This window comes from Gossypium hirsutum, chromosome A08, assembly GCF_007990345.1.
Source record: "Gossypium hirsutum isolate 1008001.06 chromosome A08, Gossypium_hirsutum_v2.1, whole genome shotgun sequence".
In the NCBI taxonomy this organism is placed as follows: domain Eukaryota; kingdom Viridiplantae; phylum Streptophyta; class Magnoliopsida; order Malvales; family Malvaceae; genus Gossypium; species Gossypium hirsutum.
Window position 1 is genome coordinate 73,629,901 of NC_053431.1, and position 72,089 is coordinate 73,701,989.

Genomic DNA, 72,089 nt, shown 5'->3' on the forward strand with positions numbered 1-72,089 from the left:
CTTGTTAATCCTGTTGAATATCTCAAAAATCTCGATGGATAGCCCAATTACCATCAAGTTATACAAGTGATCATCTCTAGTATACACTCCCGTGAACCTTATATCTTACAACAGGTTTCCCAGTCCAGGCTAAATCCCTTTCTACAACAATTGCTCTCAGAAGCTTGTATCTGAATTGCTAGTCCAGGCTGAATTTAGTACTCAGTCGGATTACCCGTCTGGGCTAAATCCTTAATGCACCCATATTCCTCGGGAGGCTCGATCACTCAAGGAACACCAGCCCGAGCTAGATCCTTTCTACTTTGAGATCATCGGATTACGCGTCCGGGCTAAATCCTTTTCTGCAACACATGCAGGATCTCATGTCATGTAAGCCATAATTGATCCATCGGATTTTCCTTTCTATTTCAACCGGGACATTTATCATTTTTCCTTTACACAAGCACATTTATAAATTATCATGCAATGAATATCTAAATTTTCATACATTCAAGAACATGCATGTTTAAGTATATTAAGAGTTTGCTTCGGGTTATACGAACTTACCTGGTAATGACTTCGGATTCGCATTTTGGTCGTTTTCCACGATTGACCTCTAGAATTGTTTTCTTGGGGTCTATATCAATAAAATTATATTATTAATACATCACATTATTCGTTTTAGGCCTAAAACTCACCCATAGGCAAAATGACCATTTTTCCCCTAACCTTTCATAATATTTACAATTTAGTCCTAAGTCTCGTATAATAAAATGCATGTTGGAACGCTGGTGCCTCCAAGGCGCAGCAAAAAAATAAAATAATTAAAAACATTCCGGCGATCCAAACCATGGATCCATGTGTAAGGAACAAATCGGGGTGATAAAAGGTTTCAAAATTATCGAAACCTCAATCTGAGTAGACAGTGATACCTAGGCAACGGGAATCCTGAACCACTATTGAACCAAGCTGCAACCTTTCCGATGTCGGCCTCTACGTAGTCCACCCAGTTGATAATGAACGATAGAAAAATCTCAGAAACTATTTCAGTGATTTTTATGCTTGACGGCTGCTAGACCCTTTAGCATAGTTTCGGGCTTATTTATATATTATCTCTTTAGGGTTTTTACCCTTGCCATATATAACACCCTTTTAATTGGTATATCTTTTTAATGAATATTAATTCATTAAAATTAATCTGAACATAATAGTCATCATTAAAATAAATATAATAATGTTTAACTGAAAATTATAATTACATTAATTATAATAAAGATTTCGGTAAACTATATTTATTTAAACTTCTTTACGAACCAAATTCATATACTAATGAAATTATGTTCTGATTATGTGTACAACATCCTTGTACGTATAGTATGTTCAACAATTTGATTGGCCAATTAAATTAATTCTATAATTAATTTAATTCATCTGACAATCAAAATACAATACCAACTATGTTTTACTCCGTTCATTTCAACCACAGGGTGTGACCCTATAGGTTCTTGTAACGTTAGCAGTAATATTAGAATGATTCTAATGTTACAAACAATGAGTGGCATCTAGCAATGCATCATTGCTACCTAAGTTAAGAGAAGTCATGATTCAACATAACCTTTTGTGATTAACCTTTCATGCATTAATCCTTAAGTCCTATATCTTTGGAATGGACACAAGTCATGGAATAGTCACACTTGCATAGTCTATCTTATGTTTCTTGATACCTTAAGTGAACTATGATACACAAATAAGTATGACATCTCATATCAACTTATTTGAGCATGGCCATGCATTTCTAGTCTCACTCAATCAAGTGGCCTAAGATATTACTCCCATTATGTAGAAGGGACTTATCCTATATTGATCAACCATATCCCTCTACAAAGATTATGGTATATCCAACATTAGTCTTTATAGAACAACCAATTACGATGTTCGTTTGACTATATCAAAATATACAACTCACGATGTTAGGATAATGATGATCTCAAGTATGAGGATCATACACATATTAATCACTATGAGTAATGTTGTGACAATTACTAATAATCCAAGAAACATACTCATAGCAGGCCAGTCCAATATGTTGTTCTCTAACACACATATTCATGCATTGATTTTGACACTCCATATTAATGACAACTCTTTATCATCAATCAACTACATGTTAGTCTTAATGCATTATTGTTGTCCTAGCCAACAATAATACTTGACTAAGGATCTTTTAAGAATAATCATATTATTCTCAGGACATTATTATAAAACAGTTTATTTATGTACACAGAAAAGAAACTGAAATAATAATGGCAACGCCTTATATCAATAAACATGATAAATCAAGTATGTTATTACAACCATCTCGTGATTGATCTTTGGGCATACTCTTACAATGCATGTAATACCTTGGCTACCCAAGCCTAGCCGAAGGTATTATAAGCTCATACTAGCCCATATTTTCCTCTATTTCACATTTCTACCCCACATTTTTTACCTTTTTCATTTAGGTCCCTTTTTGGTGTTTTCATGAAAAATCACATAGCAAAAGATGTTTATCTAACATCTAACTTTCATAACCCTCCATAAATCATCAAAGAACAACCATCTCATGCATGGGTAAATTTTGAACATGAACCCTAGCTTGAAATATGGGTAGAAATAGAGAGAGCACATTACGAGGATCTCGAAAATACGAAGAACGTTAAAAACGGGGTTAGGGAACACTTATTATTGAGCTTGAAATGTTGGAAAACCCTAGCTATGGAGACTCCTTCAAATTCGGCAGCATGAAGAAGAAAATGAGCTGATTTTTAGCTTGATTTTTTGCTTTTCATTTAGTTTATTACCAAATGACCAAAATGCCTTTCCTTACTAAACTTCCAAAATTTTCCATGCATGCCTATTTTTGTCAAAAAACTTAGAAATTGGACAAATTACTCTTTAAGGACCTCTAATTAATATTCCAAAGCAATTTCATACCAATTGCTTCTAAAATCCAAGTTTTTCAATTTATTCTATTTGGTCGTTAATTTCCAATTGGACGCCTTACACATAGAATTTTTTCATGAAACTTTAAGAGTTGCTTATTCTCATATCCTAGACCTCATAATGATCATAAAATAATTATTTTAACGTCGGATTTGTGGTCTCAAAACTACTATTCTAATTAGTCCCTAATTCGGGATGTTACATTTCTCCTCCATTGAGGACTTTCGTCCTCGAAAGTCTTACTAGTGAACAAGCTCGGATATTGACTTCTCATGGTTTCTTCAGGTTCTCAGGTAGCCTCTTCCACTCCGTGTCGATGCCATAAAACTTTCATCAAGGCTATATTTTTGTTCCTCAGTTGTTTGACTTCTCGAGCCAAAATCTTGGCCGGTTCTTCACTATAAGTCATGTCCGATCTAATTTCGATTTCCGTCAGTGAAATCACATGGGAGTGGTCAAATCGACACCACCATAACATGGATACATGGAATACATCGTGAATCTTTTCCAATTCAAGTGGCAATGCTAAACGGTAGGCTAATGGTCCAAGTCTTTTAGTGATCTTATATGGCTCGATAAATCGCGGACTCAGTTTGCCTTTCCGGCCAAATGTCACTACCTTTTTCCTTGGAGACACTTTCAAGAACACTTTATCTTCAACTTGAAATTTGATCTCCTTTCTTTTCAAATTAGCATATGACTTCTGTCTATCCGACGCCGCTTTCAAACAATCGTGTATCACTTTAACCTTTTCTTCAGTTTCCCTGACTAAATCAACTCTGTGAATCTGGCTTTCCTTGAGCTCTGTCCAATACAGTGGAGTTCGGCACTTCCGGACATACAATGCCTCGTAAGGTGCCATCTTTAAACTCGTTTGGAAACTGTTGTTGTAGGCGTATTCTTCCAATGGTAAGTATTTTTTCCAACTACCCTGAAATTCAAGGATGCAACATCGTAACAGGTCCTTAAAAATCTGAATCGTCCGCTCAGACTAACCATCAGTCTGTAGGTGAAAAGCCGTGCTAAAACTCAATTTTGTACACAAGACTTCTTGCAATTTCTTCCAAAATCTCGAAGTGAATCTCGGGTCCCTGTCTGAAATAATCGATAACGGTACCCTGTGTAATCTCACAATCTTAGAAACATACAAGTTGGCTAATTTGTCAAGTGAGTAGTCAGTTCATACTAGAATAAAGTGAGCCAACTTTACTAGTCTATCAACTATAACCCAAATGGCATCTTTCTTCTTTGGTGTTAATCCTGTCACAAAATCCATAGTAAACCTATCCCATTTCTATTCGGGAACCATCACAGGCTGTAACAAACCTGAAGGTACTTGGTGTTTAGCCTTGACTTGCTGACATATCAAGCATTTCGATACAAATTCAGAGATGTGTCTTTTCATTCTATTCCACCAGTACATTTTCTTCAAATCATTGTACATCTTGGTACTTCCTAGATGAATAGATAGACGACTACCATGCTCCTCTTGCAAAATTTTCTGAATAAGCTCGTCGTCTCTCGGTATATAAATCCTATCTCTTAACATCAAGCAATCGTCGAGACCAATCCAAAAATCTAATTCGATGTCTGTCTCGTATTAAGTTCTCTTGGCTTGTAAATCACTATCATTTATCAAAGCTACACAAATTTCTTGTAGAAACATTGGTCTGGCTCTTAACTCTACCGAAACTAGACCATCATCTAACAAGGCCAACTGCGTGTTCAAGGTTCTCTAGGCAAACAAGGATTTTCTGCTTAGTGCATCTGCGACTACATTAGCCTTTCCCGGGTGGTAGTCAATGATTAGTTCATAATCTTTAATCAGCTCTAACCATCTCCATTGTCTCAGATTCAATTCTTTTTGAGTCATCAAATATTTCAAACTTTTGTAATCTGCGAATATACGGCAAGTTTCGCCATACAAATGGTGCCTCCAAATCTTCAAGGAAAATACAATGGCAGCTAGCTCTAAGTCATGTGTTGGATAATTTTTCTCATGCGGCTTTAGTTGCCTCGAAGCATATGCTATTACTTTTCCCTCTTTCATAAGCACGCAACCCAATCCATTCAAGGAAGCGTCACTAAAGACCACAAATTCCTTTCCTTGCTCGGGTTGTACTAAAATTGGGGCTTCGATTAGCAACATCTTCAATTTCTCGAAATTCTGTTGACATTTATTTGACCATTCAAAGTTGACATATTTTTGCAGCAACCTCGTCAAAGGAGTTGCAATCATCGAAAACCCTTTTACGAAGCGTCAATAATAACCGGCTAAGCCCAAAAAGCTTCTAACTTCAGTTACGTTCTTTGGAGGCTTCCACTTAACAATAGCAGATATCTTATTTGGATCAACTTGGATGCTATCACCTGACACAATATGACCGAGGAATTCGACCTCTCGGAGCCAAAACTCACTCTTTCTAAATTTAGCATATAATTATTTGTCCCGTAATATCTGTAAAATCATTCTCGAATGTTCCGCATGCTTAGTCCCATCTTTGGAGTAAATCAGGATATCATCAATAAACATAATGACAAACTTGTCTAAGTATGGTCAAAAAACACGATTCGTTAAGTCCATAAACGCGGCTGGGGCGTTCGTCAGACCAAAAAGGCATGACCAGGAACTCAAAATGACCATAGCTCATCTTGAAAGCAGTCTTAGGTACATTGACTCTTTTACTCGCAATTGAGAGTAGCCAAATCTCAGATCTATTTTAGAAAACACATTGGCTCCCTTCAATTGATCAAACAAGTCGTTTATTCTTGGCAACGGATACTTGTTCTTGATAGTTACTTTGTTGAGTTGTCGGTAGTCTATACATAGCCTTATAGAACCATCTTTCTTCTTTACAAATAATACCGGAGTACCCCAAGGAGAGAAACTTGGTCTTGTAAAACCTTTATTCGTCAGTTCTTGCAACTGTGCTTTTAACTCTTTTAGCTCGGTTGGTGCCATCCTATACGGAGCAATAGAAATAGGAGCTGTCCTAGACACCAGTTCAATACCAAACTCTACTTCTCTAAAGGGAGGTAATCTGGGTAGCTCTTCCGGAAACACATCCAGATACTCACATACTATCGGTACCGATTTCAATTTCAACTCAGATTCTTTGGTATTTACACAAAAGCAATGTAGGCTTCATTTCCTTTTCTCAAACACCTTTGAGCCATCATTGAGGTAATCACAACCGATAAAGTATCCAACTCGCTTAAATCAATCTAGAGAATCTCACCATCTGAGCATTTCAATTCAATATACTTGGTACCACAATTCACAATCACATCATGCATAGCTAACCAATCCATGTCAAGTATTACGTCAAACACATCGAATGGCAATAACATAAGGTTAGCCAGAAAACAATGACCTTGAATCGTCCAGGGACAATTCTTACAGACTTTATCGACTAGGACTGACTTGCCTAGAGGGTTGGACACCTTAATCACAAATTTCGTAGTCTCTACAGACATATCCATGCTAGACACCAATTTCATGCAAATGTATGAATGGGTTGATCATGGATCAATTAAGGCAATGACACAAGTATTATAAATAGAAAATGTACCTGTGATGACATCGGGAGCAGAGGCTTCTTCTTGAGCGCGTATTGCATAAGTTCTTACTGGGGCCCCAGCCTCTGATTTTGCAGTAGCATCCTTGGCAACAGTTTGACTGGCACTTGCACTTCCGAGATGTCTCAGAGGTCTACCTCAAGAAATAGGAGCATTCGGCTGCAGAGCTAATTCAACCTCTTTATTAGCTCGCTCTGGATAGTCTTTGAGAAAATGGTCAATAGACCTACATCTAAAACACGCACCACTCTTCATTCGGCACTCTCCGAAGTGAAATTTGTTACAGCTTTTACACTTCAGCTTTTGATCATCTACACTTCCCATACTAGTTACCATAGGAGAAGTAGACTTTGGGTTATGTCGCTTGGAGCTCCTTGCTCTACCCCGAATATCCTACTGATGAAGTGGAACGCTCTTGGTGATTTCTCGATTTTTTTGTGGGGAAGGAGTGTGTAACGCCCCCACGCCCGAGACCGTCGCTGGAGTTTAGTATGAGGTGTTACTAAGCTTAATTTAACATATTTAGAACTTTGGATTATTTATTTCTACATTCATAGCTTTTAAGCTACTTGCATCAGAGTCACAAGAAAAATCATATCTCGAGTTACGAAACTCAAAATCAAGATCCATAAATTTTCCCTAAATCTAGACTCATATACCTATCTACTAATGTTTTTCTAGAATTTTTGGTTGGGCCAATTAGTACATTTTATTAGTTAAAGTTACCCCTGTTTCAGGACTTGACTGGTCTGAACTCTATTTACTACGAACCATATTTCTCTCTGTAAAAAATCCATATGACTGTGAAGTTTATTTCTCCGGAAACTAGACTCAATAAGGATTCTGAGAATATAAAATACACTACCTAATTATATCTTTACAATTTATGGTGAATTTCTAAAGTTGGAACAGGGGATTCAGAAACTGCTATGACCCTGTTTCACAAAAATTCAAATATCTTGTAACATATAATTCCTTTACCTGTTTCATTTGTTTCATGTGAAACTAGACATAATAAGCTTCAATTTGATATGTATTCCATCACCAATTTCAATTTCTATGATTTTTAGTAAATTTTCAAACTCGTGTCAGTGTTGCTGCAGTATTCTGTTTATGGCAAATTTCATCCTTTATATGAGTTTTTATGCACTAAGTATCTTAATAATTTTCCTTAACATCAAATATAATCTAAACTAACTATTTTCATAATTTATCATTATCAAGCATTTCCTCAACCATTCCATCACCATACCATAAGATCATTTACACAAAAAAGGTATATTGCTATACATGCCATACTTAAATTTACAAGCCATTACCAAAAGCCTTCCGGATAGTGTGACTGAGCCTTCGACCTATCCCGACTCCTGAGCTGGCTTGTCCAAAACTACAATGAGTAAGAAGGAGGGAGTAAGCATAAATGCTTAGTAAGTTCATATGCAAATAATAAGTAACATAACAAACAGTCATACCAATCAACATTAGCATGTATCACTAAAACACATATCACATTTTTAATCATTTTTCATCATCTTATTACCTTATCATGGTTGTATCAATACTCAACCCGAGGGTTAAATACATACCTGTCCAAAATATCCATTTCACATCACTTACCAATACGTCTCTTTACATCTCGAATATTCCTCCATTTGAGTAGAACTTTACCCGTTGAACACATCGGAATATAATTCGGATGCATGGATAACTTGCACATAAGTGCCATATATGCAATCAAGCAATCATGTAACCCGCCCATAAGCGAACTCGGACTCAACTCAACGAGCTCGGGCGTTCGCATCCATAAGTGAACTCGGACTCAACTCAACGAGTTCGAATGCTCAACCATCCTAGTGACATGTCACTTGTATCCTAATCTATTCCTAAGGTTCAAACGGGCTTTTTTCCTTGAACACTTATCCTTGCCGTCTTCCGTAGAATGCCGAAATCAATACTCGGTAACAATTATATTTAACAAGTAGCTCGCATAATTTACATATTATTTGAAATTAACCACAAAGCATACATTTCATAATTAAATTCAGCATGGCATATAATTAACATCAATAACTTAAAAATAACAATTATGCTACTTTATTTACACATGAACTTACCTTGGTACCAAAATACAAAGATTTTGCAATTTAGTCCACAATCTTTTCTTTTCCTCGATTGAGGTCGATTCCACGTCTTTCTTGATCTAAAATAACACATTTAGCTTATTTAATACTCACATTATCAAATTAATCCTTAACTCAAATTTTGGCAAAATTACAATTTTACCCCTAAACTTTTGCATATTTACATTTTTGCCCCTGGGCTCGGGATTAAACTTTATTCCTTATTCTTATGTTTTACAACATGCTGATCACTTTTCTCTTCTATGGCAACATCAAATTCTCACTCTAACATGTACTTGTGACTATTAGGTATTTTTACCGATTAAGCCATTATACTCGTTTTTGCTTAAAATCGAGTAGTACAAGTTGTCTAACATAATTTAAAACTTCATATTCTATCATAAAACATCAAAATACACAAATTTCAACTATGGGTATTTTTACAAATATAAACCCTAGGTTAAATTATTGCTAACATAAGCTTTATCGAGTTAGCGGGATCTCAAAAGCGTAAAAATCATTAAAAACGGGGCTTGGAATCACTTACTATGGAGCTTGGAAGCTTGAAACAAACCCTAGCTATGGAGAACCCTTGAAATTTCGGCCTAATGAAGAAGATGGACAAAAATTGGCTTTTAATTTTGTTTTTAATTCATTTTAATAACTAAATGACCAAAATACCCTTACTACTAAACTTTCCAAAAATTCCTTCCATGTCCTAATTTTGTCCATGAACTTAAAATTGGTCAAATTGCTATTTAAGACCTCCTCATTAATATTCCAAAACAATTTCATACTAAAAACTTCTAGAATGCAAATTTTGCAACTTATTCAATTTAGTCCCTAACTTTAAATTAAACTCGTTATGCCCAAAATTTCTTCACGAAATCTTCACACAATTATGCATTCATATCATAAACCTCAAAATAATTATAAAATAATTATTTCTATCTCGGATTTGTGGTCACGAAACCACTATTCCGATTAGGCCCTAATTCAAGATATTACAGAGTGTGCTCTTCTGCTCGACCTCTTACTCGAAACTCAAGCTTCTCCCTTAGCTTGCTTTCTTTCATTATTTAGCTCTTCGGCCTTCTTGGCCCGGTCAGCTAATGCGGTAAATTATTGTATCTCAAGGATTCTGATCAACAATTTAATTTCCTCATTCAAGCCTTCCTTGAAGCGCTTACACATTTCTATCTCTGATTGGACCCACTCCATGGCGTACTGACTTAACCTCACGAATTCCCTTTCGTACTTTAACACAGTCTTATTTCCTTGTTTGAGTTCCAGGAACTCCTTTCGCTTCGAGTCTAAAAATCTTTGACTGATGTATTTCTTTTTAAACTTAGCTTGGAAAAACTCCCATGTAATGTCTTCCCTCGGTACCACTGAGGATACCATCTTCCACCAATGATATGCTGTATCTTTCAGAAGAGATACAACACACTTCAAGCATTCCTCGGGTGTACATGACAATTTATCCAAAACTCGCATAGTATTCTTGAGCCAGAACTTAGATCGTTTAGCATCATCCTCAACCTTAGCTCTAAACTCTTTAGCCCAATATTTTCTAGGTTTTCCCCTAGAGCTTTACAAATTCTCGCGGGTGGCATACCTTGTGGTATTTCTCCCTCAGGCCGAGTAGGGGGCGGAGGAGGTCGTGGTATATTGGGGCAGTTTCTCAAATAATCCCCAAAGCATTCATCAATCATTTTAAAGAAAGCAGATCTTGTCTCTTCCTGGCCTTCAAACATAGGCCTTCTACTATTAATAACAATAGCTCACTAAACGAAAGCTGGAGCACGGCTCTCGGCTCCCTCAGACTCATCTTGAACTTGATTGGAAGACATTTACTATATTCAAATACAATTAACAATGGGTAGGAGATGTCACACTATCATAACTTGTATAATGGCATGTATAGCTATACTCAATACATGCTATGTTAGTCTGATAATCGACTAAACCGTAGCTCTGATACCACTAAATGTAACACCCCTTACTTGTACCCAAGGCCGAGACAAAGTACGAGGCGTTACCAGACAAATACTTGGACACTTTCAGAAAATACAGGTTATAAAATTTCATTCTAATTTAAAACCGACTAAACAACATCATGGTGTCCTGATTATGGAGCTACAAGGTCCAAAACATACATTAAAAGCTATCTAGGACTAAACTGAGAATTATAGAAAATTTTTGAAAAATTACTAGAGTTATGCCTCACACGCCCATGTGGAGGAAAAGCATACGCCCGTCTACTTAGGGACACGCCCGTGTACTTAGGGACACGCCCGTGTCCCTCACCCGTGTTGAATTCTTTGGATTTATTTTTCAATTCGAACCTACAGGGGTTTTCACACGGCCAAGTACATGCCCGTGTTCCTGGCCCATGTCCCTCACATGGCCTAGACATGCCTGTGTCATCGCCCGTGTCCAAAAACTTGGACATTTTGTTTATGACATCATCATTCATTTTGAGGCACACGGCCAAGGCACACGCCCTTGTGCTAGGCCGTGTCCACCACATGGTTGAGACACACGGCCATGTTTCTACCCTTGTGTTTACTACCATGCAAATTGACCTAAAATTTTAAGTGTGGGAAATACACGACCGGACAACACGCCCATGGGGCTAACCGTGTGGCACACATGCCCTAGACACATGCCTGTGTGTCTACCTGTATGTACCTTTTTAAGGCTATTTTCTAAGCCTTTGGTCACCCTCTATCATCCATAGACACTTAAAAATTTCAATGGTATGTAACATGGCCTAATTATACTCTTGAGTAACCTTGACATAGCTTATTGCATGTTAACCTCATCTTATCGATTTAGTGCATGCTAAATTATCCTATTCATATTAGGGATTCACATAGCACATTTTACTTTTTACACTTAGGCCATATTATAACCAAATACCATTATATGCTATGTCCACTCTCAAATTATTAGGTTCCATTTCAATCATCCAGTCATGATAAACCTCATCATCATATCTCATGAAACATTTAAACATAGACATGCATCATTGGTAGGCTTACTACCTACATCAATATGAGCTATATCTCATGGCCATATACAAAAGAATAAGAATACCTTTTAGGCCATTACATTGGCTAGCCAAATGACACATATAACAAAATAACCAAAAATTCCTATACATGCCATTAAACAAAATAAAGTATCTATATACCAAAGTAGGACAAGTCGATAGTGTGTTGATTCTCCAACCGTCTTCCAATCTTCACGAGTCCACGAGCTCTGTAAGGCAGGGAAAATAGAAGGGGGTAAGCATTTATATGCTTAGTAAGTCTAGATAATTGGAAAGCGAACTTACTAGTTAATTAGCATACAACCATATTAGGCACTAATTCCAACAAGCATGAAATAGTTTCCCTATCACATGCACTCAATCATCAAGTTAGTCTCATAACAATACATCATGTCATTAGTCTTAGATGAGCTTATCAATTCAATATTTCCCTTTCTATTTCTCCTGTTAATCCCGTTGAATTTCACAGAAATCTCGATGGATAGCCTAATTACCATCAAGTTATACAAGTGATCATCTCTAGTATGCACTCCCCTGAACCTTATATCTTAAGGCGGGATTACCAGCCTAGGCTAAATCCCCTGTAGTATTAACTCATTGAGCATTGTCGGGATTACCAGTCCAGGCTAAATCCCTTTATACAACAATTGCTCTCATAAGCTCGGATCTGAATTGCCAGTCTAGGTTGAATTCAGTCATCAACTGGATTACCTGTTTGGGCTAAATCCTTAATGCACCCATATTTCTCGGTAGGTTCGATCACTCAAGGAACACCTATCCGAGCTAGATCCTTTCTACTTTGAGATCGTCGGATTACCCGTTCGGGCTAAATCATTTTCTACAACACATGCAGGATCTCATGTCATGTAAGCCATAATTTATCAATTAGATTTTCTTTTCTATTTCAATCGGGACATTTATCATTTTTCCTTTACACAAGCACATTCATAAATTATCATGCAATGACTATCTAAATTTTCATACATTCAAGAACACGCGTGTTTAAGTATATTAAGAGTTAACTTCAGGTTATACAAACTTACCTGGTAATGGCTTCGGTTTTGTATTTCAGTTATTCTGAAACCTTTTGTTTTCCACGGTCGACCTCCAGAATTGTTTCCTCGTGGTTTATATTAATGAAATTAGATTATTAATACATCATATTATTCATTTTAGACCTAAAACTCACCCCAAGAAAAATGACCATTTTACCCCTAACCTTTCATAATATTTACAATTTAGTCCTAAGTCTCGTATAATGAAATGCATGCAATTCCTTTGCTACCCAAGCCTACCTGAAGGTAGTATAAGCTCATAATAGCCCACATTTTCCTCTATTTTACATTTCTACCCCACATTTTATACCTTTTTCATCTAGGTCCCTTTTTGGTGTTTTCATGAAAAATCACCTAGCAAAAGATGTTTATCTAACATCTAACTTTCATAACCCTCCATAAATCATCAAAGAACAACCATCGCATGCATGGGTAAATTTTTGAACATGAACCCTGGCTTGAAATATGGGTAGAAATAGAGAGAGCATGTTACGAGGATATTAAAAATATGAAGAATGTTAAAAACGGGGTTAGAGAACACTTACTATTGAGCTTGAAATGTTGGAAAACCCCAGCTATGGAGACTCTTTCAAATTCGACAGCATGGGAAGAAAATGAGCTGATTTTTAGCTTGATTTTCCCTTTTTATTTAGTTTATTACCAAATGACCAAAATGCCCTTCCTTACTAAACTTCCAAAATTTTCCATGCATGCTCATTTTTGTCCAAAAACATAGAATTGGGAAAATTAATCTTTAAGGACCTCTAATTAATATTCCAAAGCAATTTCATACCAATTGCTTCTAGAATCCAAGTTTTGCAATTTATTCTATTTGGTCCTTAATTTCCAATTGGACACCTTACACATAGAATTGCTTCATGAAACTTTAACACATGCTTATTTTCATATCCTAGACCTCATAATGATCATGAAATAATTATTTTAACATCAGATTTGTGGTCCCAAAACCACTATTCTGACTAGGCCCTAATTTAGGATGTTACAAGGTCGGTGCTGCGAGAGACTCGGTGGAGGCCACACAACTGCTATTACTGCTGTTTTAAACTTTTAATCTTTAAGCTATTTAATTTGGGTATTTTTGTGTAATAAGGCCTCTTTAAAATTCTACTTTAATTTGGGGTTTTCTTCTTTGGATTTATATCTACTAGTAGTAGGTCACGGATTTTCAAAAAGATAAATGTTTTCGAAACACCACGCTGTGACACCACATTTCAAAAGCTTCAGCAACAAACATTGTTTTTAAAGTGTAATAACAATATTAAATGATTTAACTTTGGCTAAACCTACTTGAGTTTTTAACAACGATCAAGGTACTTCAAGGTTTTGTAAAAGATCACAACGAGGGCTTTAGTATAGTACGAACTTTTCAAATAGATTGATGGGTTTCAAAGCACACTTCAATGTGACATCGCATGTAACAGTCCGGTTGTGACCCTAGTCGGAATAGTGGTTTCGAGACCATGTAACCGATTTTGAAAAATATTTGAATATTATTTTCTATGTCTGTGATATGTGAAATTATATCTGCGAAGTTTCTGTGATTTAATTTGTTTGTTTTTGTGCTTAATTATGAAAAAGGACCTAATCGCGTAAAGTGTAAAAGTTGTGTGTTAAAAGTACCAATTTGATTAGGCTTATTTAAGTGAGGGTCCTTGCATGTCAAAATTACCATTTATGTTAATGGTGGACAATTATGGACATGTTAGGTGTAACACCCCTAACCCGTATCCGCTGCCAAAACAGGGTTTCGGAGCATTACTACCATTTACACATCACTAAAAAAATTTAAATACTTACCGATTCAATGCATCATATAAATAAATATATTACCATTCAATCAACAGTTTGACACTTGTATAAGCATCAAACAACAACATTGTTAGTATACTTGCACATATCTCATATAAATTCAACATTGATATATCTATTTTCTCGACATATCGCACTTGAGTTTAATAATAGTCTCAACTTACATAATTTCCTTGTATCAATATATCAAAGATAATCATATATGTACATGTCATGAAACATATCATGCTCTTACCGTTTCTTCATAAGCATATATCATTCATTTCATTATATCAATATTTCATGCTCCATCATTTCCATATATTTTATGTATATTTATTCCGGTAATAGCTTATATCAAACTTAACATAAATTATATTCCATGTACTTATACTTATTTCGTTTATCTATCTTCATAATTATTTCATATAACTATTCGTCATCTGATACATATTACCTGATTATCAATTGTTCAACAGATGTTAGAACGTCTCCCATCCACGGTCTTATTTATCTTTGACATGATGCCATAGTGTCTTTCAACTATGGTCTTACTCATTTTCTGTCATGTTGCCATGGTATCTTTCAACCATGGTCTTGTTCATTTCATATCACGTTGCCATGGTATCTTTCATCCATGGTCTTACACATTTCATATCAGGTTGCCATGGTATCTTTCAACCATGGTCTTACACATTTCATATCAGGCTGCCATGGTATCTTTCAACCATGGTCTTACACATTTCATATCAGGTTGCCATGGTATCTTTCAACCATGGTCTTATACATTTCATATCAGGCTGCCATGGTATCTTTCAACCATGGTCTTACACATTTCATATCAGAGAGCACACTCCCGCGAACCTCATCCTTACAGTGGGATTACCAGTCCAGGCTAAATCCCCTGTAATATAAACTCATAGAGTATTGTCGGGATTACCAGTCCAGGCTAAATCCCCTACAACGACAATTACTCTAATGAGCTTTGATCTGAATTACCAGTCCAGGCTAAATTCAGACCCTAATTCGGATTACCCATCTGGGCTAAATCCATTTTACACGTATTCTTCGGGAGGGCTATATCAGAATAGGATCACCCGTCCGGGCTAGATCCTTTTTACCGTCAATTCCTTTTCAGAGATCTATCGAATTTTCCTTTCATTCAACTGGGATTTATTTTCAATTCATATCGAGTATTATCAATATTTCATCAAATATCATGAATTGAACATTCAAATCATATTTTCATCACATAACCACATATTTCAAGTATTTAAAATACAATTCAAGTTACACAAACTTACCTTATTGCTTGTTTGTGTTTATAATTTCATTAATCCGACATCTTTTCTTTTCCACGATCAAGTCTCATATTTGAGTCGTCCGGATCTTTATAAATAAATTTGATCATCATTTTCATTCATTTCATCTTCTAATGCATTTAATTAATGATCTAGGCAAAATTACCATTTTGCCCCTAAACTTTTAATTAATGACGATTTCATCCTTAGGGTCAGGAAAATAAAATTCTTGCAATTTAATCCTTATTTCCAGCTATTATTCTCATATATTGATAATAGTCTATGAATTCTATAAAATATCAGAACTTTCCATAATTTCAACACTTTTTAATTTAATCCCTAAAACATGTTTTCCCCTCGATCTTGAACTAAATTAATAATTTCATTCAATTTTGTAATTTAAATAATAAAATAATCCATTTCATGCAATTTGGTCATTTTTGAAATTTTTACAAAATTACCCATAAAGTTTTACTTTTATTCAATTTAGTCCCTAAGCCTAAAATATACAAATTAGCCATGCTTAATGAATATTCATATATGTTTTCCTCCTCCTCCTCTCTATTCCACATCCTTGATGTATGTAGCACACTTGTAAGTAACATTATCTATAATCTTTATTATTTACTTTTATGAATATTCAAGCTGTCCATCTGTGTCATAGTCACTAAATTATTTATATATGGAGCTATAGGACTCCAAATTAAGATCTGCTAATTTTCCCTAAAACTAGACTCATATATCTTCTTACCATAAAATTTTCAGAATTTTTGGTTTAGTCAATAAGTACAGTTTTTCTTTAAAGTTACCCCTATTCTGCTGTCTGACAATTGTGACCCTTCTTCACTAAAAATTAATTATCTCCTTGTACAGAATTCAAATGATGTTCATATTTGTTTCTATTGAAAATAGACTCATTCAGGATTCTAAACATATAAATTTAAGCCCCTAATTATTTTTATCCAATTTTTTTTTATGATTTTACAAATCCAGAACAGGGGAACCCAAAATCATTCTGACCTTGTCTCACAAAATTCATCATATCTCATGATTTAGAATTCCATTTCTTACATAATTTCTTCTATAAGAAACTAGACTTAATAAGATTTAATTTCATATTTTATTCATCCTATAATTAGATTTCTACAATTTTTGATGATTTTTCAAAGTTAGACTACTGCTGCTGTCCAAAATTGTTTTAGTACAAGATATTAATTACCATGTTATAACATCCTTATTTTCTTTTTCTACACCATTTCTCATCACTTTCTCTTATTTTTTTCTTCACTAACATATCAAGAACATAGGACCTTATATAAGAAAACTCTACTATAACATTATTTCCATGCTTTATCAATAATAACAAACTTAAAAACATATTGAAATCTTTATGTACTTACCTTTTCTTATTGACTTCAATCTTTAACTTGATTTTTCTCTCTCCTCCAGCTTCGATTTCTTGAATCCAACTTGATATTCTTGCTCCCCATCATCTCCTTTCTATCTTTCTCTCTTGATGGCTATGAAAATTCTTTCAATTTTTAGGTGAAAATAATGAATTTTTGGTGGAAGGACTAAATTGTAAAGAAAGCAAACTTCTTTTCTTCTTCTTATCTTACGTTAGTTTGCATGGGAAAGGAAATGTGTTGATAATTCTTCATCTTTCCTTCCTTTTATACTAAATAAATAATAATATAATAATAATAAACATCTCATAAAATATTAATAAAATAATATTTATCTAATTAATTAATTTAAAATATCATCAACATAATCATTACATTCTAGAATTCTCTCTCTTACTAATTGACCATTTTTCCCTTCATGATCTTTTAGAATTCCATCATTGAGTCATCACTTAATTTGGTAAAATTGCAATTTAGTCCCTCATAATTTTTTTACCTATCCAATTTGGTCCTAATTCATCAATTTTTCTTGGTTTCTAGATCATTCCACCCTTAAAATATTTGCACCATTAGTCCTTCAACTTTTTTATATTTACACTTCAACCCCTTAAATTTTGAGTATTTACTCTTGTGCAACAAGACTTTTCTCATCTTTGCAATTTAGTCCTTTCTTGAATTAATATATCATAATAAACTTCTCAATATTGACATCACTCAAAAATTCCCTTTTTGTCACTTTATTTCCTTATTTTACTATAAAAATTTTCGGCGTATTACATTAGGTAAATTTTAATGATTTATAACTAAAGGGTATTATGGTCATTAGCATGTTAAATATATGTTAAATAAATATAACATAAAATAATGGCCATTTTATCATTCTTATGGCTAAAAAAAGCAAGGAAAAGAGATAAAATGGGGGTTTGATATTTGGTATTTGTAATCCTTGATTAAGGAATGTACTTTGGTCCGTTTTTAATAATTTCTACGTTTCTATGATCGTTGCTTCGTGTTCTTCAAAACCTATGTCTGAATTTCTCTTTCTATGAAGATTATGAAATGCGCCATTGATGATTATATGAGCTTTGTAATGTTTTTATACGGATTATGAAAGATATATGTAAGATTATCATGCTTTGTTCTTGAATTTTTGATGGAATAGAGCTATTTGGGCTAACTTTTGAAAATGAGGTTTTGAAGGACTAAAATTAAATATGTTATTTGGACTTGTATGGAAGCTATGTATATTTGGTCAAGCTATAGTCTTAGTGAATTTTGCATATTTGTGATTTTGCGAAAAATAGACTAAAATGTCCAAATGTGAAAATGTAATGGCTAAAATGCAAAGTGCCCTGAATTTGTGTTCATTGATTATTTTGAATGAAATGAATGATTAAATGGTTGAATTTGAATTGTATTAGATCAAGAACAAAGAAAATCGGACTTAGCTCGAGGGAAGTCCAAAATAGTTGAATAGTCGACTTGTTTTCATCCGAAATTCGTACGAGGTAAGTCAAATTACAATTATGTGTTAAATTGATTAAATTCTGCTCATACAAACTGTAATCTATATTGGACGGCCTTGAAAGCCTCATGAATAAATTTCGAGTAAATTTTGATAATATGTTAGTGTTTGAAAAGCTCTGTATGCTTCTAAAAGAACGTTGATATCAATTTGAGATATCGTGTAAGACCATGTCTAGGACACAAGACTCGACTTGGTATTTACGTGTAAGACGATGTCTGGTGTAATATCCCAAATTAGGGCCTAATCAGAATAGTGGTTTCATGACCACAAATCTGAGATAGAAATAAGTATTTTATGATTATTTTGAGGTCTATGATATGATTGCATGATTGTGTAAAAATTTTGTGAAGAAATTCTATGCATACAGTGCTTAATTTTAAGTTAGGGACTAAATTGAATAAGTTGCAAAACTTGCATTCTAGAAGTTTCTAGTATGAAATTGCTTTGAAATATTAATTAGGAGGTCTTAAATAGAAATTTGACCAATTTCTAAGTTTATGGACAAAAATTGGACATGGATGGAATTTTTGGAATGTTTAGTAAAAAGGACATTTTGGTCAGTTAGGGGTAAAATGAATTAAAATACAAAATTTAAAAGCCAATTTTGTTCATCTTCTTCACCATGGATGTGTATACCAAGGGAGACTCCATGGCTAGGGTTTCCAAGGTTCCAAGCTCGATTGTAAGTCCATTCTAGCCTCGTTTTTAATGATTTTTACGTTTTTGAAGTCCCGGTAACTTGATTTAGCTTATGCTAGCAATAATTCAACCTAGGGCTCATAATTGAAAAAATACCCATAGGTGAAATTTGTGTATTTTGGTGTTTTATGATAGAATATGAGGTTTTAAATTATGTTAGACAACTTGTGCTACTCAGTTTTAAGTGAAAACGAGTAAAAGGGCTTAATCGGTAAAAATACCTAATAGTCATAAGTACATGTTAGAGTGAGAAATTGATGTTGCCATAGAAGGGAAAAATGATCAGCATGTCATAAAACATAAGAAAATAGGATGAAGTTTAATTTCCAAACCTTGGGGCAAAAGTGTAAATATGCAAAAGTTTAGGGGTCAAAATGAAAATTTGTAAAGATATGATTTTTGGACCTGTATGAATAGTGTGACTAATTATTAGGCTAAATGTGATATTATAGATGAATGAAATCAAGATTCGGGCTTAAATCGAGAAAATACAAGGTTATGGACTAAAATGGTAAATTGTCGTTTCTGGATCGAGGTAAGTTCGTATGATAATAATAATGCAATGTTATGTTTGAATTATATTTCTTACTATTATTGCATATATTGTATGATTTAATATATTGGAAAAGTTGATGGAATGGTGTTTATGATGTGGAAATATGACATGAAAGAATGTTACATGAAATGCAAGAAAATGATGATACATGACAAGTGATATATGAAATATGTGATATATGTTATGTAAATTCTTAAAATTTGATTTGATATTTGAGTTGTGTCTTATTATACTATGAATGGACAATTGGTACTATGGATAGTGAGATCTACACTTCGAGTAAGTTCGTACATAAATAATCTATCGATTCTTTTTATGTTATTATATTTTGATATCATATAAAATGTTGCTGCCTATCAAATGGTTATTTGATGTAAGTTATGAATTTAAATTGATTACAGAAAATTTAGTAAAATGTTGAAAAGTAAGGAATTTCCCGGTTGAACTTTCGGAATAGAAATGATACAAATGAACTATTGTGAGGTCACGTGTATAGTACTAAGTGCAGGCCACTACGTGTACCGGATAATTGGTCGCATGTGTAGTACTAAGTGCAGGCTACTATGCGTACCCGAAAACTGTGATCACGTATGTAGTACTAAGTGCAGGCTACTACGTGTACCAGATTATTGGTCGCATGTGTAGTACTAAGTGCAGGCTACTATGCGTACCAGATAGCTTCGGCTACAAGTGTGGAAATGGGAAAATGTGCAGGCAATTGTGTTTCTGTTATTATTTCGATGAGTTCAACAGGAAATCGATTAAATGAAAATACATGTAAAAGTGATTATGTGATGAACAAGTGCAAGTATATGTTTATTTGAATTTATGAGCAATATGCTCGATATTTGAGCGAACCTCGGTAAAATGGAATGGATTAAGTGAATTGTGTAAAAGTGAACTTTAGTAGTAAAACAGTGTTGAACAGTAGCAGTGCATGACTTTGAAAATTTACCAAAAATTGTGTAAGTTGAATTAAATTTCAAAAAAATTATGGAATTAAATATTAACGAGTCTAGTTTCATATAAAAGAATCAGGGGGAGCAAAATAGCTATATATTGTGTGATATTATAATTTTTGTGAGACAGTGTCAGAATAAATTCGAGATCCTCTTTTCTGACTTTAGAAATTCACCATAAATTGTAAAAAAATTATTAAGAGTCATACCTTACATGCATGGATTCCTTATTTAGTTTATTTTTAATGAAAACAAACAGCATGGTCGTTGAAATTATTTCAAGGGAGAAATCTGGTTCATAGTGAACAGGGGTCAGAGTAGTCATACCCTAAAACAGGGGAAAATTTAATGAATAAACTGTACTAATTGGCTAAATAAAAAATTCTGGAAATTTTATGGGAGAAAGATATATGAATCTAGTTTCAAGGAAAATTAACGAAACTAAATTTGGAGTTTTGTAGCTTCAGATATGAATGATTTAGTAACTGTAACTCGATAACACAGCTTAACCTAAACATGTGTAATTGTACAATTATAGTGTTTTATCTTGAAAAGCGTGGTAGTAATTGCTTATTATTTTCATATGAACTTACTAAGCGTAAAGCTTACCCATCCTCTCCATTTCTTTAGTATTGGCAGGTCAGCTCGGGGTTGGAGATTGTCGGAGGCAAAATCACATTATCAAACTATCATTTTGGGAAAATTAATTCAAATATTAGAAATATCAAGTGAGTGGCATGTATAGGAAGTTGGTTTGTGATATGTATTTTTATTATGATTTTGACCATACGTATCAGTCTGCATTGAGTTATCGTATATGATCATGAGATGTAGTCCTTACCCATTATGGGTTATAAGTTTAATTAATCATGCCATGTCTTATGTTTTGATGTGATGATATAGTTAGCTTTGTTTGTTATGCATGTGTTCAAAAAGTTTTGAATTAAATGAAATTTTATGGCCCAGTTCGTCTATGTGTATTGTTAAGTCTGGTAATGCCTCGTACTCTGTTCCAGCCTTGAATACGGGTAAGGGGTGTTACATCTGGACATTGGCATCGTATCTGATTTCGTGTAAGACCCTGTCTGGGACAGAGGCATCGATACTAAATTACATGTAAGACCACGTCCAGGACATTGGCATTGTACCCGTTTATGAGTATCTGTATCATTTCAGAACCGTCTGATGATAGAGTACGATATATTGGAATGCATATAGGAAATGTATAATCTATACAGGTACGTTTGTATCGTACTAAATTTCTGAATATGTAAGACTCTGTTTCTGTGAAATAATGAATGCAAAGTATGTACAAAATCAGAGAAATGAAACATGGCATGTATACAAGCAAATGAGCATGGTTAGGTCATGAATTACTCTATGAAATAGTTATGAATTCTTGCTATTGACTTTTATCTTATATGCTTTAATAGTTATACTAGTTGTATTTGGCTTACTAAACTCTTTGTAGCTTACTCTGTGTAATTTCTGTCTGTTTTTCAGTTATCGTAGCTACTGAAGGCTCTAGGGATAGTCGAGGATTGTCACCACACTATTGAACTCATTTTGGTACTTTTGAAAGTGTAAATATTTTTGAGTATGGTGTGTATAGGCTAGAATGTCTATGTATTTAAGCTTTGATAATTAATTATGTTATGCCATGAAAGTTAGCTAACAAATGATATGTGTGTGTATAGTTTTGGTATTTGGTTAGTGATGCCAAATGGTGTGTGCTTTGTAATGTTTTATGATCTAATATGAATTGGTCATTTTAAGCATGGAATTGGCTGAAAATTGTGGCATGAATGTTGTTTAATATTGCTTGTAGGAATGGCCCAAATAGGGGTGGCAAGTTGGCTTAAATCAAGCCTGCATTGTGCCACGCGGTCAGGGAACACAGGCATGTCATATGGCCGTGGGCTTAAGTCAGTATCTAGCTAAGTATCACACGGCCATAGCACACGGGCATGTCTATTGGCCGTGGGTGAAAATCAGTATGTGTGCCTTGTTTTGGCACAGTTGGTTCACATGGGTGTGTCTGATGCCCGTGTGAGGCACACGGCCTGGTTACACGGCGTGTGACTTCAACAAAATTGAAAAATTTTCTGAGTTTTGAAATTTATTAATGTGTTTAGTTTAGTTCCGACTATCCCTAAAAGTATGTTTTAGGTCTCTTAGACCATCTAAAGAGATGAATTGCTAATGTTAGATTATGCGTAAATGTTATATGATGCCTGTGATTTTGGATTGGTTTGAAACGTTCTGTCCGTCTCGTAATGCCTCGTCACCCTAATTCGATAATGGTTACGAGTTTAGGGGTGTTACAATTTTTTAGTATCAGAGCTATGGTTTTGTCGGTTCTAGGACTACCATAGCATATGTGAGTCTAGCTATACATGCCATATATCTGAAACTGCAATAGTGTGATGAATCCTAACATTGAAATATGCTTTTATATAGTAAATAGATCTCGATAAAGCTATAGCTGACGATGTTGAAAGCAATGCGCCTGCTCCTGCACAAGGGACAATGCAAGATTATTCTTGACCGCCTATGAGTAACTGTGATTGTGAGGCTAAACAAGCCTTTTATCAGATGATGAATGATTGGTTCACCCAATACATTAAAACCAATCCGGCTGTACAACAACCTCCACCCCCAGTTAATCCTTCTCAAACTCCTAATATGCCACCAGTGAATGCGGTGCATATAAGTAGACCACCAGTTGAAAAGATTAGAAAGTATGGAGCTGAAGAGTTTCGAGCTACAACGAATGATGATGCTGAAAGAGCCGAATTTTGGTTAGAGAATACAATAAGAGTGTTTGATGAAATGTCTCTGAATCCTGAGGAATGTGTGAAATGTGTCGTTTCCTTTCTGAGAGATACGGCATACCATTGGTGGAAAACCTTAATATCTGTGGTTCTAAGAGAATGAGTTACTTGGGATTTCTTCCAAACTAAATTTCGAAAGAAATACATTAGTCAGAGATTCATCGATTAAAAATGTAAAGAGTTTCTCGAGCTTAAATAACGTCGTATGTCTGTTACTGAATACGAACGTGAATTTGTGAGATTGAGCCAGTATGCTCGGGAATGTGTATCAAATGAAGTGATAATGTGCAAAAGATTTGAAGATGGACTAAACGAAGATATTCATCTGTTAGTTGGGATTTTGGAGATTAAAGAAATGGTAGTGCTAGTTGAGCTAGCTTATAAAGCTGAAGAATTAAGTAAAGAGAAAAGAAAAGCTGATTCTGAAGCCAGAGATGTTAGAAAGAGATCTTCGAATAGATCATTTCAGTCAGTGTCAAAGAAATTTCGGGATGATCATAGTCATTCAAAGGCTGATGTAGGACAATCGAATCGAGATCGAGCAAAATCGCTTTCAAATTTTAAAGCTCCTATTACTTCTATTGCAAGTGTCAGGAATGTCCTATCTGGGAGACCTGAACGTAAATATAGTGGTAAAAGACATTCGTGAAATTGTAGATTGAATGACCAAGCCTATTTTCGATGTGGATCTCTGGACCATTTCGTAAGAGATTGTTCTGAACCTGCTGAGCAAGACAATGTACAGAATCCGAGACAGAGCAACACCTTAGCTAGAGGTAGACCATCCAGAAATACGAGAACTGCAAATGGTGGTCAAAGAGCTGCTAAGGATACTGCTGTTAGATCTGAGGCCAGAGCACCTGCCAGAGCCTATGCTATCCGAGCTCGTGAGGGAGCCTCATCCCCAGACGTGATTACTGGTACTTTTACTATTTATGATGCTTCTGTGATTGCGTTGATAGACCCTGGATCAACGCATTCTTATATTTGTATGAATTTAGTACGCAGTAAGACATTACCTGTAGAGTCTACTGAATTCGTAATTAGAGTATCGAATCCCTTAGGCAAAAGTGTCTTGGTTGATAAAGTTTGTAAGAATTGCTCGTTATTGATTCGAGATATCTGTTTTCCTGCTGATCTATTGCTTTCTCCTTTCGATGAATTTGATATAATTCTGGGAATGGACTGGTTAACTTTGCACGATGCTATTGTGAATTGTAAACGAAAAGTCATTGATTTAAGGTGTAAGAATGATGAGATAATTTGAATTGAGTCTAGAGATCTGAATGGACTATCAGCTGTGATATCTGCAATGAAAGCACGGAAATATGTGAAGAAAGGCTGTGAAACCTACTTAGCTTATGTGTTAGACTTGAAAGTGAATGATAAGAAAGTTGATCAGTGTCTGTTGTCTGTGAATTCTCTGATGTGTTTCTTGAAGAATTACCGAGTTTACCTCCGATTTGAGAAGTCGATTTTGGCATTGAATTAGTACCTGGTACTACTCCAATTTCGATAGCTCCATATAGAATGGCTTCGACCGAGTTAAAGGAATTAAAATCTCAGTTACAGGAATTGACTGATCGAGGATTTGCTAGACCGAGCTTTCACCATGGGGTGCTCCTGTTCTATTTGTGAAAAAGAAAGATGGCACAATGAGAATGTGTATTGATTACCGTTAGCTTAACAAAGTGACTATAAAGAAAAAATATCCTCTGCCCAAAATTGATGACTTATTCGATCAGTTAAAAGGTGCTATTGTGTTTTTAAAGATAGATCTGAGATCGGGTTACTATCAGTTGTCAGTAAAGGACTCTGATATTCCGAAAACTGCTTTCAAAACAAGGTACGGGCATTATGAATTTTTAGTTATGCCTTTTGGATTAACGAATGCACCTGTAATCTTTAAGGGGGAGGGGGTCATAAGGCCTCTGACTCAACTCTCATATACATGTAACACAGTTTTCATCATAGCAATCATATTTCAATCATGTCATTCATTTCGAGTAACAAACATTCATATTGATTTTACACTCACTTTCTAGTTATCTCATTTAAACAAGTGTACTTATACATGTATTTCAATGTTTCCTAAATAATATTACTTATCCATTCATTAAATCAGACAAGTCAAGCACATACTATCATATAAGGGCCAAACAGACATGGATAAGTAAATCACAGTCTAAACTTTCATCGTACACATCATCATATACATATCAGTACAATCATATATATCAGTCCAAGCAATTTAATACATTTACTCAAGTTATATGAGCTTACCAATCATAATTATCCCAACCAATATACATGAATATTCATTTTATCAATATTTTTGATAAGTTACTCAAGCACATGCATTTATTCAAATAAATCGATCATATACGTCATGGAATTATCTATTAATCATAGATAAGCTCATTTCACCATGTACACATTTCATGAATCCTCACTCGTACCTTTCCAAGTTTCAGTTCGTCATGACTATACTTTACTCGAACATTTTAGCCTCACATTCAACATGGTCGGTGTAGCTCGATTGGAGAGTACCTTTGTCTAAACAAAGTGGCTCTCATACGCGTTGGGAGACATCACACTATCACGGATCGGTGACATGTATAGTTGGACTTTTACACATGCTAGGTGAGTCGGAGAATTGACTAAACCATAGCTCTGATACCACTAAATGTAACACCCCTCACCCGTATCTAACATTGGGATAGGATTTAAGGCGTTAACGGACTTAAACATTCACAACAACACATAACATATTACCAACCATGCATGGCAAACAAGCATATGCACATCACCAATATCAAACATAACATAAATAGCTAGATTTATAAGTTAGAATCATTAGCTCACTAAAGACCAATATATTTGGCCATATTATAATAACACATGTTATAAAACTTGGTCCCTATACATGCCACTCACTTGATAATTCTATCATATGTGTTTATACTGTCAAGGTGTTGGCTTGATAGTGTGATGCTACCTCCGACGATCTCCAACCCTGAGCTAACCTGACAACACTAAAAGAAATGGAAAGGAGGGGGTAAGCTTTACGCTTAGTAAGCTCGCATGAAATAATAATAAGCAATTTACTAACATGCTTTCCATAGTAAAACTAACCTAATTGTACATTTACACATGTTCTGGTTAAGCTAGTTTCTTGAGTCACAGTCACTAAATCATTTATATCTGGGGTTATGGAACTCCAAATAAGATCCGTAAATTTTCCTAGATACTAGACTCATTTATCTTTCTACCATAAAATTTTCAGAATTTTTGGTCTAGCCAATAAGTACAGTTTATTATTCAAAGTCTCCCCTGTTTTGCTGTTTGACAGCTTCGACCTTTCTTCACTAAAATTTATTTATCACATAGTACGAGACTCGGATAATGTTCCTGTTTATTTCTATTAAAACTAGACTCATCTATTCTAAGCATATAAATCATAATCCATAAGTATTTTTATACAAATTTTAACAATTTTTTCAAGTCAGAACAGGGGCTCTCGAATTCATTCTGACACTGTCTCACAAAAATTAGAATATCACATAATATAAAACTCTTTTTCTCCCCATGTTTCTTTTATATGAAAAATAAATTAATTAAGCTTTAATTCTATAAGTTATTTGAAATTTAATTCACCTTACAAAATTTTTGGTGAATTTTCAAAGTCACACAACTGCTGCTGTCCAACACTATTTTACTACTAAAATTCACTCTTACATAATTTCACTTAATCCATTTTGTCTTATCGAAGTTCACTCAAATATCTAGCATATTGCTCAAAATTTTCTTAAACACATACCTGCACTTATGCATCATATAATCATATTCAAATGTATTTTTACTTAATCGATTTTCCCATTGAACTCTTCGGAATAATAACTGATACTCAGTTGCCTGCACATATTTTCACACTTGTAGCCAAAGCTATCTGGTATGCATAGTAGCTTGCACTTAGTACTACACATGCGACCAATTATCCGGTACACGTAGTAGCCTGCACTTAGTACTACACACGTGATCGAAGTTATCAGGTACGCATAGTAGCCTGCACTTAGTACTACACATGCGACCAAGTATCCAGTACATGTAGTAGTCGGCATTTAGTACTACACCTGTGACCTCACAATAGATCATTCGTATCGTTTCTATTCCGAAGGCTCAACCGGGAAATTCCTCACTTTCCAACATGTTACAATTTATTCATAGTCCTTTTTCAATTTGCAATTTACAACAAATAATCATTCTATAGGCAGCCACATTTCATATGATAACAAAATATAATAAAATAAAAAGAATCGATAAATTATTTACGTACAAACTTACCTCGGATCCAGAAATGACAATTTACCATTCTAGTCCATAACCTTGTATTTTCCTAGTTTAAGCCCAAATATTGATTTCCTTGATCTATAATATCACATTTAGCCTACTAATTAGTCACACTATTCATATGGGTCTAAAAATCATATTTTTACAAATTTGCATTTTGACCCCTAAACTTTTGCATATTTGCACTTTTGTGCCAAGGTTCAGAAATTAAACTTCTTCCTATTTTCTTATGTTTTATGACATGCTGGTCATTTTTCCCTTCTATGGCAGCATCAAATTCTCACTCTAACATGTACTTATGAACATTAGGTATTTTTACCGATTATACCGTTTTACTCGTTTTCACGTAAAATCGCTTAGCAAAAGTTTTTTAACACAATTTCAAGCTTCATATTCTACCATTAAACATCAAAATACATGCATATCATTCATGGGTAGATTTTTAAACATAAATCCTAGCTCAAAATAATGGTAGAAATGAGCAGATCATGTTACCGGGATTTCAAAAATACATAGAACATTAAAATGGAGCTCGGAATCACGTACTATTGGCCAAACCCTAACCATGGCTGCTCTTGGTACATTCTGCTGTAGCAAGAAGAAAATAACACATTTGGAGTTTAAAATTTGTCTTTTAATTCATTTTACCCCTAAATGACCAAAATGTCATTTTTACTATTCTTTCAAATTTTACCGAATGAAGACCATTTGTAATAGCCCAAAATTGGGTCTAGCTGGAACAGAGGTTTCGGGACAAAAAAATCCGAGATAGAAATAATTATTTTATGATTATTTTGAGGTCTATGATATGATTGCATGATTGTGTGAAAATTTCGTGAAGAAATGCTATGCATGTAGTGCTCAATTTGAAGTTGGGGACTAAATTGAATAAGTTGCAAAACTTGCATTCTAGAAGTTTCTAGTATGAAATTGCTTTGAAATATTAATTAGGAGGTCTTAAATAGAAATTTGACCAATTTCTACGTGATGGACAAAAATTAGACATGGATGGAATTTTTGAAAGTTTAGTAAGGAAGGGCATTTTGGTCATTTGGTAATTAAAAGAAATAAAAAGGGAAAATAAAGCCAAAATTGACTCATCTTTTTCATGGAGGCCGAAATTAGCATGGGGGAAGCCATGGCTAGGGTTTTCAAGCTTTCCAAGCTCAATAGTAAGTCCGTTCTAACCTCGTTTTTCAAGTTCTTTATGGTTTTGGAATCCCGGTAATTTGATTAAGCTTATTCTAGCAATAATTTAAGCTAGGGTTCATATTTGGAAAAATACCCATAGGTGAAATGTGTTTATTTTGCTATTTATGATAGAATATGAGGTTTTAAATTATGTTAGACAACTTGTGCTACTCGGTTTTGAGTGAAAACGAGTAAAAGGGCTTAATCGGTAAAAATACCTAATAGTCATAAGTATATGTTAGAGTGAGAATTTGATGTTGCCATAGAAGGAAAAAGTGATCAGTGTGTCATAAAACATAAGAATAAGGGATGAAGTTTAATTCACGAGCCTAGAGGCAAAAGTGTAATATGCAAAAGTTTAGGGGCAAAATTATAGGGGCAAAATTATAATTTTGCCAAAGTTTGAGTTAAGGACTGTTTTGAATATTACATTAATTAAATAAGTATAATATGATGTTTTAGATCCCGGAAAATGAGATTTGAACCTAGAATGAGAGAAAAATCGAAAATTGGGAAAGTTGGTAAAATGGTCTTTTTAGTATCGAGGTAAATATGTATAATAAGCATTAATTTATGCATGTTTCAATGTAAAATTGATATATTTATTATAATTTTCGAGGTGTTGAAAGTATGTAAGTTGGTATGATAATAATACAGCAATAATGCTGTAATTTATATTTGAAAGTTAAATTTAGTGAATTAATTGAATTATGTTAAATTAAATGATTATGGTGCCAAGTTTATGAATTGATTTAAAAATATGTCTATGGTACATGAAGTGCATTTAATTATCATACATAAATGTGATTTCTATGATTATGGATATTATGAGAAATTGTAAGTTCATATGATTTTTAATAAGGCAATGTGTAATTTAATGTTATTGCCTTGATATTAAATGAGATGTAAGTTTATATGTAAGTAATACATCAATATTACTTGTATTATGATATTTTATAATAATATTGGAAATATGTTTTTGGATAATTACTTGATTGGTGAAATTGTTGGAAAAGAGAGAGAAATCCCAGTTGAACCTTCAGAAAGATTGGACGATACAGATAGTATGTAGCTAGGTCACATGTATGGTGCTTAGTGCACATCATGTGTACAAGAGAGCTACAGGACATTATGATGTAGCTAGGTCGCATGGGTGATACTACGAGTACACCATGTAGACAAGAGAGCTACGGGATATATGTAGCTAGGTCGCATGCGTGGTTCCAGGTGAAGGACACCATGTAGACAAGAGAGCTACGAGATAAATTGGCTAGGTCAGATGGGTGGTACTGAGTGTTCACCATGTGTACAAGAGAGCCGAACTATATGATGGGTGGAGCTATGTGCTGAAACCACCAAGTATCGAGGATTGATTCGAAGTGTTCAACGGGAGACTCTCTATGTATTGCTTTGTGAGTTTTGTGATGAATAAGTGCAGGAACTTGGTTATGTGAATGATGTGTTCATTAAGTGACCAGGATGTGGTAAGGTTATAAACAAGTAAGTTATACATGAGGATGATTTTATAGTGACCTTGTGATCATGGGCCTATACTTGTGACGTATGAAATGTGGTGAAAATGATTTGTGATATGTATGTTAAAATAAGGTTGATACAAAGAAAGTGTGAAAGACTGAATTAGCAATAAAACTGTTTTGGACAGTAGCAGTGACGTGATTTTGAAAAATCACCAAAAATAGTAAAAATTGAAATAGAGACTGAATGAGATATAAAATTAAAGCTTATTGAGTATATTTTCATATAAAAGAAACATAACAATAAAAGGAGTTCTATATTTTGAGATATTTATGTTTTTGTGAGACTGGTTCAAAATGATTACGTGATCCCCTGTTCTGACTTTGGAAAATCACAAAAATTTGGATAAAAATAATTAGAGGCTTAAACTTATATTTTTAAAATCCCTAATGAATCTATTTTCAATATAAATCAACAAGAACATTATCCGAGTTCTGTACTATGAGATAATTAATTTTTAGTGAAGAGAGGTCAGAACTGTCAGAAAGTAAAACAGGGGAAATTTTAATGAATAAAGTGTACTAATTGGCTAAACAAAAAATTATGAAACTTTTATGGTGGAAAGATATCCCATTTGATATCCTCGTATCCGAGAATCAACAAATTCAAATCTGCATTGTTCACAAAATTTAGGGCCCTCCTTTTGATTTCCAATTACTCGATAATTTCCACAAGCGCAAATTCCACTTTTTATAGGTCCAAAAATTCTTTCACAAAATAATCCATCCTTTTCCGGTTTATTGGTTTTGTAATGAAAAGTATAGGGTTTTGTCACCTCTCCAACGGTTTCAGGGGAAATTTACAGATCTTAATTAGGAGTTCTGTAGCTTGAATTATAAATAAGTAAGTGACTATGACTCTTGTGGACAGTTGATGTGAGCATTTATTAGTAAATTGTGAAATCGTACTTACAAGAATGCTATATACATTAAGGATGTGGAATGGAGAGGAGGAGGAGGAAAATAAATATATGTGGAATACATGGAAACTATGGTATATGAAATATTGATATAATGAAATAAATGATATGTGTTTATAAGAAAACAGAAAGAGAATAATATGTATCATGACATGTATATATATATGACTAGTTTCAATGTAATGTTTGTTGGGTATGGAGTTGAATTGAAATGTTTCAAGCAAACATGTTATTTTGCGCACCTGAATTGTGATATTTTATAAAGATATGATCTAGTTTTAAATATGAATGCTTGATGATTAAGCTGAAGATATTTGGTAAGATGATAATCTTGGTATAAATGTATAAGTGGTACTATAATAAACAAGGTAAAATGAGTATGAGAGACACATGTATGCTGACATACAAATGTTATGTTTGTGGTTTAATTGAGAATATTTAATCATTAAATGAATACCATGATATATGCTTTTGATTTTGTATAAGTGTGTGAGAGATTAAGGTTGACCAAAGCTTGGAAAATAGCCTAGGTATATTCCACACAGGTAGAGACACGACCATGTGTCTCAGTCGTGTATGGAACACGACTTTGGGACACGGGCGTCTGGAGCCTTAAAGCATGAAATTCCAAAATTTTCGTAAGTTCTCGGTTTAGTCCCGAACACTTTCTAAAGTATGTTTTGGGATTCGTAGACTCAAATAAGGGACTATGTGTAAGTGAATGAATGTTTTGAAATATGAATAAAATTTTATGGCCCGTATTTTAGTTTAATGTTTGTATGTTTGTCCGGTAATGCCTCGTACCTTATCCTAGCCTCGGGTACGGGTAAGGGGTGTTACTCCATTTTTGTCCAACAAGTTATACAATGGTTTAATTATCATTTAAGGACCTCCCATTTAAAATTTCATAACAATTTGATACCTCTAATATGTAGAACTCAACTTTTGCACTTTTTACAATTTAGTCCTTTTACTAAATTGAGTACCCAAATGTCAAAATTTTTGAACGAAATTTTCACAAAATCATTTCGTGAAATCGTAGACCATAAAAATATAATAAAAATGAAATTTTCCTCATCGCATTTGTGGTCCCGAAACCACTGTTCCAACTAAGCCTAAAATTAGGATGTTACATTTCTCCCCCCTTTAGGGATTTTCATCCCCAAAAATCTTACCAGAAAAGTGGTTTTTGTTTTTCACTTGTATTCCTCAATCCTATAATCGAAGTCAAAGAACTTTCACTCAGGCTAAACTTTTACTACCTATCTTTTAAAATTTTACATACAAAAATCATAAGTGGTATTCACTTTACAATACTTTTACTAAAACTTAATCTCTACTAAAAAGCTCGTGTACTCAAAAGTCCGATCCATACCGTCATGTTACATAAACATTCGCACCCAAATCCTTTCGGATTCGAATAGTAAAACTAGTCAGTTCATCTCAACCTCATACTCTTTATAATTTCACACAGTCCAATTATTTGTCAATTCAACCCTCAGCTACTCTTTATTTCAAGCCTCTTTTGGCTTTCCAAAGAAATCATGATATGAAACTTGGATCTCAATCCGATTAATGGAGATTAAAATTCCATGATATCCAAAATTCATAAAGACACAAAATTCTATGAATTTGGTCAGCAAACATTCGGGTATACCAGCATAATTTACACATCTCATAACGTTTAACAACGTTACATATCACTTTCCTCTTTCAAGGACAGGAATGATCTAGACAAGAAAATCCATATTAACCTTTTCTATTTCCATTCTAATTCCGAAACGGCAAAATAATTCTGATGATTCTTGCTATACATCTTTAAACTTTCAACATTTCAAGAATTTGTACTCAAACATAAACAATGACCGTTTCAGCATTTTTTTAATACCCGGATTATCTTCACATTATCAATATCAGATCTTCTTATTGTATACGATTCTTCTAGGAAACATACACTTCTTAATTAGACTATTCGTCTTTTTACCCGTGAAGAAATAAAATCTTATTCTCAAGTATGCACATCTCATTAAATTCTAGACATATATTCCATACAGATTGAACAATCAAGTCGACCTTATTCATCCGTAATTGATATTTCAAGAAATTCTCTCTTCTAGTCAACAGAACGATTCAACATGTATCATTTCAAATTCACTCATCAAACCAATCAAATACCTTAACAAATGCATTAACATAAGTAATACTAATACTTTAACTGAATACATTAACTTTGATTAACTTTCTTGAGAAAGGAAATCCACCATACTTAATTTCTCATGATTCTCAATAGGCAGAATATAACAAAATACCAGAGAAAAACAGAACCATGCAGATCATAACCCAATCAGACTAACAATATATTTGTCTAACGTTAAGATCAAGGAACATTTTCATAATATAAGAATTCATCAGGGATTACATAGCCCCAATAATATTTCTAGTATCAGGTAATCTCATACAATATCTCAATAGAGACAGTCACAAAATGTTAGCTATAATTACCGTGCTTGAACATTTCATATTTCGAACATTATTCCTTTAACTATTTCTGCCGTCCCAAATTCCATAATATTCCCTTTACTAAGAAAACCAATTCATGAGGGAATTTCAATCAATACATTTCTCGACATCATACCAGGATAGATTGTTTTACCAAAAGTAACATTTTTTCGCTAACTGCGATGTTGCGAAAATTAAACAATCTTTCGGTCAATCCGATATCTTTCTAGCTCATGTCTGTACTTATCAAGCCATTCTCAATCTCTAATCATGCTATAACCATTCCATCATCGAACTCTTTGGTTTCTCACCTGGAAACTCATTCAACATAAATCTCAGGAATTTCCCTTATAAAACACCACTTTGGTAAGGGGGAGGGGGTCGTAGGGCCTCTGACTCAACTCTCATATACATTTAACACAGTTTTCATCATAGCAATCATATTTCAATCATGTCATTCATTTTGAGTAACTAACATTCATATTGATTTTACACTCATTTTCTGGTTATCTCATTTAAACAAGTGTACTTATACATGTATTTCAATGTTTCCTAATACATGTATTTCAATGTTTCCTAGATAATATTACTTATCCATTCACTAAATCAGACAAGTCAAGCACATATTATCATATAAGGGCCAAACAAACATGGATAAGTATATCACAATCTAAAATTTCATCTTACACATCATCATATACATATCATTACAATCATATATATCAGTCCAAGCAATTTAATACATTTACTCAAGTTATACGAGCTTACCAATCATAATCATCCCAACCAATATACATGAATATTCATTTTATCAATATTTTTGATAAGTTACTCAAACACATGCATTTGTTCAAATAAATCGATCATATACATCATGGAATTATCTATTAATCATAGATAAGCTCATTTCACCATGTACACATTTCATGAATCCTCATTCGTACCTTTTCTAGTTTCAGTTCATCATGACTATACTTGACTCGAATATTTTAGCATCACATTAAACATGGTCGGTGTAGCTCGGTTGGAGAGTACCTTTGTCTAAACAAAGTGACTCTCATACGTGTCGAGAGACATCACACCATCACGGATTGATGACATGTATAGTTGAACTTTTACACATGCTAGGTTTGTCCGAGAACCGAATAAACCATAGCTCTGATACCACTAAATGTAACACCCCTCACCCGTATCCAACGCTGGGACAAGATTTGAGGCGTTAACGGACTTAAACATTCACAACAACACATAACATATTACTAACCATGCATGGCAAACAAGCATATGCACATCACCAATATCAAACATAACATAAATAGCTAGATTTATAAGTCAGAATCATTAGCTCACTAATGACCAATATATTTGGCCATATTATAATAACACATGTTATAAAACTAGGTCCCTATACATGTCACTCACTTGATAATTCTAGCATATGTGTTTATACTGTCAAGGTGTTGGCTTGATAGTGTGATGCTGCCTCTAACGATCTCCAATCCTGAGCTAACCTGACAACACTAAAAGAAATGGAAAGGAGGGGGTAAGCTTTACGCTTAGTAAGCTCACATGAAATAATAATAAGCAATTTACTAGCATGCTTCCATAGTAAAACTAACCCAATTGTACATTTACACATGCTCTGGTTAAGTTGCTTTCCTGAGTCACATTCAGTAAATCATTTATATCTAGAGTTACAGAACTCCAAATTAAGATCCGTAAATTTTCTCAGAAACTAGACTCATATATCTTTCCACCATAAAATTTATAGAATTTTTTGTCTTGCAAATAAGTATATTTTATTATTAAAAATTCTCCTCTGTTTTGCTGTTCAGCTTCGACCTTTCTTCACTAAAATTTATTTATCGCATAGTACGAGACTCGGATAATGTTCCTGTTTGTTTTTATTAAAAGCAGACTCATCAAAAATTCTAAGCATATAAATCATAACCATAATTATTTTTCTACAATTTTTAACAATTTTTCCAAGTCAGAACAGGGGATCTCGAATTCATTCTGACACTGTCTCAAAAAAAATTAGAATATCACATAATATACAAATTTTTTTCTCCCCCTGTTTCTTTTATATGAAAATAGACTAATTAATATTTAATTACATAATTTATTTGAAATTTAACTCAACTTACACAATTTTTTGTGAATTTTCAAAGTCACACAACTACTGCTGTCCAACACTATGTTACTACTAAAATTCACTCTTATATAATTTCACTTAATCCATTTTGTCTTATCGAAGTTCACTCAGATATCGAGCATATTGCTCAAAATTTTCTTAAACATATACCTGCACTTATTCATCATATAATCATGTTCACATGTATTTTTTACTTAATTGATTTTCCCGTTGAACTCTTCAGAATAATAACTAATACTCAGTTGCCTGCACATATTTTCACACTTGTAGCCAAAGCTATCTGGTACGCATAGTAGCTTGCACTTAGTACTACACATGCGCCCAATTATCTGGTACACATAGTAGTCTGCACTTAGTACTGCACACGTGACCTAACCATCTGATACACGTAGTAGTCTGCACTTAGTACTACACACGTGATCGAAGTTATCGGGTACGCATAGTAGCATGCTCTTAGTACTACACATGTGACCAATTATCCAGTACACGTAGTAGCCGACACTTAGTACTAGACAGAGACCTCACAATAGATCATTCGTATTGTTTCTTTTCCAATGGCTCAACCGAGAAATTCCTCACTTTATAACATGTTGCAATTTATTCATAGTTCTTTTTCAATTTGCAATTTACAACAAATAATCATTCTATAGGCAGCCACATTTATATGATAACAAAATATAATAAAATAAAAAGATTCAATAATTATTTACGTACAAACTTACCTCGGATCCAAAAATGACAATTTACCATTCTAGTCCACAACCTTGTATTTTCCCTGTTTAAACCCAAATCTCGATTTCCTTGATCTATAATATCACATTTAGCCTACTAATTAGTCACACTATTCATATGGTCTAAAAATAATATTTTTACAAATTTTCATTTTGACCCCTAAACTTTTGCATATTTGCACTTTTTCCCCAAGGTTCGGAAATTAAACTTCTTCCTATTTTCTTATGTTTTATGACATTTTGATTATTTTTCCCTTCTATGGTAACATTAAATTCTCACTCTAACATGTACTTATGAACATTAGGTATTTTTACCGATTATACCGTTTTACTCGTTTTCACGTAAAATCGCTAAGAAAAAGTTGTTTAACACAATTTCAAGCTTCATATTCTATAATTAAACATCAATATACATGCATATCATTCATGGGTAGATTTTTAAACATAAATCCTAGCTCAAAATAATGGTAGAAATGAGCAGATCATGTTACCGGGATTTCAAAAATACATAGAACATTAAAAATAGAGCTCGGAATCACGTACTATTAAGCTTGGAAGCTTGGCCAAACCCTAACCATGGCTGCTCTTGGTACATTCTATTGTAGCAAGAAGAAAGGGACACATTTGGTGCTAAAAATTTGTCTTTTAATTCATTTTACCCCTAAATGACCAAAATGTCATTTTTACTATTCTTTCAAAATTTACCCAATGAAGGCCATTTTTGTCCAACAAGTTATACAATGGTTTAATTATCATTTAAGTACCTCCCATTTAAAATTTCATAACAATTTGATACCTCTAACATGTAGAACTCAACTTTTGCACTTTTTACAATTTAGTCCTTTTTACTAAATTGAGTGCCCAAATGTCGAAATTTTCACCAAATCATTTCGTGGAATCATAGACCATGAAAGTATAATAAAAATGAAATTTTGTTCATCAGATTTGTGGTCCCGAAACCACTATTCTGACTAAGCCTAAAATCAGGATGTTATATTGAGTCCGAGGTTCATCGGACCATATGAAATCATTGAACGAGTCGGGCAGTTGTTTATAGATTGAGGCTACCATCTGAGTTAGAAAAGATATATAATGTATTTCACGTATCGATGCTTCGACGGTACAGATTTGATCTGTCTCATGTGATATCCCTTTCTGAGATTGAAATTTAGTCTGATATGACTTATGAAGAAAAGGCGATCCGTGTTTTAGCCCATGAGGTTAAAGAGTTATGAAATAAGAAAATTCCATTAGTTGAGGTGATGTGGCATCGACACGGTTGAAATTTTTGTTGAAGATTATGAAATGTGCCATTGATGATTATATGAGCTTTGTAATGTTTTTATATGGATTATGAAAGATATATGTGAGATTATCATGCTTTGTTCCTGAATTTTTGATGGAACAGAGCTATTTGGGCTAATTTATGAAAATAAGGTTTTGAAGGACTAAATTGTGAATTAAATACATTATTTGGACTTGTATGGAAGCTATGTATACTTGGCCAAGCTATAGTCATAGTGAATTTTGCATATTTGTGGTTTTGTGAAAAATGGACTAAAATGTCCAAATGTGAAAATGTAAGGGCTAAAATGGAAAGTGCCCTAAATTTGTGTTCATGGATTATTTTGAATGAAATGAATGATTAAATGGTTGAATTTGAATTGTATTAGATCAAGAACAAAGAAAATTAGACTTAGATCGAAGGAAGTCTAAAATAATTGAATAGTCAACTCGTTTTCATCCGAAATTCGTACGAGGTAAGTCAAATTACAATTATGTGTTAAATCGATTAAATTCTGCTCATATAAACTGTAATCTGTATTGGACGGCCTTGAGAGCTTGATGAATAAATTTTAAGTAAATTTTGATAATATATTAGTATTTGAAAAGCTCTGTATGCTTCTAAAAGAACGTTGATATCTATTTGAGATATTGTGTAAGACCATGTCTGGGACACAGGCCTCGACTTGAGATTTACGTTTAAGACCATGTCTGGGACATCGGCATCGTATCTGATTTCGTGGAACACCCTGTCTGGGACAGAGGCATTGATATTGAATTACATGTAAGACCACATCCAGGATGTTGGCATTGTACCCATTTATGAGTATTTGTATCATTTCGGAACTGTCTGATATAGAGTACGAGATATGGGAATGAATATATGAAATGTATAATCTATACAGGTACATTTGTATCGTACTAAATTTCTGAATATGTAAGACTCTGTTTCTATGAAATAATGAATGCAAAGTATGTACGAAATCATGGAAATGAAACATGACATGTATACAAGAAAATGAGCATGGTTAGGCTCATGAATTACTCTGTGAAATAGTTATGAATTCTTGCTATTGACTTTTATCTTATATGCTTTAATACTTATCCTAGTTGTATTTGGCTTACTAAGCTCTTTGTAGGTTACTCTGTGTAATTTCTATCTATTTTTCAGTTATCGTAGCTATTGAAGGCTCGGGGGATAGTCGAGGATTGTCACCACACTATTGAACTCATTTTGGTACTTTTGAAAGTGTAAATATTTTTGAGTATGGCATGTATAGGCTAGAATGTTTATGTGTTTAAGCTTTGATATTTAAGTATGTTATGCCATGAAAGTTAGCTAACAAATGATATGTGTGTGTATAGTTTTGGTATTTGGTTAGTGATGCCAAATGGTGTGTGCTTTGTAATGTTTTATGATCTAATATGAATTGGTCATTTTAAGCATGGAATTGGCTGAAAATTGTGGCATGAATGTTGTTTAATATTGCTTGTAGGAATGGCCAAAATAGGGGTGGCAAGTTGGCTTAAATCAAGCCTGCATTGTGCCACACAGTCAGGGAACAAGGGCATGTCATATGACCGTAGGCTTAAGTCAGTATCTAGCTAAGTATCACACGGCCATAGCACACGGGCGTGTCTATTGGCCGTGGGTGAAAATCAGTATGTGTGCCTTGTTTTCGCACGGTTGGTTCACATAGGTGTGTCTGATGCCCGTGTGAGGCACACGGCCTGTAACATCCTGATTTTCGGATTTATTTTCGGTTTTCAATATTTTGTAAAGATTTTAAAATTTTGTGTTTGGATGTGAAATTAATATTTTTGAGTAGGTAAATGGGCTTATAGAAGGCCCATGTGTTGGCCAAAACCCGGTAGGATTTTTGAATTTGGACTTAAAAAGGGCAGGGGGTTCTGGCTAAGTGGCCCTTAAGTGGAGTGATGGGTAAATTGCATCACAAATGAGCCTCTGGTAAAGTGGCAAGGGTGACACCACTAGGCTCCTAGAAAAGTGGCGTGTGGAGCATTGGGGAAGGCATGGGATCGATTCCCTGTGTTGGCAAATAGATGCATTTATTTTTAAGTGTAGGAGGGGTAAGTGTTGGAGTCCAAGTGGATTCTGCTAAAGGAAAGTTTGAATCAGTCCAAATGCTTGAATTAAGGAGTGATAAGGGGAGAGATTTAAGGGATTGGGTGAGAGACTGGGAGTTGGCCGAATTTAGGGAATTGAAGAGCGAAAATTCGGCAGAGGGTTTAGGTTAATATTTCGGCACCTAGGGCTTTGTGAGGTGCCGTTTTCTTCTGCTCAGGCACTACAAGGGTTTTCTTTTTCTCTCTTTTCCTCTCTAGCCGTAACTTTCACCTATCCTATTCTTCTTTCTCTACTTCCTTCTCCAAAGCCGTCCATCAAACCTGCTATTCATCAGCACCTTTGCCGAAGTCCCAAAAGCCGAAATCCTGTGATCACTGCTTGTGCCGATTTCTTGAAAGCCAGGTCCTTCTATGTTCTTTTGTTTTTATTAATCTACGATTATCTTTTCTTAATCCTAGATACCTGACGGCAATTCTACTTCAAGGTCATAGCCTCATATCGTCATCTCCTTCACCACCCAAAAGCCGAAAGTACCATTGGTTTAGGGGCTTATAGCGAAAACTTCTTCAACCCCTGGATTCGGGTTTTACCATTGTTCTAAGGATAAATCTGCACCGGATTGCGTGGAAATCAAGTAGGAGTAAGGGGTAAGTACTTATCATCTCAGATCTGTTCTTATTTTACGATGTTAGGAAAAGCCGAAGTCCCTAAAAATTAGGGAGGCTGTCGATTTGAGCATAAGGCTTTAAGGGTTTGTAACTGATGTTTTCTTTCGGTGATTAGAGTCTTCTTAAACGTTGGATCAAAAGCGTGAATCATTGGAACAATCGGATTTGGAGCTAGCTATCAATTTTGGCAAAAAGGTAAGGTTTCAAAGGCTTTTAGGGACATGGTTCGATCATGGATAAGTAATTTTTGGGGTTTAGTGATTATGGTTTGTAAATAAGAACTGTGCTAATCAATTGTAGGACATCGGAAGAGATCTCAGTAGCAGTCGTCGCGAATCAGGTGTGTACCGAACACCCTTTCTTAGTTCAATTCGGCAAAAGCCGAAATGCCGAAATTTCGGCATTTCATAGGCTTGTGAGTATGCGAATGCTCTCAAGACATAGAGTAATTGTTAGATCTAGCACCGAAAAGTGGTAATTAAGTTCGTGTGACATTTTAGCGTACTTCGGAAAAAGGGGCCAGATGGGCCAAAACTAGGCCCAATGGGCTTACGGACCAATATGGGTAAGAGATGGGCAAAGTGGCATGTTAGTTAGATGATGGAACCAAATTGCATAAAACTGCTAAAAAAAATTACTGTAGTAGCTTGTGTAGTTGCGTAAGTACGAAATTACCCCTAAAGAGCATAATTACCAAAATACCCCTAGGGTTTAAATTGGCTAAACTGCATGATTGATTAATACTGTATTGTACATGATATGCTGTTGCATGGGATTGGGGTATTGATGGAGGAAGTATTGAAAGTGGTTCATCCACGTACAGGAGGCTTTGCCTCAACTTACTGATATTTGAGCAGCGTTGCTGCAACTGTGGAGTGTAGGGCTGCGTGGGTTGAGATATTCCCCACATGGAGTGTAGGGCTGGTACGTGGCAGTGTAGCAGTTGGTGGGTTGAGTAGTCTCCCCAGATGGGTTTGCATGCATTACTACTATTGTTACCTATGTTACTGAACTGGGCCTATGGCCACACTGTTATGTAAAAAGGGGCTAAGGCCTTGCTACTGTATTCTGAAAAGGGCTTCCGTCCACTGTGTACTGTTATCTGAATGGGGCTTAGGCCCAATGGGCTAGAGCTGATTTGGGCTTTGGATGGGTTTCTGTATACACTGAGTTTTCCCATACTCACCCCTTTTTCTTCTATCCTTGCAGGTGAGCCCTAGTTGGCGGACTTGGAGCTGGGCAGGATTCGGAGTGGCCACACGTTTTCTGCAAATTCGTTTTCTTCTGGTGAACTAGAGTTTCCATATTTTCGTTTATGGTTTTGGGTTTTTTTTAATAAGGCCGCTAATTATTTTTATGGTTTGGGTTGTTTCTTTATTATTTAATTCTATTATGATAAAACTGATCTACGATAACTAACGAAATAGATTAGCTCTAGGACGCATTTTCAAAAACATTAAGTGATTTCAAAATAACACGAACACGAGTAAGACTTCCGCTAAGCAAACGTTTTCAACCTTAATCATTTTCTTAAGATGGACCTAACCAAACGGTTTTCTCAAAATTATACGAGATGTTAGAGTGTGGCAATGGCGGTGTGCATGTCTAGGATTGGATCCGAAGGGAGCTTGGTACTTAAGCAGTCCGACGGACTCACCTCCTCCTCTTCCTGATTTCCTACCTGGTGCACAGCTTCCATTCACTTTAACCTATTTTTAAAAGTGTCTTTTACAACACCAACTAAGCTTTTCCAAGCTAAGTAATACGGAATGTTTTGAACGCTTCGATGTGGCGCATCAGATCCGGTCATAACGTCTAGGCCGGGTCTAGGGTGTTACATTTAGTGGTATCAGAGCCTGGTTACAACAACTCGGCTGTGGATCGGGTCCGAAAATCTTTTCAAAAAAAAAGGGTTTGTTTTCTATAAGTTTTCGAAGATGTTCAAAGTTTTTCTATTGAACTAGGTTAAATCAATAGTTTTAAAATAAAAGTGTTTTCAAATGAAATCTTTTTATTTTCGGTAAACAAAAACTTGGGTTTTTTATGGACTGATAAAGAAGTGGCACACTGAATCCCCGGCACCAAGTCTGTAAGTGTTCTTTTTCTGCTTTAAATATTTATATGGAACTGGACTGGAAATAATACTATGGATAGTACTGAGCCTTAGAGATAGTGCTATTGATAAGGTAGTATTAGGGCTACAAAACTGGGACCGTAGCTAAATTGTGATTGCGCGAAAATAACTCTGAAACTCTATCTGTTCATAAGACATTCTGTAATAAACAGTGGAACCAGTAAACTAATGTCATAAAATTCGTAATCAGATAAATCGTTATGAGTACAAGGGCTACTCGAGGAAGAGGCCGTGGTCGAGGCCGAGGTAGCACTCAAGCTGGATCTGCGTCATCTGAACACATGCCAGCTGGCGAGGTACGTCCACCACTGGTTAATGAAAATGGGCCGTATGACCGGGCCGCAGGGGAAGACGCTCTGTCTCAGGCCATGTTGAGGGTTTTGGAAAGGGTGGCCGGAGCTAACATTGGACCCATGAATAGGGGGTCCATTTCTGAACGCCTTCGGGCCAACGGAGCTGAGATTTTTAGGGGCGTATCTGGAGTGGCCCCAAATGTGGCTGAGTACTGGTTGGAAGCCACAGAGCGGATCCTGGATGACCTGGACTGCTCAGTAGAACAGAAGTTGAAAGGGGCGGTGTCGTTGCTGCGGGATGAAGCGTATCAGTGGTGGATTACTGTGAGAGAGGGTACCCCAGCTGAGAGGGTAACATGAGAGCTGTTTAAATAGACCTTTAAGGCAAAATATGTTGGAGCTAGCTATGTGGACGCACGCAGAAAGGAGTTGTTGAATCTGACTCAGGGAAATAAGACCATTGCTGAATATGAGGCAGAGTTTCTACGATTGAGTCGGTATGCTAATGGCATCATTTCCACCGAATACGAGTGCAGCGTTCGTTTTGAGGATGGTCTCAGGGATGAGTTAAGGGTGCTCATAGCTCCGCAGAGAGAGCGAGATTTCGCTGCACTGGTAGAGAAGGCTAAGATAGCCGAGGAGGTGAAACAAACCGAACGGAAGAATCATGATAGGGATCGAAATCGGTTCAGGAGGGATGCTGGACCAGCGGGTGCTGCAAATCGAAATGTTAAGAGAGCTAGGATGGAGGAACCGGTTTGAGCAGTTCCGGTGAACACAGGTAGACCGCAAGCTTGTGGGGATTGCGGCAGAATGCATCAAGGAGAGTGCTGGAAGCATTCTGGGGCTTGTCTTCGTTGTGGGTCTAAGGAGCATAGGATTAAGGATTGTCCTAGGAGGGCCACTCAGGCTCAGGTGGCCGAACAAGGGGCTGTGCGACCGGCTCAACCTGTAAGGGATGGACCGCCGCTGCCAAGAGGTCGTGGACAAGGTCGTGGTGGTAATGGCCGTGGACGTGGGGCACCCGGCAAGGGTATTGGTAACGCGGATGCTCGTCAGCCAGCTTTGGTGTATGTTGCTCATCGCCGCGAGGAGGGTGACGCACCTGATATCATAACTGGTATGTTTTTTATCTATGGTGTACCTTATACTGCTCTGATTGATGTGGGATCAACCCATTCATATGTGGCATATAACATTTCTAGGGCACTGGGTGTGCACTTCGAGGAGACTGTGTGTGGGGTGTCTGTGATAAGTCCTTTAGGTCATTCGGTTAAGGTAGAGAAACTCTTCAAGGAGGTGCCCCTGGAGGTTCAAGGTAGGGTTTTCTATGGGTATTTGATGGAGTTACCGCTTGAAGAATTCGATTTGATACTAGGGATGGATTGGTTGACCAAGCATAAGGCAACTTTGGATTGTGCAGCTAAGAGGATGGTGTTAAGGACTGTCAATGATGATGAGGTAATAATTATTGGAGAATGGAGGGATTACTTATCCAATGTAGTATCGGCGTTGAGGGCTGAGAAACTGATGCACAAGGGGTGCAAGGCATATCTGGCTTTGGTAAGCCAAGCTGAAACTGAGGATCTGACTGTGGAGACCATCAGAACTGTTAGGGAATTCCAGGATGTTTTTCCGGAAGAGCTTCCTGGATTACCTTCGAATCGGGAAGTTGAGTTTGGAATCGATTTGTTGCCTGGAACAGCTCCAGTATCTATTGCACCCTATAGGATGGCACCGAAGGAGTTGGTGGAATTGAAGGCTCAAATTCAAGAGTTGTTAGATAGAGGCTTCATTAGGCCTAGTGTGTCTCCTTGGGGAGCACCTATCCTGTTTGTGAAGAAAAAGGACGGAACAATGCACATGTGCATCGATTATCGCCAATTGAACAAACTGACGATTAAGAATAAGTATCCACTACCAAGGATTGACGATCTGTTCGATCAACTTAGGGGAGCTTCGGTATTCTCCAAAATCGATCTTCGTTCTGGATACCATCAGCTAAGGGTAAAAGAAGGGGATATTCATAAAACAGCATTTCGAACTCGATATGGACATTATGAGTTTCTGGTCATGCCGTTTGGGCTGACGAACGCACCTGCAGCTTTTATGGATCTGATGAACCGAGCATTCCAACCTTACTTGGATCGGTTCGTAGTCGTCTTTATCGACGATATCCTGGTATACTCTGAAACGAAGGCGAAGCATGATGAGCATCTCCGTATTGTGCTGCAAGTGTTAAGGGAAAAGGAGCTCTACGCGAAATTCAGCAAGTGTGAATTCTGGTTGAGGGAGGTAACTTTCCTAGGGCATGTGGTCTCTGCCGAGGGGATTAAGGTGGATCCTCGTAAAATTGAAGCGATTCTGGAATAGAAGCCACCTAGGTCAGTATCGGAAATTCGGAGTTTCCTAGGGTTGGCAGGTTACTATAGAAGGTTTGTGCAGGGTTTCTCGGTAATGGCGGCACCCTTGGCAAAACTCATAAGGAAAGAAGTACCATTTGTCTGGACCGAGAAATAGGAAAAAGCTTTCGATCGGTTGAAAAAGGTATTGACCGAAGCGCCAGTGTTGATTCAACCGGTGTCTGGGAAGGACTTTACTGTATACAACGATGCGTCACATGTGGGGTTAGGTTGCGTACTGATGCAATAGGGAAAGGTGGTCGCTTATGCATCGCGACAGCTTAAGGCTCATGAGGTGAATTACCCTACGCATGATTTGGAGCTAGCAGCGGTGATTTTTGTGTTAAAAATTTGGAGACACTACTTATATGGGGAAAAGTACATCATATACACAGATCATAAGAACCTAAAGTATTTGTTGACTCAGAAGGAGTTGAACCTTAGGCAACGAAGATGGGTGGAGTTGCTTAAAGACTACGACTGTTCGATAGAGTACCACCCAGGAAAAGCTAATGTGGTGGCGGATGCGTTGAGTCGAAGGGTTGTTACTGACTTGAGAGCCTTATTCGCACGTTTAAGTCTGTACGACGATGGAAGCTTGTTGGCAGAACTGCAAGTAAGGCCTACTTGGACTGAGCAGATTAAGGAAAAACAGTTGAAGGATGATTCATTAGCTCTTCGGTTCCAGCAAGTTAAGAATGGTGAGAACGAGGATTTTGGATTGAACACTGAAGGAGTTCTATGCTTTCGTGGAAGGGTTTGTATTCCAAAGGACCCTGAATTGAGGCAATTAATTCTAAAAGAGGCTCATGGTGGACTCTGTGCCATGCATCCTAGAGGGAATAAGTTATATCGAGACTTGCGAGAGGTGTACTGGTGGCCCGGATTAAAACGAGAGCTGACTGAATTTGTTGGGAAATGTCTGACGTGCCAGCAGGTTAAGGCTGCGCACCAATTGCCTTCGGGATTACTGCAACCTGTGAAAATTCCGCTATGGAAGTGGAAAAGAGTAACAATGGACTTTGTGAGTGGGTTACCTTTGACACCCACCAAGAAAGATTCAGTGTGGGTAGTTGTGGATAGGTTAACAAAATCTGCTCATTTCATACCTGTTCGTACCGACTACTCACTGCAAAAGTTGGCCAAGTTATATGTGGCGGAGGTAGTGCGACTGCATGGGGTGCCAGTGTCGATAATTTCTGATCGAGACCCTAGGTTTACATCTCGGTTTTGGCAGAAGTTGCAGGGAGCGTTGGGTACACGATTGGATTTTAGCACTGCTTTTCACCCACAGACAGATGGACAGTCAGAAAGGGTTATTCAGGTTCTGGAGGATATGTTGAGAGGTTGTATCATTGATTTTCGTGGAAGTTGGGAGGACTACTTGCCATTGGCGGAGTTTGCCTACAATAACAGCTATCAAGCAAGTATTCAGATGGCACCATATAAAGCGCTTTATGGGCGAAGATGTCGTACGCCGACGTGTTGGAGAGAGTTGGGTGAACGACGAGTACTTGGACTGGAATTGGTGGTAGACACTGAAAACAAGGTTAGGCTGATAAGGGATCAGTTAAAGGAGGCATCCGATAGACAGAAGTCGTATGCGGATCTGAAGCGCAAGGAGATTGAGTTCGCTATTGGGGATATGGTTTTCTTGAAGGTTTCCCCTTGGAAGAAAATTTTGAGATTTGGTAAGAAAGGTAAGTTGAGCCCACGGTTTATTGGGCCTTACCGAATTGTTAAGCGGGTTGGACCAGTGGCTTATCAGCTAGAGTTACCACCAGAACTGCATCGTATCCACGACGTTTTTCATGTATCCATGCTGAGGCGGTATCGATCTGACCTAACTCATATCATACCAGTTGCAGAAATCGAAGTACAGTCAGATTTAACCTTCGAAGAGGAACCTGTGCAAATACTTGATCGTGACGTCAAGGTGTTGAGAAGGAAATCAGTTCCACTAGTGAAAGTACTTTGGAGGAACCATGGCAAGGAAGAAGCTACTTGGGAGTCTGAGGAGGCTATGCGTCAACAGTACCCTCAACTGTTCGAATAAGGTAAAATTTCGAGGTCGAAATTTCTTTAAGGAGGGTAGAGTTGTAACATCCTGATTTTCGGATTTATTCGCGGTTTTCAATATTTTGTAAAGATTTTAAAATTTTGTATTCGGATGTGATTTTAATATTTTTGAGTAGGTAAATGGGCTTATAGAAGGCCCATGTGTTGGCCAAAACCCGGTTGGATTATTGAATTTTGGACTTAAAAAGGGTAGGGGGTTCTGGCTAAGTGGCCCTTAAGTGGAGTGATGGGTAAATTGCATCACAAATGAGCCTCTGGTAAAGTGGCAAGGGTGACGCCACTAGGCTCCTAGAAATGTGGCGTGTGGAGCATTGGGGAAGGCATGGGATCGATTCCCTGTGTTGGCAAATAGATGCATTTATTTTTAAGTGCAAGAGGGGTAAGTGTTGGAGTCCAAGTGGATTCTGCTAAAGGAAAGTTTGAATCAGTCCAAATACTTGAATTAAGGAGTGATAAGGGGAGAGATTTAAGGGATTGGGTGAGAGACTGGGAGTTGGCCGAATTTAGGGAATTGAAGAGGGAAAATTCGGCAGAGGGTTTAGGTTAATATTTCGGCACCTAGGGCTTTGTGAGGTGCCTTTTTCTTCTACTCAGGCACCACAAGGGTTTTCTTTTTCTCTCTTTTCCTCTCTAGCCAAAACTTTCACCTATCCTGTTCTTCTTTCTCTACTTCCTTCTCCAAAGCCGTCCATCAAACCTGCTATTCATCAGCACCTTTGCCGAAGTCGCAAAAGCCGAAATCCTATGATCACTGCTTGTGCAGATTTCTTCAAAGCCAGGTCCTTCTATGTTCTTTTGTTTTTATTAATCTACGATTATCTTTTCTTAATCCTAGATACCTGACGACAATTCTACTTCAAGGTCATAGCCTCATATCGTCATCTCCTACACCACCCAAAAGCCGAAAGTACCATTGGTTTAGGCGCTTATAGCCGAAACTTCTTCAACCCCTGGATTCGGGTTTTACCATTGTTCTAAGGATAAATCTGCACCGGATTGCGTGGAAATCAAGTAGGAGTAAGGGGTAAGTACTTATCATCTCAGATCTGTTCTTATTTTACGATGTTAGGAAAAGCCGAAGTCCCTAAAAATTAGGGAGGCTGTCGATTTGAGCATAAGGCTTTAAGGGTTTGTAACTGATGTTTTGTTTCGGTGCTTAGAGTCTTCTTAAACGTTGGATCAAAAGCGTGAATCATTGGAACAATCGAATTCGGAGCTAGCTATCAATTTTGGCAAAAAGGTAAGGTTTCAAAGGCTTTTAGGGACATGGTTCAATCATGGATAAGTAATTTTTGGGGTTTAGTTTTTATGGTTTGTAAATAAGAACTGTGCTAATCAATTGTAGGACATCGGAAGAGATCTCAGTAGCAGTCGTCGCGAATCAGGTGTGTACCAAACACCCTTTCTTAGTTCAATTCGGCAAAAGCCGAAATGCCGAAATTTCGGCATTTCATAGGCTTGTGAATATGCGAATGCTCTCAAGACATAGAGTAATTGTTAGATCTAGCACCGCAAAGTGGTAAGTAAGTTCGTGTGACATTTTAGCGTACTTCGGAAAAAGGGGCCAGATGGGCCAAAACTAGGCCCAATGGGCTTACGGACCAATATGGGTAAGAGATGGGCAAAGTAGCATGTTAGTTAGATGATGGAACCAAATTGCATAAAACTGCTAAAAAAAATTACTGTAGTAGCTTGTGTAGTTGCGTAAGTACGAAATTACCCCTAAAGAGCATAATTACCGAAATACCCCTAGGGTTTAAATTGGCTAAACTGCATGATTGATTAATACTGTATTGTACATGATATGCTTTATTAATATCTGTTGCATGGGATTGGGGTATTGATGGAGGAAGTATTGAAAGTGGTTCATCCACGTACTGGAGGCTTTGCCTCAACTTACTGATATTTGAGCAGCGTTGCTGCAACTGTGGAGTGTAGGGCTGCGTGGGTTGAGATATTCCCCACATGGAGTATAGGGCTGGTACGTGGCAGTGTAGCAGTTGGTGGGTTGAGTAGTCTCCCCAGATGGGTTTGCATGCATTACTACTATTGTTACCTATGTTACTGAACTGGGCCTATGGGCCACACTGTTATGTAAAAAGGGGCTAAGGCCTTGCTACTGTATTCTGAAAAGGGCTTCCGTCCACTGTGTACTGTTATCTGAATGGGGCTTAGGCCCAATGGGCTCGAGCTGATTTGGGCTTTGGATGGGTTTCTGTATACACTGAGTTTTCCCAAACTCACCCCTTTTTCTTCTATCCTTGCAGGTGAGCCCTAGTTGGCGGACTTGGAGCTGGGCAGGATTCGGAGTGGCCACACGTTTTCTGCAAATTCGTTTTCTTCTAGTGAACTAGAGTTTCCATATTTTCGTTTATGGTTTTGGGTTTTTTTTTAATAAGGCCGCTAATTATTTTTATGGTTTGGGTTGTTTCTTTATTATTTAATTCTATTATGATAAAACTGATCTACGATAACTAACGAAATAGATTAGCTCTAGGACGCGTTTTCAAAAACATTAAGTGATTTCAAAATAACACGAACACGAGTAAGACTTCCGCTAAGCAAACGTTTTCAACCTTAATCATTTTCTTAAGATGGACCTAACCAAACGGTTTTCTCAAAATTATACGAGATGTTAGAGTGTGGCAATGGCGGTGTGCATGTCTAGGATTGGATCCGAAGGGAGCTTGGTACTTAAGCAGTCCGACGGACTCGCCTCCTCTTCTTCCTGGTTTCCTACCTGGTGCACAGCTTCCATTCACTTTAACCTATTTTTAAAAGTGTCTTTTACAACACCAACTAAGCTTTTCCAAGCTAAGTAATACGGAATGTTTTGAACGCTTCGATGTGGCGCATCAGATCCGGTCATAACGTCTAGGCCGGGTCTGGGGTGTTACACGGCCTGGTTACACGGCGTGTGACTTCAACAAAATTGAAAAATTTTCTGAGTTTTGAAATTTATTAATGTGTTCAGTTTAGTTTTGACTATCCCTAAAAGTATGTTTTAGGTCTCTTAGACCATCTAAAGAGATGAGTTGCTAATGTTAGATTATGCATAAATGTTATGTGATGCTTGTGATTTTGGATTGGTTTGAAATGTTCTGTCCGTTTCGTAATGCCTCGTCACCCTAATCCAATAATGGTTACAGGTTTAGGGGTGTTACAATTTTTTAGTATCAGAGCTATGGTTTTGTCAACTCTAGGACTACCATAGCATATGTGAGTCTAGCTATACATGCCATATATCTGAAACTGCGATAGTGTGATGAATCCTGACATTGAAATATGCTTTTATATAGTAAATAGATCTCGATAAAGCTATAGCTGACGATGTTGAAAGCAATGCGCCTGCTCCCGCACAAGGGACAATGTAAGTTGATTCTCGACCGGCTACGAGTAGTCGTGATTGTGAGGCTAAACAAGCCTTCTATCAGATGATGAATGATTGGTTCTGTAACACCCCGAACCCGAGACCGACACCGGAGTCGAACACGAGGTGTTAACAGACTTTAAACCCCTTATAAAAAATATTTCCCAGACACTGCCAATCTGCGTACTAGTTGCTTTAAAAATCATATCTTGAGTTTCACAACTCGAAAATCAGTTTCGTGATTTTTCCCTGAAACTAGACTCATATGCCCATCTACATATTCTTTTCTAGAATTTTTGGTCGGGCCAATTAGTACAGTTTATTAGTCAAAGTCTCCCATGTTACAGGGATCGACTACCCTGACCTTTGCATATTACGACTTGGATATCTCCTTGTACAGGGCTACAATACTGATGCCGTTTGTTTCTATAGAAACTAGACTCAGAGAGGAATCTATACATATATTTTATGACTCCTAATTATCTCTGCTTAATTTATAATGAATTTCCAAAGTCGGAATAGGAAATCCAGAAACCGTTCTGGCCCTGTCTCACGAGAACCTGAATATCTCTTAACATACTGTTCGTATGATTGTTTCGTTACTTTCCTATGAAAGTAGACTCATCAAGGTTTGTTTACATAATTTATTCACTATTTAATTCCATTCCTACTATTTTTAGTGATTTTCCAAATCTACATCACTGCTGCTGTCAGCATCTGCCTTTAAGGTAGACTTTACCTATTTCATGGTTTCCATGATTCAACTAGCCCTTTTTGCATAAATAGCACAATTTATGGAAGTGATTAACCATCCCCATGGCCAATCCTTGTCAAGCATATCCACACCAAATGATTATAACAATATACTCAAACACATATAAGCCATTTTCGCATGGCTATCCAAAATTTATACAAGTCCAAAGGGTCCACGACCCACAACAAACGGGTAGTCCTATACATGCCATTTCGAAGTTCAACCAAAATTGTACCAAAAGGGGGCTTTGATAGTGTGGGCGACTTTGACCTCAAGATCCCGAGTCCGATAGCTGGAGAACCAAATCTATAAAACAGAGGAGCAATGAAACGGAGTAAGCAATTTATGCTTAGTAAGTTTTGAGCAAGGAATTCCAGCACAACAAAAGTATAGCATTCATATAGCTAAACGGATAATTTCATATGCACAAATTTACGATATCGTACTTGCTTCACATTATCAACCCTTATGTACATACACAAAAGATCAACTCAGCCAAAGGCCGGTAGCTCGTTTATCAACTGAGCGAATAACTATTTGTAAGGGCTCAACTAAATTCAAGCACATACGAAACATACCTCAATGTTGGGATGTTTCGAGAGTATTAACTGGAATTTTACAGCAAGTTCATTCATTCCCAAATCACGTACCTTCGGAATTTAACCGGATATAGCTCCTCGTTCAAATGCCTTCGGGACATAGCCCGGTTATAGTAATTCGCACAAATGCCTTCGGGACTTAACCCGGATTTAGTAACTCGCACAAATGCCTTCGGGCTTAGCCCGGAATTAGTATCTCGCACAAATGCCTTCGGGCTTAGCCCGGAATTAGTATCTCGCACAAATGCCTTCGGATCTTAGTCCGGATATTGTCACTTAGCACAAGCCTTCGGGACTTAGCCCGGACAGCATTCAAATAACCATGCACATTTAACAATAAATCATGGCCCATTCGTATTTCATTTTCGTTAGCAAAACTCAAACACAAGACATTTATCATTCTTGCAAATTCGGCTCAATAGCCACACAAAGAGCATGATTTTAATTTGCTCAAAACATGATCTAATCACATCATAATTTAAGCTCTTTTACTCAAGAACTTACCTCGGGTGTTGTCGAACGATTCCGATAGCTATTCGACCACTTTTTCCTTCCCTTTATCGGATTTAGTTCCCCTTTGCTCTTGAGCTTAATTAAACAAATAAATTGATTTAATCATTTGAGCATCGAAAAGAGGAACACAAGGCACTTAGCCCATATTTATACATTAGACATTAAAGTCACATATGTACGGAATCATGAATCAAACTCAACATTTTAGCTAATTTTTCCCCCTTGGCTGAATATGCATGTCTATTTTGGGGCCGATTTCAACACTTAATACATTCTACAAGTATGGTCACTTGTATTGACTAAACACCCTTTTGTTTCAAGTTCAAAACTTGACTAATACACACATATACACACTAGTAAAGCATCCTCTCCCTTTCCATCAATTTAACACATGCATTGCTCATTAACATGCAAAAGTTATATTCGGCCTTAGCACACAACTTGCTAGCCGATTCTTCTCCATTTAGCAACCAATGCACATATGTGCTCACTCAAAAATGCTAAAAAGGAGGTTCAAGAATCATCAAGCCACCATCACATGCATCATTAACAAGCTTCATATTTAGCATGCAATGGCATTAACACAAACTCCACCTAGGCCGAATCTTAACTCATCCTCATGCCTCATCACCACAACATCAAACATCAACCAAGAATGATGCATCCATGGCCGAGTGTCATTTCCATCACATAGCAAGATTTAGACCATGGGCTAGGTAGAACTCAAGCTAACAACTAAAACATGCATGCATCTCATGGAACATCATCAAACATACCTTAGCCTAGCTACATGCATGGCCGAACCTCTTCAACCTTTCTTCTTCCTTCCTCCTTAAAATTTTGGCCAAGGATGAACCAAAGGATGAGCATTTTTTTTTCTTTGTTTTTTTTCTTTCTAGTTTCGGCTAAATGAAGATGAGAAAGGATGAACAAAAATTTTCTCCTTTCTTTTCTTTAGCTCACGGCAATGGGGGGGAAACAACTACACACATTTTTTTTTGTATTCATCATACTCCTTTTCATTATTTTATGCCCATGCCCCTTATTTTATTTTTTTCCTACATACCTCACTAGGCCAACATGTTCCCAACATGTTTCCACCCATAGCATGGCCAACCACTAGCTCAAATTTTGGGTAATTTGACATGCAAACCCATCATTTTCACAACATGCATTAATAGACCATTTTAAATTAGCCTATAATATTTTCACCATGTCTCATATCAATCCCTATTTAATAATTTCTCATGCAATTGGCAAAATTGGAGAATGAAACTTCCACATACTCATGTACACACATAATAAGCATAGAATATGGAAATCAATTATTTTTATGACTCGGTTTTGTGGTCCCGAAACCACTTCCCGACTAGGGTCAATTTTGGGCTGTCACAGGTTCACCCAATACATTAGAACCAATCCGGCTGTACAACAACCTCCACCCCCGGTTAATCCTTCTCAAACTCCTGATATGCCACCAATGAATGCGGTACCTGTAAGTAGACCACCAGTTGATAAGATTAGAAAGTATGGAGCTGGAGAGTTCCGAGCTACAACGAATGATAATGCTAAAAGAACCGAATTCTAGTTAGATAATACAATAAGAGTGTTTGATAAAATGTCTCTGAATCCTGAGGAATGTGTGAATCCTGAGGAATGAGTGAAATGTGTCGTTTCCCTTCTAAGAGATGCAACGTACCATTGGTGGAAAACTTTAATATTTGTGGTTCCGAGAGAACGAGTTACTTGGGATTTCTTCCAAACTGAATTTCAAAAGAAATACATTAGTCAGAGATTCATCGATCAGAAACGTAAAGAGTTTCTCGAGCTTAAACAATGCTGTATGTCTGTTACTGAATACGAATGTGAATTTGTGAGATTGAGCCAGTATGCTCAGGAATGTGTATCAAATGAAGTGATCATGTGCAAAAGATTTGAAGATGAACTAAACGTAGATATTCGCCTGTTAGTTCGGATTTTGGAGATTAAAGAAATGGTAGTGCTCGTTGAGCGAGCTTGTAAAGCTGAAGAATTAAGTAAAGAGAAAAAAAAAGTTGATTCTGAAGCCAGAGATGTTAGAAAGAGATCTTTGAATAGATCATTTCAGTCTTTGTCAAAGAAATTCTGGGATGATCATAGTCGTTCAAAGGCTGATGTAGGACAATCTAGTCGAGATCGAGCTAGATTGTATTTGAATTTTAGAGCTCCTATTACTTTTGTTGCAAGTGTCGGGAATGTCCTATCTGGGAGACCTGAATGTAAACATAGTGGTAAAAGACATCCGGGAAATTGTAGATTGAATGATTGAGCCTGTTTCCTATGTGGATCTCTGGACCATTTCGTAAGAGATTGTTGTAAACCTACTGAGCAAGAGAATGTACAGAATCTGAGATCGAGCAACACTTTAGCTAGAGGTAGACCATCTAGAAACACGGGAACTGCAAGTGGTGGTCAAAGAGCTGCTAGGGATACTGCTGTTAGATTTGAGGCCAAAGCACCTGCCAGAGCCTATGCTATCTGAGCTCGTGAGGAAGCCTCGTCTCCAGACATGATTTTTGGTACTTTTACTCTTTATGACACTTCTGTGATTGCATTGATAGACCCTGGATCAACGCATTCTTATATTTGTATGAATTTAGTACACAGTAAGACTTTGCCTATAGAGTCTACCGAATTCGTAATTAGAGTATCAAACCCTTTAAGCAAAAGTGTCTTGGTTGATAAAGTCTGCAAGAATTGCTTGTTATTGATTCGAGATATCTGTTTTCCTACTGATCTGATGCTTTTTCCTTTCGACGAATTTGATAATATTATAAGAATGGACTGGTTAACTTTGCACGATGCTATTGTGAATTGTAAATGAAAAGTCATTGATTTAAGGTGTAAGAATGATGAGATAATTCAAATTGAGTCTAGTGATCTGAATGGACTATTAGTTGTGATATCTGCAATGAAAGCACGAAAATATGTGAAGAAAGGTAGTGAAACCTACTTAGCTTATGTGATAGACTCGAAAGTGAATGATAAGAAAGTTGATCAATGCCTGTTGTCTGTGAATTCTCTGATGTGTTTCCTAAACAATTATCGGGTTTATCTCCGATTAGAGAAGTCAATTTTGGCATTGATATAGTACCTGGTACTACTCCGATTTTGATAGCTCCATATAGAATGGCTTCGACTGAGTTAAAGAAATGAAAATCTCAGTTACAAGAATTGACTGATTGAGGATTTGCTAAACCGAGCTTTCACATGGGGTGCTCCTATTTTGTTCTTGAAAAAGAAAGATGGCACAATGAGAATGTGTATTGATTACTGTCAGCTTAACAAAGTGACTATAAAGAACAAATATCCTCTGCCCAGAATTGATGACTTATTCGATCAGTTGAAAGATGCTACTGTGTTTTCAAAGATAGATCTGAGATCGGGTTACTATCAGTTGTGAGTAAAGGACTCTGATATTCTGAAAACTACTTTCAGAACGAGGTATGGGCATTATGAATTTTTAGTTATACCTTTTGGATTAACAAATGCAGCAGCTATCTTTATGGATTTGATGAGTAGAATTTTTAAACCGTATCTAGATCAATTTGTTGTTCTATTCATTGATGACATACTGATTTATTCATGTGATGAATCTGAGCATGTTGAACATCTGAGAATAGTGCTACAGACTCTGCGAGGTAAACAATTGTATGTAAAGTTCAGTAAATGTGAATTCTGGTTGTGAGAAGTTGGTTTCCTGGGTCATATTGTATCAGCCTCTGGTATCTGAGTTAATCTTAGCAAAATTTCTGCTATTCTGGATTGGAAGCCTCCGAGAAATGTTTCTGAAGTCCACAGTTTTCTGGGACTTGTCGGTTACTATAGAAGATTTGTAAAATACTTTTCTATGATAGCAACCCCGTTGACAAAGTTACTTCAAAAAGATGTGAAATTTGAATGGTCTGAAAGGTGCCAGAACAACTTTGATTAGTTGAAAGTTTTATTGACTGAAGCTCCAGTACTGGTGCAACCTGAATCAGGTAAAGAATTCATTATTTACAGTGATGCTTCATTGAACAGACTCGGTTGTGTTTTAATGCAAGAAGGAAAAGTTATTGCTTATGCTTCGAGACAACTAAAGCCGTATGAAAATAACTATCCGATACATGACCTCGAGTTAACTACTTTTGTGTTTGGCTTGAAGATCTAGCGTCACTATCTCTTTGGTGAGAAATGTCACGTGTTTTCTGATCATAAAAGTCTGAAGTATTTAATGACACAAAAAGATTTGAATTTGCAACAGAGAAGATGGTTAGAACTACTAAAAGATTATGAACTTGTGATTGATTATCACCAAGGAAAAGCAAATGTTATTGCTGATGCTTTGAGTCAAAAATCGTTTTTTGCTTTACGTGTGATGAATACTCATTTAGTTCTGTCTGATGATGGTTCAGTTTTAGCTGAATTAAAAGCCAGACCCTTATTCTTACAGCAGATTATCGAAGCTCAGAAGATTGATAATGAGATTTTGGCTAAACGAACTCAATGTGATGTAGAGATTGGTTCTGAATTCAGAGTTGATAAAGATAATTGTTTAAGATTCCATGATCGGATTTCTGTTCTGAGAAATCCAGAGTTAATTCAAATGATTTTTAGAGAAGCTCACAGTAGTTGTTTATCAGTACATCTGGGTAGTATGAAAATGTATAATGATCTGAAACAGCACTATTGGTGGTCTGGAACGAAAAGAGATATATCTGATTTTGTTTCTAAATGTTTGATCTGTCAGCAAGTTAAAGCTGAACCTCAGGTGCCATCTGGATTACTACAACCGATTATGATTTTAGAATGGAAATAGGATCGAGTGACTATGGATTTTGTTTCTGGTTTGCCCCTGTCTCCGAGAAAGAAAGACGCAATTTGGGTTGTAATTGATCGTTTGACGAAGTCGGCTCATTTTGTTCCGATTCGATCTAATTATTCTCTTGATAAATTGGCCGAATTATATATTTATGATATCGTGAGACTGCATGGTGTGCCATTGTTGATAGTGTCAGATAGAGACCCAAGATTTACATCGCGAGTCTGGAAGAAATTAAAAGATGCTCTGGGTACTAAATTGCATTTTAGCACTACTTTTCATCCATAAACAGATGGTCAATCTGAATGGATTATTCAGATACTCGAAGATATGTTGAGATGTTGCATTCTTGAGTTTGAAGGTATGTGAGAACATTATCTACCTTTGATTGAATTTGCGTATAATAATAGTTTTCAGTCGAGCATCAAAATGGCATCGTATGAAGCCTTATATGGTAGAAGTGTAGAACTCCATTATACTGGTATGAGCTCAGTAAGAATAAGATTTATGGTATTGATCTGATAAAAGAAACAGAACAGAAAGTGAAAGTAATCAGAGATAGTCTGAAAGCTGCCTCGGATCGTCAGAAATCTTATGCAGATTTAAAATGAAAAGTTATCAAATTTAAGATCAGTGATAAAGTGTTTCTGAAAGTATCTCTGTGGAAGAAACTATTTCAATTTGGTAAAAAGGGCAAGTTAAGTGCGAGGTTCATTGGACCGTATGAAATCATTGAACTAGTCGGGCCAATTGTTTATAAATTGAGGCTACCATTTGATTTAGAAAAGATACATAATGTATTTCACGTATTGATGCTTTAACGGTACAAATCTGATCCGTCTCTTGTGATATCCCCTTCTGAGATTGAAATTCAGTCTGATATGACTTACGAAGAAAAGCCGATCTGTGTTTTAACCCACGAGGTTAAAGAGTTATGAAATAAGAAAATTCCATTAGTTAAGATGATATGGCATCAACACGGTGTTGAAGAGGCTACGTGGGATCCTGAAGATTCAATGAGACAACAATATTCAAATCTGTTTAATGGTAAGATTTTTGGGGACGAAAATCCCTAAAGGGGGAGAATTGTAACAGTCCGGTTGTGACCCTAGTCAGAATAGTGGTTTCATGACCACTTACCCGATTCTAAAAAATATTTTAATATTATTTTCTGTGTTTGTGATATATGAAATTATATTTACGAAGTTTCTGTGATTTAATTTGTCTGTTTTTATGCTTAATTACGAAAAAGGACCTAATCGCGTAAAGTGTAAAAGTTGTGTGTTAAAAGTACCAATTTGATTTGGCTTATTCAAGTGAGGGTCCTTGCATGTCAAAATTACCATTTATGTTAATGGTGGACAATTATGGACATGTTAGGTAAATTTTAATGATTTATAACTAAAGGGTTTTATGATCATTAGCATATAAAACAGATGTTAAATAAATATAACATAAAATAATGGCCATTTTATCATTCTCATGGCCGAATGAAGCAAGGAAAAGAGCTAAAATGGGGTTTTGTTATTTCGGCATTTGTAATCCTTGATTAAGGTATGTACTTTGGTTCGTTTTTGATAATTTCTATGTTTTTGTGATCGTTGCTTCATGTTCTTCAAAACCCATGTCTGAATTTTTGTTTCTATTGAAGATTATGAAATGTGTCATTGATGATTATATGAGCCTTGTAATGTTTTTATATGGATTATGAAAGATATATGTGAGATTATCATGCTTTGTTCTTGAATTTTTGATGGAATAGAGCTATTTGGGATAATTTGTGAAAATGAGGTTTTGAAGGACTAAATTGTGAATTAAATATGTTATTTTGACTTGTATAGAAGCTATGTATATTTGGCCAAGCTATAGTCTAAGTGAATTTTGCATATTTGTGATTTTGTGAAAAATGGACTAAAATGTCCAAATGTGAAAATGTAAGGGCTAAAATGCAAAATGCCCTGAATTTGTGTTCATGTATTATTTTGAATGAAATGAATGATTAAATGGTTGAATTTGAATTGTATTAGATCAAGAACAAAGAAAATTAGACTTAGATCGAGGGAAGTCCAAAATAGTTGAATAGTCAACTCGTTTCCGTCTGAAATTCGTACGAGGTAAGTTAAATTACAGTTATGTGTTAAATCGATTAAATTCTGCTCATACAAACTGTAATCTATATTGGACGGCCTTGAGAGCCTGATGAATAAATTTTGAGTAAATTTTGATAATATGTTAGTATTTGAAAAGATTTGTATGCTTCTGAAGGAACGTTGATATCGATTTGAGATATCGTGTAAGACCATGTCTGGGACACAGGCCTCGACTTGAGATTTACATTTAAGACCATGTCTGGGACATTGGCATCGTACCTATTTATGAGTATCTGTATCGTTTCGGAACTATCTGATGATAGAGTACGAGATATGGGAATGAATATATGAAATGTATAATCTATACAGGTATGTTTGTATCATACTAAATTTTTGAATATGTAAGACTCTATTTCTGTGAAATAATGAATGCGAAGTATGTACGAACTCATGGAAATGAAACATGACATGTATACAAGCAAATGAGCATGGTTAGGCTCATGAATTACTCTGTGAAATAGTTATGAATTCTTGCAATTGACTTTTGTCTTGCATACTTTAATAGTTATACTAGTTGTATTTGGCTTACTAAGCTCTTTGTAGTTTACTCTGTGTAATTTCTATCTGTTTTTCAGTTATCGTAGCTACTGAAGGCTCGGGGGATAGTCGAGGATTGTCACCACACTATTGAACTCATTTTGGTACTTTTGAAAGTGTAAATATTTTTGAGTATGCCATGTATAGGCTAGAATGTTTATGTATTTAAGCTTTGATATTTAATTATGTTATGCCATGAAAGTTAGCTAACAAATGATATGTGTGTGTATAGTTTTGGTATTTGGTTAGTGATGCCAAATGATGTGTGATTTGTAATGTTTTATGATCTAATATGAATTGGTCATTTTAAGCATGGAATTGGCTGAAAATTGTGGCATGAATGTTGTTTAATGTTGCTTGTAGGAATGGCCCAAATAGGGGTGGCAAGTTGGCTTAAATTAGGCCTTCATCGTGCCACACGGTCAGGGAACACGGGCGTGTCATATGGCTGTGGGCTTAAATCAGTAGCTAGCTAAGTATCACAAGGCCATAGCACACGGGCGTGTCTATTGGCCGTAGGTGAAAGTCAGTATGTGTGCCTTGTTTTGGCACGGCTGGTTCACATGGGTGTGTCTGATACCCTTGTGATGCACACGGCCTGGTTACATGGGCATGTGACTTCAACAAAATTGAAAAATTTTCTTAGTTTTGAAATTTATTAATGTGTTCGGTTTAGTTCCGACTGGCCCTAAAAGTATGTTTTAAGTCTCTTAGACCGTCTAAAGAGATGAATTGCTGATGTTAGATTATGCATAAATTGTAACACCCCAAACCCGACCTGGAAGTTTGGCTCAAATCTGGCGTGTCACATTGAAGTGTTTTTCGGAAACCATGTTTCCATTAAAAACCCTTATTAATAATTAAAAACTTGTACCCTTTTTAAACCTTGTTAGAAAACCTCAGCTGAATAGCATTCTTAACAACTTTGCAAAATATCCTGGCAGTTGCGAAGCTTAATTTAAAAACAATTGCGGTTACGTGATGTTTTGAACAACAGTAGTTGCTTTGGAAAACCGTGTTCTAATACTAGCAATTATAAGAACAATAAATAAAATTCCAAAATTGAAATCCAGAAAATTACAACGGCTTTACTACAACCCACTTAAAAACATTTAAAAGCAATAATCAAAACTATAACATAAACAGTGTGTGTGGCTTCCTCTGAGCCCCTCGTAGCCCCGATCCATCTAAGGATGGAAATTACCTGAAAGGTTAATAAACGGGGCACACAGCCTCGGGTAAATATGACCGGCACTCAGCCATTGATCGGACCACAGTCATCTTGGGCGACCTGTGTGACCTTATCAAATCAGTACGAATATACGGCTCTTAAGCCTTCGGTGGATCTACAGTCGTCAAGCAACCATGCGATCCTAACAGATCAGATCTTCCTCCGTACAAAATCCCAACCCATGCAACATGTCTTGTATGCAGAATGTCATGCCCATATTTGAATCAAACAGTCACAATCAAGTCATTCATATACCAACATATATTCACAATCAAATTCGTCAACCACACAGTCCAAGTTAGTCACTTGGCCACAAGGGCAAAACAGTCATTTAACACCTTAGGGGCAAAATGTAATTTTACCCCACAAGGTATCTCGGTAATTCCACCCTACAGGGATATTTCGGTAATTCTACCCTAAAGGGGTATTCTGGTAATTCTACCTTACAGGGGTATTTGAGTAATTCTACCCTACAGGGGTATTTCGAGATTTCTACCCTACAAGGGTATTTCGGTAATTTTGTAAATCGAGGGTAAAACGGTAATTCTGTAAATCAATGGTACTTTGGTAATTTTACAAGTCGAGGGTATTTCAATAATTTTACAGGTCAAGGGTATTTCAGTAATTTCACAAATTAGGGATATTTTGGTAATTTTACAAACTAGGGGTATTTTGAAAATTTTACAAACCAAGGGTATTTTGGTAATTTTACAAACTAAGGGTATTTTGGTAATTTTATAAACAAAAGGTATTTTAGTAATTTTACAAACTAGGGGTATTTTGGTAATTTTATAAACAAAGGGTATTTTAGTAATTTTACAAACCAGGGGTATTTTGGTAATTTTGTAAACCAAGGGTATTTTGGTAATTTGGTAAAGTAAAGTATTCTAAACAGGGATAACAATACGAATGGCCCTAAAGCCTATTCTCGGCCCAAATGGGCCCACACGCTCGTGTGGCCCTTTTAGCCCAAATCTAGCTACAGATATGAGATTCACCTAGCCTAGTCCAATATCTACTACACAATCAAACAACTTATCCAATTGGGCCAGTAGGCCCATTGGGCCAACATGGCCCCTTTCGGCCCATCACGGCCCGAAGTAGCCGTCCTACAGCTAGAATAGCGAGAAAATACACACCTGATAGGAGACTGCAGTTAATCCGCGCTCCGAGCACTCTTAGCCGACGCCCAACCCAAACGAGCACGCCATAAAGCGAAAGGGATCAGCCAAGAAAGGTACCTTTACTCTCCTCATGGTTCTCTCTATTTAAAGCCAGCTTCGCATCCACTCTTATGTTAGCTTCCCGATGTGGGATCCCTCCATCACCAGAGTTTAAATTCAACACCAACCCTTGCCGCCCCCTGATAGCAAAATAAATGCTCTTTTCTTGCCATAGGATTCGAACCCATGCCTCCCCTTAAATGCTCCACACGCTACTTGCCACTAAGCCACAAGGCTTTTTGTGTCACAATTTCTCCAACAATATTCTTAAGGCCTAACTACTACACCCAGGGTTTGATTCACCTTAAACCAAAATTTTTGCTAGAGTCCAAGTTTGAACCCAGGACTTCTCCAACACTTCTCAGCACACTTAACCACTAAAACAAGCCTTCATGAACGAAATTTTCACGCACAACAGAATATTATAAGCTGCCTTCAACCGCTCCCATGCTCAAGGCCCAAATTCAGGGTGTTACAACTCTACCTCCCTTAAAGAAATTTCGGCCCCGAAATTTCCATCTAACAGGGTAGTCGTGTAACATCTACCCCACTACGCTACCGCTGCGCACTCTGATCCTACTATCACTATCACACTTCAACTAAAACTTGAAACATCTCATACATACAACATTTATTCACAGAAGCAGCCATATATTTGTCACACATATATACAATTTCTATATCCAAACATCACATCCACATAAAATAAATACCAAATTTAAATTCAGACCAATATCTAAAAAAAATCTACAGTATTTCAATTTCTAAACAGACAAAAGTATTCAGAAGACTTACGGATTCAGCGCCGGAGACTCGGTGTGCCACACTTTTTAAAAGAAATACCTCAAACTGACCACATGGTTGAAAATAATTTTCTAAAAATCAACCTTTGAAAACCAATCCACAGCCGAGTTGTTGCAACCCAGGCTCTGATACCACTAAATGTAACACCCCAAACCCGGCCTGGAAGTTTGGCTCAAATCTGGCGTGTCACATTGAAGTGTTTTTCGGAAACCATGTTTCCATTAAAAACCTTTCTTAATAATTAAAAACTTGTACCCTTTTTAAACCTTGTTAGAAAACCTCAGCTGAATAACATTCTTAACAACTTTGCAAAAAATCCTGGCAGTTGCAAAGCTTAATTTAAAAACAATTGCGGTTATGTGATGTTTTGAACAATAGTAGTTGCTTTGGAAAACCGTGTTCTAATACTAGCAATTATAAGAACAATAAATAAAATTCCAAATTTGAAATCCAGAAAATTACAACGGCTTTACTACAACCCACTTAAAAACATTTAAAAGCAATAATCAAAACTATAACATAAACAGTGTGTGTGGCTTCCTCCGAGCCCCTCGCAGCCCCGATCCGTCTAAGGATGGAAATTACCTGAAAGGCTAATAAACGGGGTGATTTTACGAAAACTCAGTGTGAAATCCCCTACTATATAAAAGGAACAGTCAGTCATATAAAAGAATTAAAAGTTGGCCCCAGCCCTACTTATAGTTTCAGTATCAATTGGGCCTTAGCCCATTTTAACAGACAGTACCAGATGGGCTTTAACCCATTACAGAATAAGAAACATTATCAGAACTAGAATCAGAATCAGAATCAGAATTAGGTGACAGAATTAGAATCAGAATCAGTATCAGGTAACAGAATCAAAATCAGAATCAGTATCAGGGAACAGAATCAAAAATCAGAATGTAAATACAATCCCAACCCAATCCAGCCTATAACCAACCGCTACACTCCACCCGTACCAGCCCTACACTCCATGTGGGGAATAGCTCAACCCACCCAGCCCTACACTCCATAGTTGCAGCATTACTGCTTAGTTATCAGATATTGTGACAGAGTCATCAGATACAGATATTCTGGCAGAGCCACCAGAACAGATATTTGTAGCATAGCCACCAGAAACAGATAATGTGGCAAAGCCACTTAACAGAATACGTGGCACAAAGCCTTCGATAACTGCATTATGTTAGGCACATAGCCATCAATTAGAGGAACATAACCGGCACACAGCCCTAGGTAAATGTGATCGACACAGAGTCGTCAATAACAATATTTTGGCACATAGCCTTAGGCAAATACGTTTGGCACACAGCCATAATCAGGTTGGCACAGAGCCATATGTAGGTTGACACAAAGCCATAATTAGAAGGCTTTAAGCCATCGGTAGCTGTATCATGTTAGGCATATAGCCATCAGCGACGGTAATATAGTCAGCACACAGCCTCGGGTAAATATGATCGGCACTCAGCCATTGATCGGACCACAGCCATCTTGGGCGACCTGTGTGACCTTATCAAATCAGTACGAATATACGGCTCTTAAGCCTTCGGTGGATCCACAGTCGTCAAGCAACCATGCGATCCTAACAGATCAGATCTTCCTCCTTACAAAATCCCAACCCATGCAACATGTCATGTATGCAGAATGTCATGCCCATATTTGAATCAAACAGTCACAGTCAAGTCATTCACATACCAACATATATTCACAATCAAATTCGTCAACCACACAGTCCAAGTTAGTCACTTGGCCACAAGGGCAAAACAGTCATTTAACACCTTAGAGGCAAAATGGTAATTTTACCCCACAAGGTATCTCGGTAATTCCACCCTACAGGGGTATTTCAGTAATTCTACCCTAAAGGGGTATTCTGGTAATTCTATCTTACAGGGGTATTTGAGTAATTCTACCCTACAAGGGTATTTCGAGATTTCTACCCTACAAGGGTATTTCGGTAATTTTGTAAATCGTGGGTAAAACGGTAATTCTGTAAATCAATGGTACTTTGGTAATTTTACAAGTTGAGGGTATTTTAATAATTTTACAGGTCGAGGGTATTTCAGTAATTTCACAAATTAGGAATATTTTGGTAATTTTACAAACTAGCAGTATTTTGATAATTTTACAAACCAAGGGTATTTTGGTAATTTTACAAACCAGGGGTATTTTGGTAATTTTATAAACAAAAGGTATTTTAGTAATTTTACAAACCAAGGGTATTTTGGTAATTTTACAAACCAGGGGTATTTTGGTAATTTTGTAAACAAAGGGTATTTTAGTAATTTTACAAACCAGTGGTATTTTGGTAATTATGTAAACCAAGGGTATTTTCGTAATTTGGTAAACTAAAGTATTCTAAACAGGGATAACAATACGAATGGCCCTAAAGCCTATTCTCGGCCCAAATGGGCCCACACGCTCGTGTGGCCCTTTTAGCCCAAATCTAGCTACAGATATGAGATTCACCTAGCCTAGTCCAATATCTACTACACAATCAAACAACTTATCCAATTGGGCCAGTAGGCCCATTGGGCCTACGTGGCCCCTTTCGGCCCATCGCGACCCGAAGTAGCCGTCCTACAGCTAGAGTAGCGAGAAAATACACACCTGATAGGAGACTGCAGTTAATCCGTGCTCCGAGCACTCTTAGCCGACGCCCAACCCAAACGAGCACGACATAAAGCGAAAGGGATCAGCCAAGAAAGGTACCTTTACTCTCCTCATGGTTCTCTCTATTTAAAGCCAGCTTCGCATCCACTCTTATGTTAGCTTCCCGATGTGGGATCCCTCCATCACCAGAGTTTAAATTCAACACCAACTCTTGCCGCCCCCTGTTAGCAAAATAAATGCTCTTTGCTTGCCATGGGATTCGAACCCATGCCTCCCCTTAAATGCTCCACACGCTACTTGCCACTAAGCCACAAGGCTTTTTGTGTCACAATTTCTCCAACAATATTCTTAAGGCCTAACTACTACACCCAAGGTTTGATTCACCTTAAACCAAAATTTTTGCTAGAGTCCAAGTTTGAACCCAGGACTTCTCCAACACTTCTCAACACACTTAACCACTAAAACAAGCCTTCATGAACGAAATTTTCACGCACAACAGAATATTATAAGCTGCCTTCAACCGCTCCCATGCTCAAGGCCCAAATTCAGAGTGTTACATAAATGTTATGTGATGTCTGTGATTCTGGATTGGTTTGAAATGTTCTGTCCGTCTTGTAATGCCTCGCAACCCTAATCCGATAACGATTTTGGGTTTAGGGGTGTTACATCGCAAATTTAGCCATAACGTCTAGGTCGGGTTTGGGGTGTTAGAAAACCATTCAATTTCATCCAAAAATACTTATTTGGGCATTTTTACACTTTAGCTCCTAATGTTTCATATTTCTTACAATTTTGTCCTTATTTCAATAAACACAAAATTACACCAATTAATTCAAACCCATGTGTGCCAAATTACTATAGTACCCCTAGCAGCCCATATTTTACATTTATTTACATTTTTAACCCCACATTTTCATCTTTTCATAATTTAATCCCTAATATTCATTTTTTACTCAAAATCACTTTACAAAACATAGATATCTATCACTAAGCTTTCATAATTCATCACCAGTCTTTCAAAAACACATGAATTCATCAATGGAAACTTTCAAAACATTAAGTAGTTTTGTAAATTAGGCCCTGGGCTAGCTAGTACTCAAAGCAACGATCACAAAAACATAGAGATCATTAAAAATCGAGTCAAATTCACACCTTAATCAAGCAATGCAAGTTCGGGAAGTTCTAGCCCTAAATTAGCTTCTTCTTCTTTGATATTTCAGTCACGAAAGGATAAAAATGAAGATGATAATTCAATTTTTTTATTTTAATTAGCTTAAATCACCAAATTACTTATTTAACCTTAGTTATAAAACATGAAAACTAATTAATACATGTCCATAATGGTCCAATCAAGCTATTAATGATATAATAAAATTTTAAGGACCTTTCTTTTAATAAATCATAGCAATTAAACACCTTTAACATATAGAATGCAACTTTTGCATTTTACGCGATTTGGTCCTTTTCCCAAATTAAGCTATTAAACGATAAAATTAGCTCACAAAAATTTCACACATATTTAATCACATGCTGTAAACACATAAAATAATATTAAAATAATTTTACTACCTCGAATTTGTGGTTCCAAAACCACAGTTCTAATTTAGCTAAAACCGGGTTGTTACAACATCACACTATCAAACTCTTCTTTTAGTACTTTTGGACTTTATGTAATTTGGTTATATGGCATGTATAGGTCTTTTGGCTAATGAAATACTATATGTTTTGGTTATGTAATTAGTCATTTAATATGGATTGATTTGGTATATGTTGGTATGTATATATGTGTGGTTTGTCTCATGTTATATGTTGTTTGGATTGCCATGGGAATTCTTTGATTGTGTACTGGTAGATTGGTACTTAATAGGTGACCTTGATATATGGTATGCATGTTTTTTTTAGGCACAAATGTGTATATATGCTTTTGACCATTTAAGTAACTTTTGGAAGTGATATTGGTATGATTTTGAATGGATGGTTGTATACTTTTAAGTGGTCAAGTGAATTTGGGGATATTGCATGCTATAAACTTGGAATTGGTTAGTCTTGAATGCTTATTTATGTCATAGTTGTATGTACATTGTTTGGCTTAGTTTGGTACCACGTTGGGTGAGAAATACGGCCTGGAAAATGACTTATTTTTGTCCACAAGGACAGAGACACGGGCGTGTGTCTCAGCTGTGTGTGATACATGGCCAGGTGACACGGCTGTGTGTCCCCTGATACTTATTTAGAAACCAAGTCAGTAGCTTCACATGGCCTAGCACACGGACGTGTGGCATGGCCATATGGCACAAGTCAGTATACCCTCAAGTTTTCACACGGCCTAGCACACGACTTGGCACATGGGTGTGTGAGACCATTTCGAAGGGTACATGGCCTGGCCACCCGAGCGTATGTCCCCTGTACTTTGAAAAATTTTCATGCTTTTCTAAAAATATTTTAAGTTTTCGGTTTAGTCTCGAACCACTTCTAATGCTTGTTTTAGGCCTTAAGGGCTCGTGTTAGGGACTATATGATTGAATTTGAATGACTTTTGTTTGGATTTGAAATATGAATATGAAATGTATGATTGTTTCATTGATAAGTTCAGTAATTTTTTGTAACCCTATTTCAACGATGAATACGGGGTAGGGGTGTTGCATTTATTTGCATCAGAGCTACGGTTTAGTTGATTCTAGGACTAACGTACTGTGTGTGTGAGTCTAGCTATACATGCCATATATAACCTGTAATAGTGTGATATCTCCTGATAGTTTTAAATCATGTTTTCATATAGTAATGGATTCCAATCAAGCAGACTCTGATGATGTAGAAAGTAATGCACAAGTCTCTGTTCACGGAGTAGTGCCAACTGGATCGAGACCCGTATCTGAGGGTCATAGAGGAGAGGCCAAGGAATCCTTCCTCCAAATGATGAATGAGTGGTTCACCGAGTTTGTTTGAACAAATCTGGCTACTCAGCAACCTCCACTGCCAACTATTCCCTAATCGATTCCGATAGCTTCTCAAGTCTTGGAACCCGTATGTTTAAGCAAATTTCCTGTGGATAAAATTTGAAAGTATGGGGCCGAAGAGTTTAGAGCTACAGTTGATGATGATCCGCAGAGAGCCAAGTTTTGGCTTGGGAATACGATTGGGGTTTCTGATAAGTTGTTTTGTACACCATCTGAATGTGTTAAACGTGTTGTATCTCTTCTAAGAGATTCACCTTAAGTGGTGGTATACCTTGATATCTATTCTACGAGAGAAAGGATCACATGGGAATTCTTTCAAACTGAGTTCAAGAAAAAGTACATAAGTCAGTGGTTCCTTGGTAAAAAATGCAAGGAATTTCTAAAGTTGAAATAGGGTTGTATGACTGTAACAGAGTATGAAAGAGAATTCATGAGACTGAGTAAGTAGGCCCGAGAGTGCGTCTCCACTGAATAAATTATGTGTAAATGGTTTGAAGACGGGTTGAACGAAGACATTAAGCTTCTAGTCGGGATTCTTGAACTGAAAGAATTTGTTGTGTTAGTTGATAGAGCACACAAAGCCGAGAAGCTTAGCAAAGAAAAGAGAAGGGTCGATTCTGAAGCTAGAGATTTTAGAAAGAGGTCAATGAGAAAATCATACCAGTCATCGTCAAAGAAATCAAAGGATTCTTATAATCGTCCAACTGCTTCAGTGGGGTATTCCAACAGAGATCGTAGGAAATAACGCACAAGTCCAAAAGCTCAAGGCACTTCAATATCGAGCGTTGGTAGTGTCAAATCCAACAAACTTGAGTGTCAATAATGTGGAAGACGACATTTTTGAGATTGATGGATGAATAATAAAGCTTGTTTCAGAAGTAGCTCGAAAGAACATTTTATTCGTGATTGTCCCGAGTTGCCTGAGAAAGATAAATTTCCAACTACAAGGCTGAGTAATACAGTTGCCAGAGAGAGACCACCTCAAAATACTGGAAATATAAATAGTAGAAAAGGTGCAACAAAGGATTCTGCTATGAGATCCGAGGCTCGAGCACCAGCCAAAGCTTAGGCTATTCGCGCTCGTGAGGATGCATCGGCACCAGATGTTATCACAGGTACTTTTTCTCTTTATGACACTGATGTAACTGCTTTGATTGATCTTAGGTTGACCCATTCACATGTCTATACGAATTTAGTGTCTAGTAAGAGTTTTCCTGTTGAGTCCACTAAATTCGTGGTTAAAGTAGTGAACCCCTTAAGGCAGTATGTTCTAGTTGATAAAGTTTGCAAGAATTGTCTTTTGTTGACTCGGGGTCATTATTTTTCGGCCGACTTGATGCTTTTCCCGTTTGATGAATTCGATGTGATCTTGTGTATGGATTGGTTGACTCAACATAATGCTATTGTAAACTGTAAACAAAAGACTATTGAGTTGAAATGTCAGAATAGTGAAATTCTTTATATTGAATTTGATCAGTCAAATTGGTTGCCTATTGTGATATCTGTAACAACCCAATCTTCAATAAAATTAGAATAGTGCTTTCAGGACCACAAATCTGAGCTAAAAATAAAATTTATTTTAATTTCATTATATGGTTCGTATTATGCTAAAAATGTCATGTGAAAATTCTGATAAGAAAATTTTACCGATTATGTGTTTAATTACAGGAAAGACCAAATCGCATAAACTGCAAAAGTTAAATTCTAGTAGCTAGAAGGATTAAATAGCTATGGAATTCAAAACTTGATGTCCTTATATGGTAATTAGACCATTAAAGAAAAGTATGTGGATATTTTTGATGACTCATCCATGAAAATTTAGAAAAGGGCAAAGACTAAATTGAAAATTGAATTAATTTAATTAATTAAAAGATGATAAAAGAAATATCATTTTATTTTATGTCATCTTCATCCCCAAAATACATGGAAACCCTGGGAGAGAGTGAAGAAACTTTCTTAGCTTAATTAGGTAAGTTTTATATTCCAGTTTTTAGTAATTTTGATTTTTTTGAAATCGGGATAGCTTAATCTATCTATTTGGGGGATTGATTTGAAAAGTTATCAAAGTATGAAAATTAGGTCATGGATGAATATGCTGAAAATACGAAATTTATGGTAGAAAATGAAAGGTTGTTGATAGATAAACAACTTTTACAAAGTGATTTTTGATGAAAACATGATTTGGGAGCTAAAATGTAAAGTTGTGAAAATTGAAGAAAAATTCTAAATTTTATAGAATGTATGTGCTGTAAATTTTATAGTAAAATTTTGGTTAGGCTTGGAATAGAGAGTAAATTGCATAA